This window comes from Dreissena polymorpha, chromosome 4, assembly GCF_020536995.1.
Source record: "Dreissena polymorpha isolate Duluth1 chromosome 4, UMN_Dpol_1.0, whole genome shotgun sequence".
Taxonomy (NCBI): domain Eukaryota; kingdom Metazoa; phylum Mollusca; class Bivalvia; order Myida; family Dreissenidae; genus Dreissena; species Dreissena polymorpha.
Genome location: NC_068358.1, coordinates 100,205,186 through 100,277,274, shown reverse-complemented (window position 1 = coordinate 100,277,274; position 72,089 = coordinate 100,205,186). Strand labels below are relative to the sequence as shown.

At 39.1% G+C, this 72,089-nt stretch overlaps 1 protein-coding gene and 1 long non-coding RNA gene across 3 annotated transcripts in view; both read left to right on the top strand.

Annotated features, from left to right (window-relative positions):
• LOC127878194 (uncharacterized) overlaps positions 1-7,617 on the top strand; it is a 9,291-nt gene extending 1,674 nt beyond the window's left edge. Inside the window, exon 2 of the long non-coding RNA XR_008048766.1 lies at positions 363-7,617. This is a non-coding gene — a long non-coding RNA (uncharacterized LOC127878194). The remainder of the gene's footprint in view (positions 1-362) is intronic.
• A 22,155-nt stretch (positions 7,618-29,772) lies between these two features.
• Positions 29,773-57,153, top strand: LOC127878069 (DNA-directed RNA polymerase I subunit RPA49-like). Of its 2 annotated transcripts, none has more exons than XM_052424483.1 (12): positions 29,773-29,935; positions 36,035-36,144; positions 37,716-37,795; positions 44,739-44,824; positions 46,273-46,328; positions 47,161-47,311; positions 47,901-47,999; positions 49,085-49,181; positions 50,412-50,551; positions 54,465-54,540; positions 55,945-56,067; positions 56,919-57,153. In XM_052424483.1, exons 1-12 carry the CDS (start codon positions 29,887-29,889, stop codon positions 57,064-57,066), a joined length of 1,215 nt encoding a protein of 404 aa, XP_052280443.1. In that variant the 5' UTR covers positions 29,773-29,886; the 3' UTR covers positions 57,067-57,153. The 2 variants fall into 2 exon arrangements, with proteins under 2 accessions (XP_052280443.1, XP_052280445.1); XM_052424485.1 differs by lacking the exon at positions 29,773-29,935 and adding an exon at positions 30,042-30,183.
• Positions 57,154-72,089: the final 14,936 nt, after the last annotated feature.

Genomic DNA, 72,089 nt, shown 5'->3' with positions numbered 1-72,089 from the left:
TTGTACATGTAGTATTAACTACTGTTGTAACATTTGCGCTGAGTTGTACATGTAGTTTTAACTACTGTTGTAACATTTGCGCTGAGTTGTTCATGTAGTATTAACTACTGTAGTAACATTTGCGCTGAGTTGTACATGTAGTATTAACTACTGTTGTAACATTTGCGCTAAGTTGTACATGTAGTATTAACTACTGTTGTAACATTTGCGCTGAGTTGTACATGTAGTATTAACTACTGTTGTAACATTTGCGCTGAGTTGTACATGTAGTATTAACTACTGTTGTAACATTTGCGCTGAGTTGTATGACATTGCTACATACATGTGGGGACATAGCTTAAGAAATGTGGTGATATCTATAGAAATGTGAGGACAACGTTTTAGAAATGTGACGACGTATCTATAAAAATGAGAGGATATAGCTTCAGAAATGCAGGACAAGCTTAAGAAATGTGAGGACATTGCTGTAGTAAGTTATGACTGACTATTTAAATGTAAGACTTAGCTATGGGAATGTATGACACAGCTATATAAATGTGAGGGCATAGCTATAGAAACGTGAGGGCATAGCTATAGAAATGTGAGGACAAAGCTATAGAAATATAAGGGCATAGCCATAGAAATGTGAGGGCATAGCTATAGAAATGTGAGGACAAAGCTATACAAATGTGAGGACATAACTATAGAAATGTGAGGGCATAGCAAATGAAATGTGAGGACATTTAAAACAATATAAAAATGGGAGAACATTGCTGTAGAAATGTCATGACAAAGCTATACGAATGCTTCGTGTTACAAAAACTTTCCATTATGTGTGCGATTAGGAGAATATAACAAGGAAGCAGTTGCAATAAATGTCAAGTTGTAGCCAGAAAAAGCTTGCACTATTCTTGGTTGTGAACTCTAACAGCGTATTTTACTGACACACGGAAGCTACTTCAACGGCTCTGTTGCGAAATGCACGGGTCCTTGAATGACAGGTCACACGTGCACTTGCATATATGCTATTTGAGTGTTAACTTTTGAAAAATGTCTGCGATACAATAGTGCGTGACCGATATTTTTCAATTTTATATTCTATATCGATATCGGACCAGGAAGCAATCCTGACTCTCACACGCTATGGTTGTTGCTTTTTGAAAATCAGCCATTGCATTCCTACTTCCTTATAAAAGTACGACATATACACAATGTACATGTACCCTAGTCTAGTGTACTTTGTCTCTAAGATAATCTTATAGGGAAGCTGCCAATATTGATCTCAGTATCTTCACACATTGAAATAACATACTTCGCAATTTTAGGGTTGTTTTTCGAGTATGTGTATTTACATAAGATTACAGAAATATTCAAAGGTTAACATGAAATTGTATATAATTTTTGTGCTTTTTCATGTTCTGTTGTATTTTATAATTATTAATACATTTATTAATGTCTATTTATATTGGGTAAACGCGACGGCAATGACACTTTTATCAGATATAGTTTATTCACTGTAATAATTAAAGCATATATTTCACTAGGACTTATAGATAAAGGCACGATTTAATGCGGCCTTAGACCAAACTGAGATCTGCATGTTTGTGGAAACAGCTACTCGTATGTAACATATATCAACAGCATAAATAAGCAGAAACCTGTACGACCATTATATATAATTGGACCGCGCTCTGTGAAAAGGGGGTTTAATGCATGTGCGTAAAGGGTCGTCCCAGATTAGCCTAATCAGGGACTACACTTTCCGCCTTTACTGGATTGTTTGCTAAGATTAGACTCTGTAAACGGAAAATATCATACAAGCGGAAAGTGTCGTCCCTGAATAGCCCGATCGGACTGCACAGGCTAATCTGGGACGACACTTTACACACATGCATTAAAACCCCTTTTCACAGAGCACGGCTCATATACTTTTTCGTCGTTGAATCACGCTGGAGATAAATTAACTGCCTAATTTAACACCAAGTTGCAGTTCTTGACCGGAGATGTACACACCACGCAATTAATATGCAACAGTTTTTATACATGACATTCCATGCCACTAATTTGTCACAAAACTGTTATTTAACATGGCCTTCTGCTCAAATGTCAGCTGCTGTGGTGGAACATGAGAAAACGTACACTTAACGCATCGCAGAGTTTACAATACACCCAACACTTTTTACTTGCTGATTTGCTCTCAGTATTGTGCTTAGAAAGATAGAACGCAGTGGAAAGTAGACACACATTATATTTCTCTAACATATTTATAGTTTCAATGAAACATTATAACAATCCTCGTTGTTTTACATAATCTGATAATTTACTTATGAAATAAATTTATTTATATACCACCATCTGCGAGACAGCCGCGTAACCATATTGTACCGTAATATTTGCATCTTTCGGTTTGCGAGAAAAATGCACGTTCGATCTGTTGAACTGCTCCGGAACAAAGACGTGCATTGTTTCAACTGGAGGCTAACGGTAGACACACGCGTCTTTTGTGTATCCTCCGCGACGAGGGTTCAATTTACACTTGACTTGTTTTCACGGTACATTACGAACTGGTGCATATCGTATTTTCTACAGCATTTCATTGTACTTCTTAAATAATAGTAACACTTTTTTGTATTTATACATATAAATGCACTGCGACCATTGTTAATACAGTACACTAATGATATGATTATGTTGCGTAATATATACAGCATCCAACGTATACAGATTTTCCTAGATATGGGGCACTTGTTATGTCGACTATACATTGCTAGTGGAAATTCGGATCCAACATCTAAGCCGTTGCTGCAGACATCGTCTGCACACAAATGTCTGTTTTTCTCATATATGACAAAGTTCTGTCATACGAAATTCCTATGAAATCGATTAGATTTAGAGATGTTGGGCTGCTGAATGGGATTTCACTTTATTGACGATTCGCGCTTTAAACAGGGTCAGTATTATAAAGGCTGGAGTTGGGGGCATACATGTTTTACAAACATTGCTTGTCTAAACACGGATGTATTACGATCAACAGAGCGATAGCTCGGAAACATTCCCGTATTTTACCGACTGACATTGCTTTTCCATTATCTGGAAGTGATCGATAATATTGTATGTGATGATTTATCTATGTTTTCTACGATTGCAGTCTGCAGACTTCGTGTATCATGTATAATGGTTTTCTTGCCAAAGAGATATTTTCTGGCAATGATAAAATCGTATGATTCTGAAATATAAAATATGTACGATACTATTGGAACTATTCACAATGATTTTTCGTTATGTAAAACTGGATTGTTATAAAAGCTAATATCACGAAGAACAATATTGAGCCTCGCTGCGGGAAAACGGGGCTTAATGCATGTGCGGGAAGTGTAATCCTAGATAAGCAGGTGCAGTCCGCACAGGCTAATCAGGGACGACACTTTCCACTTAAAAAATAATATGGATGACTGCGACCTCGTCACGGTGTAGTGAGGCTCAGTTCCCAGCCACCAGTGCATGCGTAATTTATTAGAAACTATGTGCGGAATTTAAGGCATTCAGACATAAATTCGTCAACGGAAAGCAACACTTGCGTGGCTACCGCATTGCTTCGTGCGCTAAAGACCTACTGCAGTATGTTTTGGCCTGACGCGAGAACGTGGCACGTTTGTAAATTCTTTAGTTCAAAAACGCAATAAAGTTTAAACTGTTTGCAGCGTGTTTTGTTTGCTGTCATTTTTTGTGTACTAGTGTCTCGCTGGGGGAAAACTGGGCTTAATGCATGTGAGTCAAGTGTCGTTCCAGATTAGCATGTGCTGTTCAATTAGGGATAACACTTTCCACGTGTATACTAGTAGTATGTTTCGTTTAAAGGAAGGCTCTTCTTAGCGAATATAGTTAATCCGGAAAGTAGTCCCTGATCAGCCTGGGCGGGTTACTCATACTAATGTGGGGCGACACTTAACGGACATAAATTAATCCACGTTTACAAGATAAAGGCTCATTATCATGTTGGTGGGTTGCTTCCTGTGTAAATGTTGATGAGTTGCTTGAAATATATTCAATAATTTTGAATCGGATTCCTTTCTCTGCTATCTTGATCATGCAGATATAAGGTCACAAAAACTAAAATCAGGAAAGTGAGACAATGCAACAATTAAAACTTATACAAACTATTTGCAAAAATGCGCTCATTGTAGGGAATTATTTCGACATAAACGGTCACCTGGTTGGCGCAGTGGTTTGTACACGCGTTTCTCATCAAGGTGACCCGGGTTCAATGCCCGTTCCTGGCAGCATGTTAAGCTGGTTGGTGATCACCATGCCGGACAGCTGGGTTTTCCTACTGGCACTCCGACTTCCCACCACAACCCAAGAACTCATCAAAATTGAACATATTTTAGTAACTACTTAAAAGCTGGAGTTTGAAGCTTTATTGCAAAGTTCGTCCCAAATTGCGTGCGCCTAGTAACTCAATTAGGTAGGCGTGCTGGGACTAACTCCGGGCCACATACTAGTATAATGCAGCCTCTGGTGAGGAAAGGCCTTCTAAACTTCAAGTTCACACACACTCGACATAAACATGCACATTCCGCCAAGATTGCATTTGATTAGTTTACTGCAGACGTGAATTGTTGTTGCGTTGATGCAAATCTGTCTGGAATAAGCGGTAAACCAGACGATTGGAGTACAATTTACACAGCAGACTCGATTCGTATTTCATTTGTACGTTTTGGGAGTATTCAAATGGTACACAAGCATTTTTCTGGAATACTGTGCATACGATACAGTTTTGACGTTTACTTAGTAATCATCGCACTCGCCTTTCAGTAATGTTGTGCTATAATACAACACCCAAAACACATAACTTGTATACATGTACTTTGATAAACGTTTATTAGACTCTTAGAAACCGTGAGTAAGTACAGTAATAAAGGCATTTTTACTTTGCGTCCGACTTGTTATTTACGGTTCAAACACTGACCAGTATATATTTATGGTAACTATTTATACAACTTTCATAATTCAAATACAGCGTTATCATAGGACAAACACTGTAAAACAATAAATATTTCACCAGCTTTTAAGTTACCACCGTAATTGTCGTTTTATTCGTTTAATTTCATACACGTTTCAACACCCTGCGATTAAACTGTTTCACTAAAGAATGTGAAGTAAAATGTTTGATGCAGTAAATACTGCCTGCGTGTAACTGTTATTTCAATAAAGATAGCTGCGTAAGTTACTGAGGGCTCGACCGGGACGACAAAAATCCTTTTCACAACAGCAGCACATAATATCGCGCTATTAGTGGCAATATGCGAATTGCAGCAAATAATAACGTGTTATTAGTGGCAATATGCACTGCAGCACATAATAACGCGATATTAGTGGCAATATGCGAATTGCAGCACATAATAACGTGCTATTAGTGGCAATATGCGAATTGCAGCACATTATAACGCGCTATTAGTGGCAATATGCGAATTGCAGCACATTATAACGCGCTATTAGTGGCAATATGCGAATTGCATTTAGCATCTTGGTATAAATTTTAATCCGAGCATTCCAGTAGAAGTAAACTGATAGACGTGTTGTTCTTCTGTTGATCTCCGCCGTAAGTGCAGCTGTCAGCAATATTTCAGTACTCTGGTCCACAAAAACAAAAGCACTTAAGAGTTTTTGTTACAGAAAAAATAATAAAAACGCAGCTTTACGATGTTATTTTGGGTTTATTTGATAACAGAAACTTAGCGAAAATAACTGGTTTAGCATACACATATAATAATATATATGAACCAGGCTCGGGGAAAACCGGACTAAAAGCATGTGCGCAAATTATCGTCCAAGATTAGCCTATGCACTCCGCAAAGGTTAATCGTTGACAACACTTCCCTCCTGAACTGAATTTTCCCAAAAAAGATATCCTAACAACGAAAAACTCCATTCAAGCGAAAAGTGTAGTTCTTGATTTGCTAATTAGAACAGATCAGCATGAGCGGACTGCACAGGCTAATCTGGGGTGATACTTTACGTACATGCATTAAGCCCTGTTTTCCTGGGTGCGGTTCATATTTGTCTCATCAAACAGCCGATTTTCGACACTGATTGTTTTCTTATTGATAAATTAGTGTCATAACTGCCAATACCGTTAATTGCGGAGTCCAAAATAGTAAGACACACTACACCATTAGATGGTGTCTGTCCAACCAGCACTAGACAGCTTAGTGTTCGATTGTTCGATCACTCATTATGATTCTAAACCAAAAAGGTGTCATGCAAAATAGTCATAACAGGGATTCAGACATGTTTTTCTTCTAATCTAGTGATTTAATCACGATTCTTATCGATTTCACGTGAAATATGTTTTGATGGGATTTTGAGTTCTGAGTAGTGCGCTCACAATAAAGAATGTATACATATATAAGCATTGCTCTTGACAAACGGGGCTTAAGCCTTAACGCATGTGAAAGAATTGTTGTCCCGTATTCGCCTGTGCAGTCCGCACATGCTTATCAAGACGAAACTTTCCACCTTGACTCGATTTTCGCTGTAAAGAAACTAATTTTATACGAAACATTCCAAAATAAGCGGAAAGAGTCGTGGTTTCATAAACCATATTTCTTGTTAGAGCTAGAATATCGAGTAGATAGCTGGCTCTGATACTGTCAAATATGATTGCTAATTATCGCCAGATGGTCAATGTCCCGAGGTGTTTTCCCTGAACTCTTGGTATCCGGCTTATCGGTCGCGTTTTGGTTCCCATATCTTGATCGGCCTTGTTTGTGTCTAGCCTGGCGCGGGTAGTTGAACGCGGGTTGTGTAAAAATGCCGGTCATTTTACTTTAGTTGAAATATAAGTTATTTTCATTCCGAAACACAAGTCTTAAAATAAATAAGACACACTCTGCTTTTTTATGGATGGAAATGAATATATTCTCAAGCTGTTGCTGCATTTGCCACGTCAAGATCACGGTATAAATGTTCCGTTACATGTGATACTTTGTCTGACAAGAGAGTTTGAGTCATAGAGCGACATATTCTTGACGTCACATTCCAAGGGTTTTGGGAAGTGCAATCAGTTCTTCTAGGGTCTTATCTTGATCCTCAACATTCTGTACACAGTGATATGCCGCAGGTTTTCATGCAGATAAGATGACTGAGTCATTCGCTTTCGATCTTAGGATGTTTCTTACAATGTTTCTTTGGGACCTAAGCTCTGCGTAATCTCTACGATGAATGGTTTGATAAACCTTAAGCTCATAATTACTTTTCTTGAAAAATCATGCGTCTATTTACGACAGCATGTAAAGATCAACTGATAAGCCCCACATATGTTAGAAATGAGCCGAGTTCTGGGAAAATGGGGCTTAATGAATGTGCATAAAGAGTCGTCCCAGATTGACCTGTGCAGGCCGTATTCTATTATACAAGAACACGTGATACATAGATAAATGCATATAACTATGGAAATCCTTTCCGCTTTGTTGTTCCGTCAAGTTTCAGGTTGTTCTGTCGTTATCACGCCGTACTTTGATTATCGTTTCAGAACAATGGCAGACAAGCCCGACGTTTCCGAAGTTGAATCATTCGACAAGAGCAAACTGAAGAGCGTGGCAACTGCTGAGAAAAATCCTCTACCAACTAAAGAGGGTATGCACTAGAGATGCCTCTGGGATCTTCTAGACTTGGTATCTGTGGTCATAATTCTCTATCCTTTATGGTCAGTTTGACATAGCCTATGTTGCCATTATGACGAATCCTATGTTGTCATTATGACATAGCCTATATTGTCATTATGACATAGCCTATGTTGTCATTATGGCATAGCCTTTGTTGTCATTGTGACATATCGTATGTGGTCGTTATGGCATAGCCTATGTTGTCATCATGCCGTATCGTATGTGGTCTATATCACCTAGCCTATGTTGTCATCATGGCATATCGCATGTGGTCTATATCACCTAGCCTATGTTGTCATCATGGCATACCGCATGTTGTCTATATCACCTAGCCTATGTTGTCATTATGGCAAAGACGCTGTGACATGTGGTAATAAATGCTCCTTAAAAGTCATATATTGTCAGCACGGCCTATCATCAATGGTCAATTAAATATACCCCTGTGATCATTATTATCTGGACGCTGTGGTCATCGATACATCAAAACAGCAAATGCTGCCATGCACACCTAGCCCCTGTAGTCATACATAGACATTGATTGTTAATGTGTGTGTTGTGTTATGTATTATACATTGATTTTTAGTACCTGCATATGCAAGTTTCTAAAAATGTATGCGATAATACGTACAACTTTATGATTATATAATTAAATCTTGTGATTTTATTTTTTAGGTTTGATATTTCGTTTATTCTTGATGCATTCACTGCCATTTGAAAATAAAAAGAACAGATGTTTGTAAATGTGCCTCGCTCTGGGAAAACTGCGTTACATTCATGTGCGGGAAGTATCGACTCAGATTAGCCAGTGCATTCTGCACAGGCTTATCAGGGACGACACTTTCCGCATAGACTGGATTCTCGTTTAGAAGAGACTTCCTTGAAACAAAAAATCCCATATAAGCGGAAAGTGTCATCCCTTATTAGCCTGTGTGGACGACACCGGCATATCTGAGATAACACTTAACGTACAAGCATTAGGGCCCGTTTTCCCAGAGCGCGGCTTAAATGTAATACAGTTGGTTATATTTTCAGATATTGAAAAGGAGAAGTCCTCCTCGTAGCGGCGCCGGGTCCTCCCAGCGTAGTCATGTACATAGTACGACAGCCTCTCTCCATCCGCCATCTTCATTTCTTCGACACTATTCCATCGGTAGCAGCACGTCGAATGGGGCGGCAAGAAACAGATGTGTCCACGCGAAAAAAAATATGTTGAATATTATGAAACAATTAAATGATTTTTCAGACAAATCACTTATTAATCAAAGAAAATAAGCATCAAGAGTTGCCCATCTTTAAGCTCCATTCGTACATTTTCTTCATTCAGCAATTGCAAAATGAGTCAGAAATTTAACAAAGAAGTATTAATAGCCTATGGATTGCTAATGTGTTGACACTTGATCATAATAGCTGGACAGGCGAGTGCTATATATGGATTATGATTTTGCTATTTAGCATTACAGGGCGATGCATTGTATTTGTGTACCTTTATTTTAATGTATTTTATCATGTCTCTGTGCCACTAATTTTACTTAACGATTGTTTAACATCAAGAAATCTAAAGTGTCTTCAATTAAGCAAGCTGCTGAAGTCCGAAACATTCCGCGTGTTCTACATCGGGATAGATCGAGTGCTCACGTGTTATTCTTTTGCTTTATTACGTATGCTATGTAATTCTTTAAAGAAAAAAAACTAATAAAGAACCATTTTGTATAAAATATGTCGTTTGAGTTGAAATTGACATTACACAAGACGCTCACGTAGACTTATGTTTAAACCGTTTGGTGAGATCTGTTGAATAAAAATGGTAACATGGACCATTTCAACTGATTACCCTACCTAATTGAAACTTGAGCAAATGTGCATATATGCGCGACAAAAGTTCTGAACCGTTCTAAGCGGGAAATGGTTATTCCAAGGATGATCACAGTTGATTCGAAACAAAATCGAACCATGGCATTTTTCATCATCGTACCTATATCGATTCGCAAACAATCATAAGTATTCTTAACATTTAGAGATGGCGAATTTTTCGTCTGATTCTAAATCTGTCAATTCCCAGTAATTGATTTTATCTTCCGTTCGCTCTCATCGATTTGGTGTATTCTAAACTGAAACGTACCTGAATAGGTTTAACGTCAAGCTATCTTCGACCAGCACACGTGCACAATTGCACAAATCCTCATAAACAAAAAAAACTAATAATTGTATGCGATAAGCGCGGTGTATGGAATAAAGGAAAACCGTGGGTTAGGGGATTAATTGTTGATTTATGTTTAAATATCCTTGCATTGTTACCGCTCTGGGTACACACCATCTTGCTATTGTGTTGAAGACCAGGCTCACTTAATTCAAAGCGTTTCAACAACAAACGGATATTCAAACATAATTGTTTGACTTATGTACCTATACAGTTTCCCTTCTGCGGTTCTGATCATTTTACTGGGACGTTGACTAGAGCTCCGACCAGCCATATTGCAACGAGTTTTTGCGTTTCATCAGCCTGGTCGAATATTATACTAAGAGGAACTCGGTATAATATTCGATCAGGCTGATGAAATTATTGTTCATTGTAAAAAAGATGTGAAACTATAAGTTCAGTGTTCTAATGAATAATACAACAGTTTTACCAGGAAGAGAAATGTGTAAAACTGCTTAATTTGACGAGAATGAAAAAGTATCGAGGACGGATTATAATCATTATAGTTATAATTTATCATTATTAAAATGAAAGAGGTATTTTTTTTTAAAGAACGACATGAACTATCTTCTATACAGTATACAACTGACAGATATAGAAGAATTCAGGTATTGGATATGTATAAAAAAAGTGGGAAATGACTCGTTTATCTGAAAAAAAGATTCTATGTAATTCTATGATAACAAAACGCTGAGCTGTTGTAAGCACTGAGTAACAAAACATACTACAGTTTACAACATGGAATAACCGAATGTATGCAAAATTACGTTGATGAACAAGTTTATGATGGAAATTTGATTCCAATAAACCCAATATGCAAACGTATCAAAATATTCAATTATATGACAACAGTTATCTAAAAATGCAATTAAAACATACTAAAATGAACGCTGCATAATACTACTCAATATCTTAAGTTATATGTAACGAAGTGTAAAGTTAAATTAATGCTCAATAGTTCCATTCGTTCTAAAAGATTACCAAGTACTGTGTGTGCATAAAAAATATCTGTTCAGGTGAGATGACTGAAATTTTAAAAGGCGAACATTTAAGAAAAAAACAAATCGAATTTACGATATACCTGATCGGGTCACATAGGCAGATGGTGACTAACAGATCGACCAAGTTCGGGAATTTACTGGTGTCTGGTGTCCTGGGTTGTCAACAGCCTTTGTATGCCGCGTGTGTCTGTAGCGTTGGTATGTCACGCGTGTCGTTAACAGCTTTGGTGCGTCACGTGTGTAGTCAATAGCCTTGGTGCGTCACGTGTGTATTAAACAGACTTGGTATCTCACGTGTGTCGTCAACAGCCTTAGTGTGGCACGTGTGTAGTCAACAGCCTTGGTGCGTCACATGTCTCGTCAACAGCCTTGGTGCGTCACGTGTGTAGTCAACAGCCGTGGTGCTTCGCGTGTGCAGCCAACAGCCTTGGTGCATCACGTGTGTCGTCAACAGCCGTTGTGCGTCAAGTGTTAATTCAACAGGCTCAGGACGTCAAGTGTGTAGTCAACAGCCTTGGTGCGTAACGTGTGTAGTAAACAGCTTGGGTGCGTAACGTGTGTAATCAATAGCCTTGGTGCGTCACGTGTGTAATCAATAGCCTTGGTGCATCAGGTGTGTATTAAACAGCATTGGTGCATCACGTGTGTCGTCAACAGCCGTTGTGCGTCAAGTGTTAATTCAACAGCCTGTGTGCGTCAAGTGTGTAGTCAACAGCCTTGGTGCATCACGTGTGTTTTCAACAGCATTGGTGCGTTACGTGTATATTCAACAACCTTTGCACGTCAAGTATGTATTCCACAGCCTTGGTAAGTCACGTGTCTCGTCAACAGCCTTGTTGCGTCACGTGTCTCTTCAACAGCCTTGGTGATTCACGTGTGTAGTCAACAGCCTTGGTGCGTCAAGTGTCTCGTTAACAGCATTGGTGCGTCAAGTACTAGTATGTTGTCAACAGCCTGGGTGCGTCACGTGTGTATTCAACAGCCTGGGTGTGTCATGTGTGTAGTCAACAGCCTGGGTCGTCACGTGTGTAGTCAACAGCATGTGTGCGTCAAGTGTGTAGTCAACAGCCTTGGTTAGTCCCGTGTATCGTCAACAGCCTTGGTGCGTCACGTGTGTAGTCAACAGCCTTGGAGAGTCACGTGTGAAGTCAACAGATTGGGTTCGTCACATGTGAAGTCAACATCCTTGGGGCGTCACGTGTTTAGGCAACATCATGGGTGCGTCAGGTGTGAAGTCAACAACCATGGTGTGTCACGTGTGAAGTCAACAGCCTGTGTATGTCAGGTGTGTAGTCAACAGCCTTGGTATGTCACGTGTTTCGTCAACAGCCTTGGTGCGTCACGTGTGAGTCAACAGCCTTGGTGCGTCACGTGTGTAGTCAACAGCCTTGGTACGTCACGTGTGTAGTCAACAGCATGGGTGGTCACTTATGTATTCAACAGCCTTGGTGCGTCAAGTTTCTAGTTAACAGCCGGTATGCGTCAAGTGTGTAGTCAACAGTTTTGGTAAGTCACGTGTCTCGTCAACAGCCTTGGTGCGTCACGTGTGTAGTCAACAACCTTGGTGAGACACGTGTGTAGTCAACAGCCTTGATGCGTCAAGTGTGTAGTCAACAGCCTTGGTAAATCACGTGTCTCGTCAACAGTCTTGGTGCATCACGTGTGTGGTCAACAACTTTGGTGGGCCACGAGTGTAGTCAACAGCCTGTGTGCGTCAAGTGTGTAGTCAACATCCTTAGTAAGTCACGTGTCTCGTCAACAGCCTTGGTGCGTCACGTGTGTAGTCATTAACCTTGGTGAGACACGTGTGTAGTCAACAGCCTTGATGCGTCAAGTGTGTTGTCAACAGCCATGGTAAGTCACGTGTCTCGTCAACAGCCTTGGTGCATCACGTGTGTGGTCAACAACTTTGGTGAGACACGTGTGTAGTCAACAGCCTGTGTGCGTCAAGTGTGTAGTCAACAGCCTTGGTAAGTCACGTGTCTCGTCAACAGCATTGGTGCGTCACGTGTGTAGTCAACAGCCTTGGAGAGTCACGTGTGTAGTCAACAGATTGGGTGCATCACGTGTGAAGTCAACAGCCTTGGTGCGTCACGTGTGTAGTCAACAGCCTTGGTGCATCACGTGTGTAATCAACAACCTTTGTGCGTCACGCGTGAAGTAAACAGCCTGGGTGTGTCACTTATGTATTCAACAGCCTTTGTGCGTAAAGTTTTTTTTAGTCAACAGCCGGTGTGCGTCAAGTGTGTAGTCAACAGCCTTGGTAAGTCACGTGTCTCGTCAACAGTCTTGGTGCGTCACGTGTGTAGTCAACAACCTTGGTGAGACACGTGTGTAGTCAACAGCGTCGATGCGTCAAGTGTGTAGTCAACAGCCTTGGAAGGTCACGTGTCTCGTCAACAGCCTTGGTGCGTCACGTGTGTGGTCAACAACTTTGGTGAGACACGTGTGTAGTCATCAGCCTGTGTGCGTCAAGCGTGTAGTCAACAGCCTTGGTGCGTCAAGTGTCTCGTCAACAGCCTTGGTGCGTCACGTATGTAGTCAAGACCTTGGAGAGTCACGTGTGTAGTCACGTGTGAAGTCAACAGCCTTGGTGCGTCACGTGTGTAGTCAACAACCTTGGTGCGTCACGTGTGTAATCAACAACCTTGGTGCGTCACGCGTGAAGTAAACTGCCTGGGTGCGTCTATTATGTATTCAACAGCCTTGGTGCGTCAAGTTTCTAGTCAACAGCCGTTGTGCGTCAAGTGTGTAGTCAAAAGCCTTGGTAAGTCACGTGTCTCGTCAACAGCCTTGGTGCGTCACGTGTGTAGTCAACAACCTTGTAGAGACACGTGTGTAGTCAACAGCCTCGATGCGTCAAGTGTGTAGTCAACAGCCTTGGAAGGTCACGTGTCTCGTCAACAGCCTTGGTGCGTCGCGTGTGTGGTCAACAACTTTGGTGAGACACGTGTGTAGTCAACAGCCTGTGTGCGTCAATTGTGTAGTCAACAGCCTTGGTTAGTCACGTGTCTCGTCAACAGCATTGAAGCGTCACGTGTGTAGTCAACAGCCTTGGAGAGTCACGTGTGTAGTCAATAGATTGGGTGCGTCACGTGTGAAGTCAACAGCCTTGGTGCGTCACGTGTTTAGGCAACAGCATGGGTGCGTCACGTGTGTATTCAACAACCATGGTGCGTAACGTGTGTAGTCTACAGCCTTGGTGCGTCAGGTGTGTCGCCAACAGCTTTGGTATGTCAAGTGTTCCGTCAACAGCCTAGGTACGGCACTTGTGTTGTCAATAGCTTTGGTGCGTCACGTGTGAAGTCAATAGCCTGGGTGCGTCACCTGTGTAGTCAACAGCCTTGGTGCGTCACGTGTGTAGTCAACAGACTTGGTATGTCACGTTTGTCGTTAACAGCCTTAGAGTGTCACGTGTGTAGTCAACAGTCACAGTGAGTCACGATTGAAGTCAACAGCATGGGTGCTTCAAGTATGAAGTCAACATCCTTGGTGCGTCACGTGTGTTATCAACAGCCATGGTGCGTCAGGTGTTTAGTCAGCAGCATTGGTGCGTCACGCGTGAAGTAAACAACCTGGATGAGTCACATATGTATTCAACAGCCTTGATGCGTCACGTGTCTAATCAACAGCCTATGTGTGTCAAGTGTGTAGTCATCAGCCTTGGTATGTCTCGTGTCTCGTCAACAGCCTTGGTGCGTCGCTTGTGTAATCAACAACCTTGGCGAGACACGTGTGTAGTCAACAGCCTTGGTGTGTCACGTGTTAAGTCAACAGCCATGGTGCGTCACGTGTGTAGTGAACAGCCTTGGTGCGTCACGTGTGTAGTTAACAGTCTTGGTTCGTCACGTGTGTCGTCAACAGATTGGGTGCGTAACGTGTGGAGTCAACATCCTTGGTGCGTCACGTTTGTAGTCAACAGACATTGTGCGTCACGTGTGTAGTCAACAGCCTTGGTGCATCACATGTGTAGTCAACAGCCTTGGTGCGTCACGTGTGCAGTCAACAGCCTTGGTGCATCACGTGTGTCGTCAACAGCCGTTGTGCGTCACGTGTTAATTCAACAGTCTGAGGACGTCGAGTGTGTAGTCAACAGCCTTGGAGCGTCACGTGTGTAGTAAACAGCCTGGGCGCCTCACGTGTGTTGTCAACATATTGATGCGTCACGTGTGTAGTCAACAGCCAGGGTGCGTCACGTGTGTAGTCAACAGCCTGGGTGCGCACGTGTGTAGTCAACAGCCTGGATGCGCCACGTGTGTAGTCAACAGCCTGGGTGCGTCACGTGTGTAGTCAACAGCCTGTGTGCTTCAAGTGTGTAGTCAACAGCCTTGGTAAGTCACGTGTCTCGTCAACAGCTTTGATGCGTCATGTGTGAAGTCAACAGCCTTGGAGAGTCACGTGTGTAGTCAACAGATTGGGTGCGTCACGTGTGAAATCAACAGCGTTGGTGCGTCACTTGTTTAGGCAACAGCATGTGTGCGTCACGTGTGTATTCAACAACCATGGTGCGTAACGTGTGTAGTCTACAGCCTTGGTGCGTCACGTGTGTCGCCAACAGCTTTGGTATGTCAAGTGTGTAGTCAACAGCCTAGGTACGGCACTTGTGTAGTAAATAGCTTAAGTGCGTCACTTGTGAAGTCAACAGCCTGGGTGCGTCACCTGTGTAGTCAACAGCCTTAGAGTGTCACGTTTGTAGTCAACAGTCACAGTGAGTCACGTGTGAAGTCAACAGCATGGGTGCTTCAAGTATGAAGTCAACATTCTTGGTGCGTCACGTGTGTTATCAACAGCCTGGGTGCGTCAGGTGTTTAGTCAGCAGCATTGGTGCGTCACGCGTGAAGTAAACAGCCTGGGTGCGTCACGTATCTATTCAACAGCCTTGGCGCGTCACGTGTCTAATCAACAGCCTATGCGCGTCAAGTGTGTAGTCAACAGCCTTGGTAAGTCTCGTGTCTCGTCAACAATCTTGGTGCGTCGCATGTGTTATCAACAACCTTGGTGAGACACGTGTGTAGTCAACAGCCTTGGTGTGTCACGTGTGTAGTCAACAGCCTTGGTGCGTCAAGTGTGTAGTCAACAGCCTTAGTAAGTCACATGTCTCGTCAACAGCCTTGGTGCGTCACGTGGGAAGTCAACATCCTTGGTGCGTCGCATGTGTAATCAACAACCTTGGTGAGACACGTGTGTATTCAACAACCATGGTGCGTCACGTGTGTAGTCAACAGCCATGGTGCGTCGCGTGTGTAGTCAACAGCCTTGGTGCATCACGTGTGTAGTCAACAGCCTTGGTGCGTCACGTGTGTTTTCAACAGCCTTGGTGCGTCACGTGTGTAGTCAACAGCCTTGGTTTGTCACGTTTGTCGTCAATAGCCTTGGTATGTCACGTGTGTTGCCAACAGCCTTGGTGCGTCAAGTGTCTCGTCAACGGCCTTGGTGCGTAAGGTGTGTAGTCAACAGCATGGGTGCGTCACGTGTGTAGTCAATAGCCTTGGTGCGTCAAGTGTGTATTGAACAGCATCTGTGCATCACGCGTGTAGTAAACAGCCTTGATGCGTCACGTGTGTAGTCAACAGCCTTTGTGCGTCAAGTATGTAGTCAACAGCCTTGGTAAGTCACATGTCTCGTCAACAGCCTTGGTGCGTCACGTGTGTAGTCAACAGCCGTGGTGCGTCGCGTGTGCAGTCAACAGCCTTGGTGCATCACGTGTGTCGTCAACAGCCGTTGTGCGTCAAGTGTTAATTCAACAGTCTGAGGACGTCAAGTGTGTAGTCAACAGCCTTGGTGCGTCACGTATGTAGTAAACAGCCTGGGTGCGTCACGTGTGTAGTCAACAGCCTGGGTGCGTCACGTGTGTAGTCAACAGCCCTGGTGCATCACGTGTGTAGTCAACAGCCTTGGTGCGTCACGTGTGTAGTTAACAGCCTGGGTGCGTCACGTGTGTAGTCAACAGCCATGGTGCATCACGTGTGTAGTCAACAGCCTTGGTGCATCACGTGTGTAGTCAACAGCCTTGGTGCTTCACGTGAGTAGTTGTCAACAGCCTTGGTGCGTCACGTGTGTAATCCACGGCCTTGGTGCGTCACGAGATGCGTCACATGTGTCTGTATAAGTTGAGGCTAACTAGTTGGGCATGAAACGATTATGTCCATTACATCTGAATCGACCTTCAGTCTTGACATTTGTGCATGGACTTAGATGTGCTTTGTGTATTGTTACGATAGGTTTCATGTCTGGAACCATCGATACTTAGTGACGCATTGGTCATATTGGCGCACTTCAATTACTAGTTTTACCCATTTTCGGTGGATTCCGTGACATTTCCAATCTGATTTTGAATTCGGACATAGTCACCGATTTCGCGTAGCCGTTGACGTTTTGTATGATCAGTTAAGTTTTTTGCACATTGCATGTGTCTGTTCCTATCCAGATCTTCTCTTAAGGTTGTTGCGGATTGCCTCGTTTAACTTGGTTTGAACTTGCCGGTTGGGTAGGTATATAATCCCTGATAGGTCTATCAAATATATACATAGCTGATGAGGGTTTTGTGGTTCGATCAGGTGTGTTGCTATTATGTAGCTTTGCGCCTTGGAGTTTAACGGTATTCTTATCTCCTGAGTCACTTACATTGTCCATAAGAATACGTTTTACAGTCGTCACAATAGTATCGGTTCGACAATTACTTTTTGGAAATGCCAAAGACGACAACCGATGATCATTCTCTAATCATTCAGGAACTTTCCCGACAGTGTGACGATATAAGTATATTGATGACCACCATCGAAGGCAATCTTATCGCGTATTCCGAGTGTAACAAAGATCCGTAATAGGCAGGAGATGATCCCAGTAGATGTGCTTGGTAACATCAAAGCATGACCTTTCAACTATAGAACAGTGTTATTCGTAAGGATAAACACATAAACACTGAAAGGGATCTCTTAGGGTTAATTGATGTGGTCGTTGGAGCACTTACTAGAACGGACATCAGTAATGGTAGGTGTGACGCCGGGTCGAAATGCTGATGATTCAGCTGTGACAATTATGGATGTTGCTGTTTGATTTCTCAGTGGGAAGCCCGTCGAGAACTTCTCTCAGTGACGGATGGATCACTAACCGGTCCTTAAGTAGGATAACCTCGTCGACAGCAGTTAAGTCATATCGAAACTGAAGAAATTCTTCAATGCTTATGGTATCTGAATGCGTGAACCAGACATGTCATTCTTTAAATATGTTAGCTTTCTTTTTCGGTCTTTGTAATATTACGGAAACGATCACAGGTAACTGACAGTACACTGAGTGCATCCAACGTAGGTACTGCTATCGACAAAACACGTTCTTAGTCACCATTATGAGTGTAGGTATCAGTGGGTCTTAGAACAGAAATAAGTGATGATCTAGATGACGTGGCTAGAATTCCGACCATTACCAGTGACTATGTCATCATGTAGTACCATTTCACAGGCTCGTTTCGTAGTAACCAAACGAAAATACTCGTCATGGAACATTATGTTGCCAAGCAGGTCGAATGTGTGGGTAAAAAAAATACCATCTATGTCAATATCGTTTGCAATCTCACGTTTGGAACGGATTTTGCCGCTTTTCATTCCACTCGATCGAAACGAACAGTTCAGCGAGTCTCTGGATGGTTGCATACGGGCATTCATGCGGAAAGCATACGGTGCCTGGTTCACTAACCAAACCATGATCTGACATCTGTTTATGTATAGGGGATCCTTGTGTATTGTGGACTTAAATTACACCGGGTTAAAAGATTTTAAAGTAAGCAAACTTTACTGCAGCAGCATCGACTACGAACTCGGATAATGCAATTTGTTGTTGAACACATCAAGCCAGTTGATCCAGCAGGGAATCTGCATACAACAGCACGTTATACAACGGATAAACGGATTCATCCTGAGTATGATATAAGAATATAATCTGACCCTCTAGATATTGAAGACATAATGCTTATTTACTTCTTTGAAAAGGAGAAATGTTAGGTTCTGAGTTGTTAAAGAGAAGCTATATGAGTGTTGTCGACTTAATCCGAATGAATATTAACTACTAATCGTTCTAGCAGAATATCTGCTTGCCGTGCTTGCCTTGAATTTCGTTGCTTGTCGTGTTAGCTCATTTAGCCATTCTGTTTGTGTAAATTGGAAATGTTATTGCATAGTGTTTTCTGATTTTTTGTGTGGACAAAACACATTTTATAAGGAATTATTCACGTCCAAATATCTTTGTGCATTGCAAAAGGAATATAAAATGGATATTTTCGAAGATTTAAAATGTGCTTGCCGTGCTTGAGTGAAACGTAAACACCAGGAATTTGCATCGAATGATAGACCTCACTACTTAATTATCTGGTGTCAAATATTTATATAGCCGGGCATAGTGCTCATCTTTACCCAAGGCGTGGGCTTTATTCGTAAAAATCAAGTTTCTCATAAGAAACTTACGTGAATTTGAATTTTCTTAGCGGAGGCAATATTTAGAATTTTCGTTTTTGCGTGCTCACCAAAATGACGCTTCGGACCACGTGGTATGGCAACACTTAACATTGTCGTTCAGCGTTTATAAGAATTTAATCATATGCGACTAAATATCAATAGGATGTCCAGTATTATGCAGTTATTCGATTTGGGGTTAGACGGAAGCATTGATGTCGGAACTCTGTCAATAGGAAAATATTTGGATAGATGAAAGCGACCTTTTCACAGATTTTGGCTTGTATTGAAGTTTGCAATTTAATAATGTACTTAAAATGTGATAATTCTAAGAAATGGAACTAAATAGCTCAAGTAAAAAAAACAAGAATGAAATCTAACCGGCGAAAAATCTCGCTGCCTGGTTTTGACTTTTTCAAGTGTTTCTATGTCTTCTGTAGGTTTAGGTTCCAGGTAATGGAGATGTATTCAAGCGTTGGGCACGAATATAGCTGTGTTACGGCGAGATTCGGGGCAGCGTTTTAGATTACTCCTAAAGATACGAATTTCGTGTTTTGCATGATCATACTCATGTGTGAGCTCCATTGAAGTCTTCATATATTCTTACGCCGAGATGTGGATTTTCTAGAACTTGCTGGAGGATTTGATTTCAAGCTGGTTGAATTCGGGTTTATGGTCAGGATGGAGCATTTTTGTTTTTGGCGATGAAGCTCTTTCTCGATCCATGTGTTGGCCCTGACTTCTAGTTAGTGTTGTAATTATGAGTTTATTTACAGGTCTTCCCTGCGTCTTTACGACTTCATTCAGTATCGACCTGCCCCTGTGACCTTTCACGGAAAATATATAATTTTGAGCCAAGTTAGGTTAAATTTATCCCGGCTGTTCGGGTATTCACCAAAAAAGATTTTTTATTAAAAAATGTCAGTGCACGATAGCCAATGAGATCTTGATGTTCCCTGGAACTTTTGATGGCGATCTGAGGTGGATTGTGTTGAGTATGTCGTACGTGGGTGATGTGTATATGCCTGGTCGGAAGTGGAAGGGTTGATCACGTTGTTCGCTTCCGTCATTCGTTAATATGAAGTTGCGTTTTGTCTCAGTTCACAGAGTGCCAAATGTGACATTAATGTGCCTTGGTACTTATGATGGTGATCTGTGGAGGATTATGTTGAGTATATTGTATGTGGTTGTTGTGTATTTGTCTGGAGCGGAAGTGGGAGGGGTAGTCAAGTTGCTCGCGTCCTTCAGTCGTAGAAGGCAGTTTTTTCTTGTCACAGTTCCAAGTGTGAAGAGTCCGCCATCCCCGCGCAAGCGCACCCACGCCGCGCTGGCCAGACCCCGCCCGCCCGCACACACGGCCTCGCCTCGAGCCTCATACCGCCGAAACCATCGAAACAAACGCTTCCTCATCCACCCTCTCGCTGCTCGCGACAACAGATCAGTCCATGGCCGACAAAGGAGTCTCACAGACCCCCATTCGGAGCCGCCATCGCACATATTACATATTAGTGGGAAGGACACTATTTGATTATATGTGTTTTGCCTTTTATTATTATTATTACTATTGTGCATCATTCCTATTATATCAAGGATTAAAAATATTGTTATTGGCATTATTATTGATTTCTTATACTTGCGTGTGTTTTTGTGCTCTCCGCCCCAAGAGAGTAGTTAGTGGGGGTTCGAGCGGGATACAGTAGACGTCCCATTTCTAAATAAGAATACATCTATTTGTTGGATGAACTTTAATGGTCTCTATGAACAATGATCAAGATCTGAAAAGATAAGAAATAGCAATAGTAGTATAAAACCCTCTTTCTCCCCAAGTCTTTGGGTAACTATGAGAATTAAAAAACAAAAGACTGATCTAATGAAACAAATGTCTTGTACTGTCTTAAGTATTAGATCAATTAAAGTGAATGAAAAAAAAACACAAGTCAAATAGTCCTTAAAGAATTTCTTCACACAAAAAGTAAAATTGTGGAAGAAACAGTCATGGTGCAGGATCAGATTCCATGTCATAGTCTTTTTGCCATGAAGGAACACGTCTCAATCTGGTTGAACGTCTAAGGGTAGGGAGTACTTCAGGGGCAGCAACATGCTTTTCGACAGCTGGTGGTGGTGTAGGATTCTCAATGGCAGTTGGTGACTGGTAGTTTGACTGATTTGGGGATCCATAAGCCAATTGACGTCTGGTGGCCGGGATTGTTGCAGATTTTGGTGTATCACGTGTAGCGACAGGTGTCTGTGCAAGTTCATCTAGATCTGATGTTATCGAAATAGCTGGTGTAATATTATCGGGTGGGTTATTAGGGCCCAAAGGTAGAGATGTGTCCTTTAGTTGGGTTGGTGGAGATCTGTTGAGTCCGATGTCCCAATCAACGGTCAGCCTGGACAGTGGGGCATGGACTGGGATGTATTGACGTAGAAATTTATGGTTACGCAGTGTGGCACGTCTGGAGCCGTCAACTCTAGCAACATATTGATCATATTGGCGTACCTCTATGACAACGCCGGTTTTATCCCATTTCCGGAGGTAGTTGCCAATTTGGTTTTGAAGCCGAACATGGTCGCCGACTGCAAGTGGTGGGAGACGTTTTGTGTGCTCCGTTAGCTTCTCTGCACTTTGCATGTGTCTATTCCGGAGAGCTTCCTCCCATTGCCGTGGAACGCCATGTCTCGTGCGGTTTGTACTTGCCAGGTGGGATAGGTATGAAGTCCCTTAAGGGTCTGCCGAATATACACATAGCTGGGGAGAGTTTTGTATCCCTATCAGGTGTGTTGCAATATTGCAGCATTGCACGTTGGAATTTGTCAGTGTCAATGTCCCCTGATGCACTGATATTGTCCATTAGAAGGCGTTTGTCTTCACACCAATCTCGGCCCGACACTTGCTATGGGGAAATGCGACAGATGACAAACGATGATGAACACCCCAATCTTTCAGGAATTTTCTCGTAATGGTAGCAATGAATTGGGAACCACCATCAGAAGCAAGCCCATCTGGAATCCCATATGTAACAAAGATCCGTCTGAGGCAAGTGATGAGCCCGGTAGCACCCTGATGTAATCTCTCGACAATGGGCCAGTTAGAGTACCGATCGACAACTACTAGATAATTTTGTCCCTGGTAGGTAAAGTAGTGAGCGCAAAGGCACTGAAATAGATATTCTAGGACAGTCGGTGGGATTGGCGGATTACTCGGGTTTGACGGGGCATTTCGATTGCAGTGATTGCAACCAGAGCGAAGAGCGGTAATGTCAGGTGTTGTGCCAGGCAAAAATACTGATGATTCTGCTCTAGCTATCATTGATGTTACTCCTTGGTGTGCTGCATGAAGTGCGTCAAGGACTTCTTTCTGAGTAATGGAGGGATCACAATACGGTCCTTGTACAGGATAACACCATCTGTAACGGAGAGGTCATCTCTAAACTGAAAGAAATCCGTCAGTGCATCAGGCATTTGTGTGCATGATTCAAACATACCGTTCTCTATCAGGTCAGCTAGAACAATCATATCGTCGTCGCTCGCTATCATGATACGAACCCTCTCCCAAGTAACTGACTGTATACTGAGTGCGCCCAAGGTAGAAATGGCTGTTGATACATTTTCCTCTTCACCAGTATATGCATGAGTGTCGTTCATTCTGAGGACAGACAAAAGAGATGGTCTAGATAATGTGCGCGACGAATCGGCATTGACAATGGCTACGTCATCAGGTAGGATCAGTTGTACAGGTTCTTTGACAGGATGGCGTGATAGACAATCCGTTGCACGATGCTTCACTCCTGGGACGTGAATAATACGGAATCTGTATCTCAGTGTCTTTTCCTTCAGATTTCGTAGGCGTGTATAAGAGATGTCCTCAAGGGCCCTGTCACTAAATATCTTAATAAGAGGTTTATGGTCCACTGCTATGATGAGGTCTGGACAACCAAGTACAAAATACATCGCTTTCTCTAGTGCATCTGCCATTGCTAGTGCCTCATCTTCTATGGGGGCATATCTTGACTCGGCCGTGTGGGTGAATCTGCTTCCCACAAGAGTGATCTTCCAGCCCATGGGACAGCAGAACGGCTTGATATCTGTGCATGAGCAGTGCTTCTGTAGTAGCCAAAAGCCAATACCCGTTTTGGACCAGTCTGTAGCTAAACCGGTAGTTTTTGCGGGGTCGAAGATCGTGACGCCTTTCTCTATCTGGTCCGCAATCAGCCGTTTGGATTCCTCAAAGAGCTCGTTTAACTCTTCAGTCCACTCAAAGTGGGTATCTGGTTTGAGTAAGTCTCTAAACGGTCGCATACGGTCAGCCATGCTAAAGGCATACGAAACTTGGTTCACTAGGCCGAACCATGACCGCACATCGGTTAAATTCTTTGGGCAAGGAATCTGAAGGATTGCCATCATGTACCATTGACAAGGGCGGACAACATTTGAAGAAATTTCAAAGCCGGCAAATTCCACTGTATCAGCACCAAAAAAAACTTCTCTGGATTAAGTATGATGCCGTTTCTTCCGCAAACACCAAGCCAATTGACTGTTTGGTGGAAACTCTGCTCTAAGGAATCTGCCCACAGCAATACGTCGTCTACACATTTGGTCTTATTGGGGATTTCCGCAATAATCTCATCATAACGCCTTGTGTAACCATCACCTGAGGCAATATAGCCTTGTGATGCAGTCTTGTAGCGGTATCTGCCCCAGGGAGAAATGAATGTGGTCAAACGACGGTCATCTTCACATATTGGTACTCTATGGTACCCATTCCATGCATCCAAAACGGTCTTCTTTTTGCCAGCTGGAACTGAGCGGGCCTGTTGGAATAGGGAAGGGGTATGGTGGGTCTCACGGGTTGCATGGATATTTAGCGCTTGAAGATCCACATTACGCATCGGTTCAGTCTTCATCGCACAGATGACCATCCTATGGCACCATGTAACAGGGTTTCCAATAGGAACTTTCTTAATAACACCTAATTGCACATCCTGGCCAAGTCCTTCCTTCACAGCATCCCTCCATGCAGTGGTACTGGCACTGGGGTGTGATGAGCAACAGGTTTAGCATCTGGATCGATCACTAATTTCATAGGCGGACAGTCCATAAGCGGTAGAATTTGGTGTTCACATGCATTAAATGTGCTTGATCGATAGTATTCGAGCAGATAGTCATGCAACATCTCACGAGATCCCTCGGATATTGGAAATGGTAATGTACGGGGCGGTGGAGGAGGAAGTTGTCGAGATGGACAACCACATGAAGCCGCACTTTTGTCATGAACATCGGCTGTGCAATGTTGGAATGCAGACTGTACCTGTGGAAAACTTATGGTATGATTCCAAGGTCAATTCACGCCTCCCTACTTAGGAATAACTTGTCCGACGAATCTGTTACATACGTCGTTTGCCGGGTTGTAACAGGAAGTCCAGTGGAATCGGTGCTGGAGATGCGAAGCAAGATTGCACCCAGGATCTTAATACCCTCATTATTGGCAGTTTGCATTCGATTAGTAACTGGTAGTAGATCTGATTCTCTTAAACCGAATAACTTTAAGGCCTGCTAAACAGCTCTGACGACCATTATCAACCATGGCAGGGACGTAGGCTGGGTTGGAGCGTACATACATGTCATCGAGATCAAGTTCAGTATAGTCTTCCAACACAGTGTGAACATTCACATTTATAAATGGCTGTGGCTTGGAACTTCGGCGGACCCAAGGGTCTGATAGAAAGTCATACACATGATGCTCGAGAGGTACACTATAATTACGCTTAATAACTGTGCACACTTCACTACCGAGGCTTGTGTCTTAACAGTATGGATTGTCAAATAATGTACACAAGGAGTCGAACAGTGCATTCTCATGATCTGTTCCCCTGGATTGACGGGCTCGTGGTGGGCGGTGGGACCTGTCATTTCTGCGACACATGGATTCGGTATGGTGATTACCCTTACAGTGTTCGCAATTGTGGCCAAATGCTGGGCATTGAGTACGACGAATATGTGCTTTACTTTGCTTCCCGTGTCCTCGTTTACCACAATATGAGCAAACCTCTAAGTCAGACTGTCCCGATACATTCTGTGTTTTCTTGTAGGTGCTGGCAACATTGACCGACTCACGATCTAACAGACGAGAGGCAGAGCGTTTGCCTGCTTCCTTAGCCTCCACAAACTGAAAAATGTCCTCAAGGCTCATGTCCTGGTTTTTATCACCGAGGAGATACATTTGGATTTCAGGGTCTCTGAGTCCTCTGCTTAACACATCGCACATAATGGCTTCTGTATAACTAATGTCAATATCACACCCAGGGCATTTGATTAAATACTTGCAAATGTTTGCCTGACCCTGCAACCTAGCGCCGAAACCTCGCACAGTCTCGTCCCGATCTTGACGCATATTATGTAGCGTGCCGCGTGACACCATCGTGTTTTCCTCGCGGACGGCCAGTTTACGAATTGCAGCAAGTACCTGAGCCTCTGTTTTATCGGTGATGCTTCCATTGGCTCTTGTGATGTCCTTGCGTAGAGCTTCGTCATAAAACTCAATGAGTTGTATTATCTTGTCTCTACCGGTAACCTTTGTAGCATCGACACAGTCTTTCCAACGGCTTTGAAAATAAGACCAATCCTCACATGTACCTGCGGCGGAGATGGTTGGTCGTCGTACGCGTTCAATTTTTGCAACAGCTACATGGACAGCTTGTGGTGCAGCAGGATGTGCTGCGTTGTGTGCTGTTATGAGTGCTACTACGATCAGTGGGTCGACACCCGGAGTCTTGTATTCACAACCTGGGAATGGACACTGTACCTCTGTCATGGTTTTAGTATCTTGATCATAAATAAGAATACATCTATTTGTTGGATGAACTTTAATGCTCTCTATCAACAATGATCAAGATCTGAAAAGATAAGAAAAAGCAAAAGTAGTATCAAACCCTCTAATTTCCAGAGGCGCCCCTGGTTCTTATGAGTGTCCGGTGTACAGCACCGATACACTGCATCCCCGTTTAACGTCCCTCGCGGAGGACAGGTTAGTACGTGATGTTAGTATGGGTACAAAATATGACTCTGCAGCCTTGTGTCTTATCATATATTCACATAGGCTGTCTCTATTGTGAATGTGTGTATAGACTGGCGTTGTTTGGTGTTGTTAGGGCCATACTAGTTTGAAAGATCATGTAATTGATGATAGCAGAAAACAGCTGAGTTAGTGTGATTGTTCTTCTAGTTGGTTCAGGTCATGCTGGATGATATCATGGTCCCGACCACTTCAGATAGTGTTGTATGGAAGGCAATCTCTGCAAATAGACTGGCGGAGGACTTTACTGAGTCGGGTAAATCATTGATGTGGCAGAGGAATAGCAGGGGGCCCAGGACTGTGCCCCATGGTACATCGGAGTCGACTATAGCCGGGTTGGATTCCTCTCCTTTCTTGTAAACGTGCGAGAAAAAATCTGGCTGACAGGGCAGGTGCTGATTGTGTTAAATCGGTTAAAGAATTATATTTATTTCTTTTTTTCGATTATGTGTTATTATTTAAAGCAATACAATGTTTTTGTACACAATAATAACCTGGCGACGTAAACGTTATCTACGTCTCTGTATATGTTGATTTATTATAATACATGGCTATCAAATTTACCCTAAAATTACATAGCAATACATTTACAAAGTAAACCCCAATGACCCCTCATGGCTGTGCCGGTTGAGGTTCAATCCTCTCCGCGGCCACCGTAGCCGAAGAGGCATGAGGGAGGGGGATGAAACGTAGCTGGGTACGCATCTGTACTGTCCTTCTGACTTTTAACTATCAAACTCTTCTCACTTTACTATTTTCTCATTCTAACCTTATCTTCTCACCACCCGTCGCATAATTGTCAAGTTTGACGGCAGCGACGTACGATGTAGATGTAGATGTAGAATATTTGTTATGCGTAACCTGTCAGGACAATCGGATTGGTTTTGTGGGGTTATGGAGGTTTCGGTAAATGACAAGTTCGGTAAATTGATTTATATAGTAAAAGCCGTGGAGGTTTCGGTAAATTGATTTTATAGAGGAGGTATACCTACAACGAGGTGTTAATGACACCTATTATCGGCTTACAATAACATTAGGGGCATTTATTTGCAAACTGTGGATTAATTTTGATGTACATTAATTGAGTTGTTTGGCACTAATTAATTTATCTGTTTAAATGTACGGACTTGATTTTATCAAATTAAAGATGTTTGCAAAGTGTTATTATTAATGATCCAGGCTTGCAACCTATTGATATTCTAACCGATGGAGGTAAATTATATATTAAAAGTTTATCTTTAGGTCATGATCGTTTTGTATTTTATATATGTTTTTTAAACAATTAGTTGATAAAAACCTTAATTAAAGCGTATCAGTTAAAAAAAAATATAATAATGTGGCTCTTACAAGAGGTGGCCTCCACGTGGCAAGAGCTGGGCAACATATTCATTATGTTAGCAAACTACCTCATGTTTATATAATGGTTAAGTTTCGGTGGTTTAAAATACTAAGATCAAATATGTTTGTTTCTTATATAAATAAATTTCTTGCTCCTTTTTCCTACAATCAGGTCAGCACATAAGGTATTATTCTTAAAATAATCTAGATATGTATGTTTAGATCGTGAACATGCTTTAAAGGGATCTTTTCACGCTTTGGTAAATTGACAAAATTGAAAAAAGTTGTTTCAGATTCGCAAATTTTCGTGTTAGTTATGATATTTGTGAGGAAACAGTAATACTGAACATTAACCATGCTCTAATATAGCCATTATATGCATCTTTTGACGATTATAAAACCTAAAAATTATAAAGCGTTGCAACGCGAAACGATTGAATAATTTGGAGAGTTCTGTTTTTGTCGTTAAATTTTGTATAACTACGAAGATTGCTTATATAAGGTATAAAATACGTGACGCATGTATACTCGGCGGAATAGCTCAGTAGGCTAAAGCGTTTTTACTTCAGGACTCTGGCAGGACTCCAGGGGTTACTGGTTCGAAACCTGCTCCGGGCAATGTTCTTTTCCTTTTTTTAATTTTATTCTTGATTTTTTACTGGAGCTTTTACGATCCAATGTTTACATTTATCAATATAAAGCATTTAATACATAAGTTAAAAAATGCCAAAATCTGTGGAAAGGCCCCTTTAACACTGGTGGCCGAGTTTTTACATACACGACCAGTAACTTTCAAACTGTGAAATAAACAAACGTTTTCCTTCTTTAATCATGTTTACAAAAAATACTGGTGGTGACATCAAAGGATGTTTATTTGTGGTAAAAATAACATTATTATGTAATTGGGTAATTATAAAATTATAATGGTCATTGTCAAATAAGAAATGATCATCAGCCACATCAATGCCCTGGGACCATCCACAGCGGTCCACCACATGCTCGACGACGACGAGTCTTGAACGATGAACGACTGATATGGTTGAAATGTAACATTAAATTGAATTGTGTCGTACATGTATCTCATTTGTATTAGAAATGTAATTAAATTAAATCAGCATGCGGAAAATCTGAATGATAATAATGTGTCGTATTAATATTGTAGTGTGTCAAAAATGTATCTTATGTGATTACTCCCTCATTATTGTTTTAAATGACATGAAATATTCAAATATATATATTGTATCCATGTTTTACTTGTTGCTAAATAAAACGGATTACAAAGTAAATCAGTTATTATTTTTTATTGAACCGATTTGTTAGGCAAAAAATGATATCAGTTATTTTGGCCGTAAAACCCATTGTTCCAGTACAGTAGCCAGGTGCCTGTGTATTAAGTTGAGAAGATAATGATCATCACAGCAGCTTGCTATTACACAGTGTATTCATTCTGCTGGCGTTGTGTGAGATGTCATTTTTTATCAGTTTTCAATTATGTGTATCTCTTCGCTTAACTCAACGTTCAATGGCACGCGCACTTAACATAATTATAAAACATAACGCGTATCATTATATTACTTTTTATTAATTACGTACACGTATTAAATTTTATATATTGTTTTTTTTCTTGTGTTTTTCTCAACCAGAAAGAAATAATAAAACATATAAATAAATATAAAATTCAACATGAAATCATTTTTATTAAATCATATTTTACAAGAAACTTTTTAAAATAGCATTAAACTTACATTGATTCCGCCATAAATCATTACTTCTTATTACTATTATGTTATTTAAATAAAAGCACTAATTAAAAAAACAACAGTATTGCGTTATTTAAATCGTAAAATTAACCAAAAATTTCCTAACAGAATTCGTTTTTCAGAGGTAGCTCATTCATTTCCCTTGATTCTTTACCTTAGGCATAGCATTAATTACTCAACTCAAAATTAATCCACAGTTTGCAAATAAATGCCTCTAATGTTATTGTAAGCCGATAATAGGTGTCATTAACACCTCGTTGTAGGTATACCTCCTCTATAAAATCAATTTACCGAAACCTCCACGGCTTTTACTATATAAATCAATTTACCGAACTTGTCATTTACCGAAACCTCCAGCACCCGTTTTGTGTATATCTATTTGTAAATAAAGAAAGCACGTGTTTAAAAAAACAATTATTTCCTCTATAATGTCAGTTAAAATAACTTTCACAGACGACCAACGGTCAGGTATTTTAGGTTGGTACATAAAACTGCAGTCATTATTTCGGAAAATGCATCAAATGTAACAAAAAAATGCGTTTCTTAACGAATATTTATATTTCGGACAAAAATTTCGGACACGAGCTGTGAAAAGCAGTGTCCATTCGTCTGACATCAGCCGCGTGAGTGTATTTCGAAGCTGAACGAGCCCGAGGCTACATTTTATGTGGACCCGAAGTTTGAATTATAGCTTAAATTTCCAGCCATTTCGCTGATACCAAAAGGTTATTAAAGTTTGGTGTGATCTAGCTAAAGAAACTTAAGCGTACAGTTTATATAGTATTGACATACCTGTACGCTGAAGCCAACCCCAGGGTTTTCCCTTCCTTTTATTTGAACAGGCCAAATAAAAATTTGAACAGGCCAAGCAAGGCACTCCTGCTAGGGGGGTCCGGGGGCCCCCCGAAAAATTTTGAAAATCTAGACGCAAAATGGTGCATTTTGGGGGGGTTTGGACAGAAATTTTAGAGATGAAAATTACTTGTTTTTTTGTGTATCACTTATGGAATTTTTGTGTATTTGGCTAACACAGCATTGCAAACTTTATTCAACTAAAAGTATTGTTTGAATAATTTCTTTCATGCATTTTCATCGAGATTTTCATCAATACAAACCTTTCTGACGTTTTGAAGGCGCTGTCACACTGAAAAAATCTCTCAGGGTTCGTTTCATTTTGAGAAAACCATGTGGTTACGATTTTTGTAGTTATTTGCGTACTCAAAATAATCAGCCAATGAGAAGCGCCGTTTTGTAGTTATTTGCGTACTCAAAATAATCAGCCAATGAGAAGCGCCGTTATAAATTATACTTGTTCGGTAAAACGTACACACGGAAGTATAAAGAACATAAACAAAACGATGTTAAATCGATGTTTTCGCTTGTTTAATTTCGTCTTTTCTTGACTTTAACAATTACATCGATCAAAGTTGCAAAACCTCTCATTATTTTTTTTTGTTACCAGCATTTGAACCGGCCAGAAAATCGATTGAACCGGTCAATTTGGCCGGCGGCCGGTTCTTAGGGAAAACTCTGCAACCCCGTATTGAAACTCAACCAGAATCGTAACATATTTATGTCACGCTAAAAATCAAAGAAAGCTCATTGTCTTGGATACATTTCTACATATATTGGTGAATGAATATAAATTACTGCATCGGGGAATATTTTAAGGTTCAAATGTGTCAAATGCATCTTACAATAGATGAAAATAACTCTCATCAGTCTGAAATTCACAATTTTGACGCCATTGTCGCTTCGTCACGTGACGAGTTGTCATTTGGATACTTTCGAATCAACCTTGACATTTTTTGCTGAAATTGTAAACATTACTTTCGTTTTCTGAGATCTATTATTTGTGATTAACAACTTACGTCTGGTGGGTCATAAGACTAATTTCAGTGTGAATCAGGTAGTTTTAAATATTATTTACTTCTAGTTTGTTTTTACACTACAATTTGTTTACAAAACAAGCAGAGCTACAGATAAGGTGCGTATTTGCGTAAATACCCAAAGTAAAATTGCCAGTTACGCATAGAAAAATAAAAACATGCGTACCGAAACCCAATTGAAATTGCCGATTACGCACATTGTATATTTCCTCTGCGTAACGAGTAAATCTGTCTCGGAAATACCCGGGTCCGAACTCCGAAATACCCGAATTCTTTCCGCTTTGCCCTTTCGTATAACCTTCAGCACAATAATATGTACGGAAGAAAGCCTCTATGTAACCACGTGTTATTGTTGTGAACAGGCCGTCAAAAGGGAAACATTGTATCCCAGGCACAAACAAACTCAATTTTAAGTTATTTTGCCACGAGCAACACAAAATCAGAAGCGGAAAATATAGTGAAACTAATTCTTGACGATATTGTGTTGGAGGCAAGCGCTGACAGTGCTTACTTTTAAAGAAAACTGGTGGAAAAAATCGTCTTACCTTTTTTTAATAATGACAGTACATTATGTACTGTATATTATGGATACATCTACATAATTACACAAGATCTCTGAAACTAATCAATTAAGAGTGTAACTCAACCAGCTCGTTCAGGTAAGCATTTGAGAATTTAAGACAATGAACATAACCAATTTTAATACAAAAATACCCAATTGTCATTTAAAGTAGTGGGTACTGAATTTTGTACCCAATTGAAAATGAAAATACCCAATTGAAGTCAAAAGTAGTGAGTATTTACCCAATTACTTAGAAAAGTTATCTAGAGCTCTGAACAAGCCAGAATAATCTAAAATTCCGGGAAATGTCATTCTGAATTTGAAAACACTTGAGCACATTGTATGTTACTAAAAATAGAAATAACGTCATATGACTGTGAAATCTTGGGAGATTCGCATTTCAAGATAGTCTGTCACATGGCTGTTTTTCTTGATATGTAAGAGCAGAATTGATACATTTTAAATGTTTAAGATGAATTTTGTGAAAGAATATATCAGTTAAATGTGAAAAATGTCAATCTTTCCGATCAAGTGGTTGATTTGGGCCAATAACTGCATTTAAAAGCTGTTTTGGACCGGTCATTGTTAACTGTCAACTTTTCAGGAATTTCTGGTTGACTTTCCTAATGGGATTGGTCCATAACTATAAAGTCGCGCCAGTAAAAAATCATAAAAAACGAAGTTTAAAGTTATGGTTGCCAGAACTAGGTGGGATCTTGTGTTGTGGAGAGGAAGCTGGAGTACCCAGAAGGAACTGCACCCCGTCCATGGAAACACCAAATTCCACTTTTCACCGAATTCCACTTTTCACCGAATTACAACTACACATTAAAATGATCGATGGAATCGATTAGATACGGGTTTTTCACATGATGCTGGGCTATTACTGAATTCCACTTTCACTAATCACAGGCAGAGTCTCTTTCAATTGTTTTCGATTTTAACAGTTTGCAGAATTTTCGATCCCCTTTATTAATTTCACGCGTCTTTAATTTGCTATTCACAAGTTTTTGACACTACTTCTGATTGAATAAAATAGATATTTGGCTATTAAAGAGTTCCGATTTGTTTGATGATTGTCCTTTTGAATAAATGAAAGTCGGATTGTTTTTAGTGTTTTTACTCATATGCTGATTTTCATTAATCAGAATAAATTGTAATTTTGAGTGTTTTTTTTAATAAAATATATATTTGGCCAATAAAGAATTTCGATTTGTTTGATGATTGTCCTTCTGATTTAATAAAAGTAGGTTTTTTTCAATTGCTTTTACTCATTTATTGCTCAATGATAACCCATATAAAATGTCCGATTCCCCAAAATATGATGGTACAGCATGGCGCAATACCCGTGTTCTGTTTGTGAGGATGTGTGCCAAAATGGTACTATTTTCTGTACGGGATGTAAAAAATGGGCTCATGCCGGTTGTACTTGTCTTACAGATAATGACCTAATATCATGGTCAAACAAAAGTTTACATTTCATTTGTGTCAAATGTGCATTTAAAAATGGATTGGATTATGATGCCAAATCAGCTCTGTTGCGGTAAGTCTATTTATTTTACACTTTTACAAAATGTTTGTAGACCCACTTTTTGCGTCTTCCAGCACAGAACGAGTAAGACTTGAGAAACGGGGTTAATTTTTTCTTTATAAGCAATTTATCATTTCATTAAAATTTAATAAAATATTGTCGTCAATTTGTTAAAGTAAAAAAAGTAATCCAATTATAGACAAAAAAGACTCGTGGTAAAAAACCTAATCAGCTCAAGCGAAAGGTCAATGCTAAGACTACGACCATCAAAAGAAAAAAGACGGACTGAGCTTTTTTTTGCTTGACAAGTACGCCGCGAATCTCTTGTTGAGTGCCGCGTGTTAATACGTGGTGGTAACCTTTCAAGTAAAAACTGTTTTTCAATATGTGGTGGTAAGTTTTCAAGTAAAAACTGTTATTCAATTCGTAATAAGTGGTTAAATAACATTGTACAATGTTTTCTTATTTCTTTTAAAATTTGCAATGTATAATTTCAGAAAATTAAATGTATAATTTCAGAAAATTATACAACGGATTCGCGCTTATACATATTTCATGCTATTTTAATCTTGAAGTAAATGTGCACTTGTTACATACATTGTCAAACTATTTAAACCTTTTACATCTTACATGTTATGTTAACCTTCGGAAGTGCTATACAATTTAACAGCTGTTTCCATAGTATTACATTTACCCGAAAAGTTAACGAATGTGTAATTCGGTAATCTATATTCATTTTTTTTAATTAATTTCGACATGTTTCAGGGGTTTTTATTTAATTTTTGGGAAAGGGCCTTGCCTTTTTTTAGGGGAAAAAAATCTCGCGAAATGCCGGAATTTGGGGGAAAAATTATACGCAATGCCGGATTTTGGGGAAATTAAGTATAGTCTTAAATAATCAATTTAACATATTATGCTGTTTTTAAAACAAATTCAAGGCAACAGATAGTTTAAATATGCAATATGTTATATTTTCTACACTGGATCAGGTTGACTTATGTATTTAAAGTTTAATTTTAGTTATTTTTTTTAAGGGAAAGAAATTGAAGTCTGGGGGAAAATTTACCTGCTGAGGGGAAAAAAAATCCGATGGGAAAGGGCCGTTTTTTGGCGGGTCCCAAAGAAGGAAAAAAGCCCTGTGTTAACAATTGAAAACATTGTGATAAAGGATAACTCTATTACATTAAAGTACATTAAATATTTGTGTGTACGTGTTCATTTACATTTCTCTCTTTTATTTCATATAATTTGAATGCTTTTGTTGATGATGATGCTTAATTCATTTATAATAAAATATAAAATATATAATATTAATATCCTTTTGATTTTTATTATTATTGCGTTTTCCGTTACTCCATTTATAACTTTCAACTTCCTGAATTACACCTTCAAATCGCACATCCAACTGAATGTGTAATTCGTTTCTCGGGTAAATATGGGAGTGGAGTGGAATTCGGTGAACTGTAATTCTTTAGGCTCTTATCAAATTTAAATCGACATGTTAAGCCTTTTTACTCATTGGGATAAAAGGATAAATTGAATATTTTAAGTGGAATCTGGTTTTAAGATATGCGACACATTTCACATTTTTCAACTGTCGTCTTAAAAGATGAAAAGCTGAAACATAACACAATTAACAATACTATGATGCAACCCTAAAAAAATGTAGTTTACTATATAGTTAAATAAAAAAACATGTCAGTTAATTTTGGTTGAAGATTAGTGTAATTTGATAAAGATATTCGGTACTCGGTTGTAATTCGGTGAAAACTGGAATTCGGTTGTTATTTGGTGAAAAGAGGAATTTGGTGTTTCCAGGCACCCAACTGCACCTGTTTGGTATGGTGACCACAAACCAAACTCACATGCTGCCAGGAACGGGAATTGAACCAGGGTCGCCTAGGTTGTATGGTTGATTCAATTATGCTTTGGATTGCTCATACGCCCATACAATTGATAAATATAATGATATAATTTATAACTATTATTGTATTTTAATTCATTGAAGTCCTTCAGCAAAAAATAATACAGCAGAGCTAATTCCAAACTTTGTTTTGTGATCTTATTGGTGGTAAGTCTTCAGACCACCTAACTTTGATGCTAATTTCTAACTGGTATGTTTATAAATATGCAATATGCAATTAAATGTATCAATATACAATATTTGTTGTCTAAAGTTTCCCCAATTATTTTTAAATAATTAAATAATTAGTTTACAATTCAAAATATAACATGTTTCAACACATTATTACTCATTTTTAAATAAAATATTGTCAGTTTTGGGTACTTTCAGTCAAGTGTTTTGTTTAGCAGATATATGTAACACAGAAAAGCACTATGAACAAATCAAGACACGGTTTGGTGATCTCCTTTAAATAGATGGCTGGACTACAAAGCATGTGGTTTAGAATCCTGAATCATTCATATCTTATCAGGGACTAAAATTTTATGGTTTATGGTAATTTTTGCTTAAAGAAGGACGCTTCTTTATAGCGAAAAACCTCTTTAGGCGGAAAATGTTGGCCCTGATAAGCCTGTGTAGACTTTGCCACACTAAACACTGTTTCCTCAGAGTGGGCCAATGTTCATTGCAGGTCGTTTTGCAGTTGGATGTGTGAATGAAGGACACCAGTCACAGCTAAAAGGCAGACTCCTGTCTCACAACAACAATACAGATGTAAAAACCAAGAACAACAGAATAATGGTAAATAATAACTGTCTATTTGGTAAGAAATAAAGCGCTTTATTTATTTTCAGAATCTGTGTTATCTAGTTTTAAATATTCCCAACCTCAAACCCAAGACCCCAAAGTTCCAAGATTATAAGACACTTTTCTGTGTCGCTATAAATTACAAAAAATGTGACTTTGCACTTAGTTATTATTAGCTCTACTGACCGAAGGTCGGAAGAGCTTACATGTATGTGATGGCGTGTTTTCCGTCGTCCGTGCGTTAGACTTTTTCTTGTTTGCACAATAAAGTCCACAGTTTTCATCCGATTCTTTTCAAACTTGTTCAGTGTCTTTATATTTATGAGGACTCGCACCCTATTGAAAATAGGTTACATCAGAGTAAAAAGTCCAGAATTATCTCCCCTTGAATTTGAGAAATTTGTGAAATAAGGCTTGTTTACGCAATAAAGTCCACAGTTTTCATCCAATTATTTCCCAACTTGCACAGTGTCTTTATCTGAATGATGAGTCAAGCCCTATTGAAAATGAGAAATATCGGAGTTATAAGTCCAGAATTATCTCCCCTTGAATTTGAGAAAAAAATGAAAATTCAGTTTTTTTATGTGATTAAGTCCATAATTTTCATCCAATTCTTGGCAAACTTGCACAGTGTCTTTGTATGAATGAGGACTCAAACCCTTTTTAGCGAGGCTGTTTTTCGGAGAAAACCCGAGATATTGTCATAGCCTGCTCTTCGTCCACCGTCTGGCATCTTGCTAAAACCTTTACATTGGCTCTAAAATCAAAGTGCTTCCACCTACAAATTTGAAACTTCATATGTAGATGCACCTTGATGAGTTTTACACACCACCTCATTTTGGGTCACTAGGTCAAAGGTCAAGGTCACTGTGACCTCTAAAATTTTTTATTAAATTCTGACAAGCTTTCGCAGCCGAGCGTGGCACCCGTTATGCGGTGCTCTTGTTTAAAAAGAGCAATATCGAAGCATTAAGTCCAGAATGACTTCCTCTTGAATATGAGAAAATTTTGAAATCCCGCTTGTTTACGCAATTAATTCCACAGTTTTCATCCAATTATTTCCAAATGTGCACAGTATTTTTATATCAATGAGGACTTGAACCCTATTGAATATGAACAGTATCGGAGAAATAAGTACACAATAATCTCCCCTTGAATTTGAGAAAATTCTCCTTGTTTGCGCGGTTAAGTACACAGTTTCCATCTTATTCTTTCCAAACTTGCACAGTGTTTATAGCAGTAGAGGGATTTAGGCCCTCATGGGCCTCTTGTTAAGTTTCTTTACATAAAAAAACTAACATCCAAGTATGAATATCAAATATTCTACAGATTTTTTAATATTTGAATATTGGTTCCCATCTCTAAAAAATACTCCTAAAAAAAGAACTATTTGTTCAAGTGCTTGAGCTTTACTTTATACATGATGTTTAGAATTAAGGTATTTTTATAGGATAATTTGTCCTATTTTACATGTATGTCTGCAATTTGACACCACCATGTTTGAAAAAGAATTGCCTGAATGGAAAACGCATGAAAATGATTAATCGTAATCATACTTTTTGTAGGTGGCAGATTCACCTCATATGACATATGTGGGTAAAAACTTTGGAGACAGAACTTTGCAGCGTAATAATGAGAATGTAAGGTAAGATAAACATTAACCTTTTTACTTTATAGTTGTATCTAATGGTACAATTCTCTGAAGTCTTACTGGTAGTGCTTGATCTTTTGAGATGCCATTTAAATTTTAAGAACATTACTTTGGATGTCAGTATAGCACATAGTATGAAGTGCTTTAAACTGTGATTTAATACATTCAGACTTCTGACTTCAAAACAAAAAACCCCATTTAAATCAGAATATGATGTCCCCATCAGTACAGACTAAAAGCCAGTGTCAACTGGAAGCCATCAGGCCGAAGACCATCATCTGCACCAGGATCACAACCACCATCGGTACATGGAATGTCCGAACCATTACGAGACCGGGAAGACAGCACAAGTGGCTGCAGATATGAAGTTGAACCTCAACATCCTGGGGATCAATGAGTCAAGATGGACTGACTCGGGGCATAAGCGACTGACTTCCAGTGAGTTGCTGTTGTTCTCAGGGCATGAGCTGGAGGATGCAGCACACACCCAGGGAGTAGCCCTGATGCTTTCCAAGTCCGCACAGATAGCGCTCATCGGATGAGAGGCACACAGACCACCGATTATGATGGCCTCTTTCCTTACAAAGAAGAGGAGGATCAATGTGGACATAAGCCTCGACAAACGACAGGTTGAGAAGGTCAACTTTTACAATAGACTTGTCAACCATCATACAAGACAGACCAAAGAGAAACATCATTATTCTAATGGGTGACTTCAACGCCAAGATTGGCTGTGACAACTGAGGATATGAGGAGATCATGGGGAAGCAAGGGTTAGGCGAGATGAATGACAACATGGAGAGATTCGCAGACAAGTAACCTGGTCATCAGAGGAAGTGTTTTCCATCACAGAAGGATAAACGAGGCAATCCTGTCAACGGAGCACCAGATTGATCACCTGTGCATCACAAGGTAGTTTAGTCGCTCTCTTCAGGATGTACGTGTCAAGCGTGGAACAGAAGTGGCTTTGGACCATCATCTCCTTGTCGCCTGATTGAAACTAAAGCTGAAGAAGAGTTGGACAGGGGGCCTAGCCAACGCCAACGTTACCACACTGCCACACTGAAATACACCTGTAAGCAAGAAGAGTTCAAGGTAACTCTCTCCAACAAGTTCCAGGTCCTAGAGAAGCTTCTTGAAGAAGAGATGATGGAGCAGACGTGGCAGAATGTGAGAGAAACAGTGACTTCAGAAGTACTGGGCTCCAAGTCTTACACCCACAAGGGAGTGGATATCAGCAGGGACGCTTTAGAAAGTTGCAGAAAGACGAGAAAAAGTGTCAACAGCAGAATAAGAGCCAAAAAAGTGGAAGCACAAGAAGAGAACACTGAAGCAAAAAAAGCATCAAGCGAAGTATAAGAGCAGACAAGCGGATCTACCTAGAGATGCTTCTTGCAACAGAGGCGGAAGAGGCAAATTATCAGAACAGAACTTAAGATCTATACTTCATCACCATGAGATTAGCACGAGAGTTTGCTAATCCAGAGAGGACAGTAAGGGACAAAAATGGAGGAGTAATAACAGATGAAAAAGGGCAGAAAAAGAGGTGGATTGAGCACTTCCAGGAGCTACTCAACAGGCCAGCTCCAGCAAAACCGCGGTGATTCCGCCAGCTACAATCCATCTGCCTTTCAAGTGCTGCTCTCCCACAAAGAAAGAGATCAGCAGCGCCATCAAGCAATTGAAGAACGGCAAATCTGCAAGACCTGACAGCATACCTTCAGAAGCGCTAAAGACTGACATGTAGACCAGTGTGGAGCTACTAGACTGCTCTTCAGCAAGATATGGGAAGAAGAAGAAATTCCATCAGAGTGGAAAGAGTTTAACGTCATCAAGCTTCCCAAGAAAGGCGACTTCAGTTCCTGCTCCAACTTTTGAAAAATCACGCTGTTGTCCATCCCAGGAAAGGTGTTAAATCGCATCCTGCTGTACCAAACCAAAGACGCAGTAGACCCGCATCTCAGTGACCAACAAGCAGGCTAGCGAAAGGAGAGATCGTGCAGGGATAAAATTGCAACTCTGCGCATCATTCTGGAACAATCCCTGGAGTGGAATTTGCCGGTTTATGTCAACTTCATTGACTATGAAAAGGCGTTCAACAACGTTGACTGGGAGTCCCTCTGGAGATTCTGAGACACAAGTGCCAGGAAAGATCACCAACATCATCAGGAAGTCTTATGAAGGAATGACCTGCAGAATAGTTCATGGCAGTCAGCTCATGATTGCCTTTTAAAGGGATCTTTTCACGCTTTGGTAAATTGACAAAATTGAAAAAAGTTGTTTCAGATTCGCAAATTTTCGTTTTAGTTATGATATTTGTGAGGAAACAGTAATAATGAACATTTACCATGGTCTAATATAGACATTATATGCATCTTTTGACGATTTTAAAACCTAAAAATTATAAAGCGTTGCAACGCGAAACGATTGAATAATTTGGAGAGTTCTGTTTTTGTCGTTAAATTTTGTGAAACTACGAAGATTGCTTATATAAGGTATAAAATACTTCACATGTATGTACTCGGCGGAATAGCTCAGTAGGCTAGAGCGTTTTTACTTCAGTACTCTGGCAGGACTCCAGGGGTCACTGGTTCGAAACCTGGTCCGGGCAATGTTCTTTTCCTTTTTTTAATTTTATTCTTGATTTTTTACTGGAGCTTTTACGATCCAATGTTTACATTTATCGATATAAAGCATTTAATGAATAAGTTAAAAAATGCCAAAATCTGTGAAAAGGCCCCTTTAAGTGAGAACCGGTATGAGGCAAGGCTGCTCACTCTCACCTTTCCTGTTTCTGCTGGCCATAGACTGGGTAATGAAGACATCGACGGAGCAGAAGCAGAATGGAATTCACGAGACACTCTGGAAACAGTTGGAAAACCTCGACTTTGCCAATGAACTGGCTCTTCTAGCCCACACCCAACAACAGATGCAGGAAAAAACAAACAAGGTACTGGAAAACTCAGCTAGACTGGGCCTCACCATCAACAAAGAGAAGAGCAAGGTGTTCAGGACCAACACATCCAACAACACACCCATCACCCATCAAAGTCCAAGGAGAGACGCTGAAGGAGGTTGACAGCTTCACCGATCTCAGCAGCATCCTGGACAACCAGGGAGGAACGGATGCTGATATCAGAACCCGCATTGGTAAAGCACCAGCAGCCTTTCATCAGCTGAAGAACATCTGGGGATCCAGCAAAATTGGCATCACCACAAGATTAGGCTCTTCAATACCATCGTGAAGCAACTACTCCTTTATGGAGCTGAGACCTGGAGAAGCACTGTCACCACCATAAAGAAAATACAGGTCTTCATGAACACCTGCCTCAAAATATGCTGGCCATACAAGATCTCACAAAAAGATTTATGGAGAAGAACAAAGCAGCAGCCGGTTGAAGAAGAAGTCCTTCAGAGATGTTGGTGGTGCATAGGCCACACCCTTAGCAATCCTGCATCCAATACGACAAGGCAATCTCTTGCATGGAGCCCCCAAGGGACAAGGAAGAGAGGGCGGCCTAGAAACACCTTGCAATGTGACCTGGATGTAGATGCTAAGCAGATGGGCCAAACATGAGGGCAGCTGGAGAGACTTGTCCAGAACCGAAACGCATGGAGGAAGCTGGGCCCGTATTCACCAACCCATTCTTAGACTTAATTATAAAGAATAGACTTGGAACCAAGAAAAATATGTCCAGGGTTTGAACATGTACAGGCCTCATGTCATTAACAGAATGTTGTACATGAAGAATGATAAAGATTGAGGTGTTTAATGCCAAGTTTGACTCAAAATTCAAGCAATATTTGAATATATCAATTTTAATAATATTCTTTATTCTTAGACTTAAGTCTAAGAATTTTTTGGTGAATACAGGCCCTGGTTGGCAGCCCCACATTGGACCACAGGCGAAGATGAGATGATCAGTACAGACAAATCTGAGGCAACACTTTATGCTCTACTTATAATTTCAACAGGTATTTGACAAGCCACCCCCTTATCTGCAGCTGGTGACTTATAAAATTACTATTAGTTATTATTATTTGTAAACCTATTTATTTTAGCTTCATTGCATTGAAAGCGTTAGGCTTATTAAAATGGTCTTGAGTGCATTTCCTAGTAAAATCCAGTACTTAATGTGTATGGGAGTAATGTATAGAACGCTGTTGTTGATGGAACTCATGACCTCCTGGTTGCTAGATAGACACCATATTTTATGTGCTGTGCCTTCTCTTGCTTACTGTTGCAGACACTGTCGACTTTTATCCACTTGTCCTTGCTCAGGAGACTTTTAACAACTCGGCTGAGCTCTGGAGACTTATATCCACTTGGCTGTGCTCTGGAGACTTTTATCCACCTGGCTGTGCTCTGGAGACTTATATCCACTTGGCTGAGCTCTGGAGACTTATATCCACTTGGCTGAGCTGTGGAGACTTACATCCACTTGGCTTTGCTCTGTAGACTTATCCACTAGGCCTAGCTCTGGAGACATATCCACTAGGCCTTGCTCTGGGGACTTTTACCACTTGTCCTAGCCCTGCGGACATATATCCACTTGGCCTAGCTCTGGGGACTTTTATCCACTTGGCCTAGCTCTGGGGACTTTAATCCACTTTGCCCTGCTTTGGGGACTTATAAACACTTGGCTTTGCTCTGGGGACTTTTATCCACTTGGCTGTGCTCTGGAGACTTATCCACTAGGCCTAGCTCTGGGGACTTTTTCCACTTGTCCTAGCTCTGGGGACGTATATCCACTTGGCCTAGCTCTGGGGACATATATCCACTTGGCCTAGCTCTGGGGACTTTTATCCACTTGTCCTAGCTCTGGGGACGTATATCCACTTGGCCTAGCTCTGGGGACATATATCCACTTGGCCTAGCTCTGGGGACTCTTATCCACTTGGCCTTTGCTCTGGGGACATATATCCACTTGGCCTAGCTCTGGGGACTTTTATCCACTTGGCCTAGCTCTGGGGACTTTAATCCACTTTGTCCTGCTTTGGGGACTTTTATCCACTTGGCCTATGCTCTGGGGACTTTTACCCACTTGGCCTATGCCCTGGGGACTTTTATCCTCTTGGCATAGACCTGGGGACTTTTATCCACTTGGATAGTTGGAGACTTTTATTATGCCCCCTTTCGAAGAAGAGGGTGTATATTGTTTTGCACATGTCGGTCGGTCAGTACACCAGATGGTTTCCGGATAACTCAAGAACGCTAAGGCCTAGGATCATGAAACTTCATAGGTACATTGATCATGATTGGCAGATGACCCCTATAGATTTTCAGGTCACTAGGTCAAAGTTCAAGGTCACAGTGACTCGAAATAGTAAAATGGTTTCCGGATGATAACTCAAGAATGCACCTAGGATCATAAAACTTCATAGGTACATTGATCATGACTGGCAGATGACTCCTATTGATTTTCAGGTCACTAGATCAAAGGTCAAGGTCACAGTGACTCGAAACAGTAAAATTGTTTCCAGATGATAACTCAAGAATGCTTACGCCTAGGATCATGAAACTTCATAGGTACATTGATCATGACTGGCAGATGACCCCTATTGATTTTCAGGTCACTAGGTCATAGGTTAAGGTCACAGTGACTCGAAACAGTAAAATGGTTTCCAGATGAAAACTCAAGAATGCTTACGCCTAGGATCATGAAACTTCATAGGTACATTGATCATGACTGGTAGATGACCCCTATCGATTTTCAGGTCACTTGGTCAAAGGTCAAGGTCACGGTGACTCAAAACAGTAAAATGCTTTCCTGATGATAACTCAAGATAATTAGGCCTAGGATCATGAAACTTCATAGGTACATTGATCATGACTGTAAGATGACCCATATTGATTTTCATGTCACTAGGGCAAAGGTCAAGGTCACAGTGACAAAAAACGTATTCACACAATGGCTGCCACTACAACTGACAGCCCATATTGGGGGCATGCATGTTTTACAAACAGCCCTTGTCCACTTGGCCTAGCTCTGGAGACTTTTATCCACTTGGCCTAGCTCTGGGGACTTTTATCCACATGGCTTATCTCTGGGGATTTTAACTTCTTTGCTGTGAAAGGAGACTTTGATCACCTTGGCTGTGCTCTGGAGACTTTTATCCGATTGGCCTAGCTCTAAGTATTCTAATCCACTTAGCCTAGCTCTGGGGACTTTTATCCACTTGGCCTATGCTCTGGAGACTTTTATCCACTTGGCCTAGCTCTAAGTACTCTAATCCACTTAGCCTAGCTCTGGAGACTTTTATCCACTTGGCTGTGCTCTGGGGACTTTCATCCACTAGGTTGTGCTCTGGGGACTTGTATCCACTTGGCTGTGCTTCGGGGACTTTTATCCACTTGGCTGTGCTTTGGGGACTTTTATCCACTTGGCCTATGCTCTGGGGACTTTAATCCACTTGGCCTAGCTCTGGGGACTTTTATCCACTTGGCCTAGCTCTGGGGACTTTTATCCAATAGGCTTAGCTCTGGAGACATTTATACACTCGGCTGTAATCTGGGGACTGTTATCCACTAGGCCTAGCTCTGGTGACTTATATCCACTTGGCCCAGCTGTGGGGAATTTATCCATTTGGCTGTGCTATGGGGACTTTTACCCTCTTGTCTTTGCTCTGGGGACTTTTTCCACTTTGTTCTGCACTGGGGACATTGATCCACTTGGTTGTGCGTGGGGACTTTTTTTCACTTGGCTGTGCTCTGGGGACTTTTATCCACCTAGCCATGCTCTGGGGACTTTAATCCACTAAGCCCAGCTTTGTGGACTTGTATTCACTTGGCCTTGCTCTGTGGACTTTTATCCACATGGCCGAGCTCTTTTGACTTTTATCCATTTTGCTGGTCTCTGTGGACTTAAATCCACTTGGCCTTGCTCTTTAGACTTTTATCCACATTTCCTGTTTCAGCACTGTCGCTCTGTTGCAGGTACTACCTTGGTATATTGGATGAGGGCTCAGGCAAGATGAGGGTGGTGGAGACCAGTTTGTTCAACATGCTGCCAAACATTACAGGTACATATTATACTGAATACACCCTTAAACTTGGCAAAGTTTAGCTATAAACATGGCCTTTGAAGTTTAAATGGCTCTCTTGCAGATGGGTTCAAATGCTCAGGTAAATTTGAGTTTTGCTGAAAAAGAATATTCCATAAAGTGGAAAGTTAGGTGTCTCATTGGCATGTGCAGACTGGCCATGCATTTAGTCCAGTTTTCCCTGATTGGGGCTAAATTAATCTTGAGTTTCTGTGTATATTGTTATTTTTGTTTTTGACATACAAAAACACATGCCCCTTTTTGAAAAAAACGTGACAATTTGGACAGGCTTCAAACATATCTCAACAAGTATATCTGCCATTGTGATTAAAATTTACTTTCATATTAATTGCATCATGCCTTTTTGCAGTTCGAATTTTGCAGTTCGAATTTTTGGTGATTTTTTTTCAAGGTAAATGGCGTAAAAAAGTAGAATTTGGGAGCATCTTTATCAGAATCGACAAAATCTGGGTTTGTGTGTCCCAAAACTAGGTAACTAAGTAAAGTTAGGAAAACATCTGATTTCTAGAAGCCACATTGATTACTAGATTTTGATTAAACTTGGTCTGAATATGCATCTTGTAGTGCAAGTTAAAATCTGAGTCACATGCCACAGAAATACAAGGTCACTAGTTCAAATGGTAGTGAAAACATTTATGACTAGATATTGATGAAACTGTGTAAAACTCTTTTATCTTGACAATATCAAGGACTAGTTCTTATTTGGTTCCCTTCATTAACTAGGTCACCAGGTCAAATCTAAAAAAAATGTCATTTTCAATCTGAAGACCACATTTATGGTTCAATCTTGATGAAACTTGTTCAGATTGTTAATCATGAAAATATCTAGGCTGATTTTAAATCTGATCATGTGCCTCAAAAACTAGGTCTACGGATAACATCTTAGTAAAGCCTTGTTATCACTCTGGAGGTTTTTCATTTGAATCTTATTTAACCTTGCAGCTTGTATACATCATATGTAAGGAGTTCTAATCTCTAATCTCTACATTTGATTATAAGTAATTCACCAGTGACCTATTTTACTCTGTTAAGACAGCCTCTTTTGCATAAGAAACAACTAGCAACTGGCTAAATAAGTAGTAAAGTTGTACCCCATTAATAATACATTCTGTTTTGAAAATATTTGAAATTATAAAAAGTTTGTCATAATATTTTTCTTAGAAATTTTATATTTATTTTATGAAGTACTTTATTTTTCTGAACTCCACCTTGTTAGAATAGTTTTATGTTTGGGTCTCAGTGAGGGCATTAGGGTCCATGGCCTTTTAGATGGGCCCTTAAGTTTTATTGATATACAACTTGAACATGAATAAATAGAGCAATTGAAATCATATACAATTTAACTTATTTAAACTAGCAAGTTTCTGTGTAATAAAGAGATCATATAAGTTTGTCTATCGATATAGATGAAGATGAAGATAAAGTGCCAGACGGTCCTAGTCAGTCAACATATGTAGAAAAGGTATGTTGTTCTAAAATATATGTAGAGAAGGTATGATGCTTAACAACATATGTAAAGAAGGTATGATGTTCTACAACATATGTAGAGAAGTAAACTTAACTTGAACTTAAGTAAATATAGTATAATAGTACTCAAAACATTTTTATACGCCCGTTTTAAAAAACCCGGACGTATTATAGTTTCACCTTGGCGGGGGGCGGGCGGGTGGGCGGACGGGCTGCGACCACAGCAGTTTCCGCTTCTAATTCAAATAATTTTTATCCGATCTTCACCAAACTCGTCTCAGAAAGGTTAACAAGGCTCGGCAAGCCTCGCCATGTAAACCTTTCTTCACTCGTGGGATAAATTTAAGTACATAATCACACTAACATAGTATTCTCTATATTCATCACTTTCTCCTTATTTGACTTTCAACAGTTAAAAAGCCTGAAAAATACAATATCTAATAGAGCAATGAAATTAATCACAATGAGGTCATTATACTGGGCATATAACAGTTTTTAACAGAATGGAAATGCAATTAAGTGTATACCACCTGGTAAGCCTCACTTTGGGAAGACAGGGCTTAATGCATGTGTGTAAAGGATCTTCTCAGAAAAGCCTTTGCAGAATGCATGTGTGTAAAGGATCTTCCCAGATTAGCCTTTGCAGAATGCATGTGTGTAAAGGATCTTCCCAGATTGGGGACTGCAAGGCTAATCTTGGACAATACCTTACACACATGCATTAAGCCCTGTTTTCCCAGAGTGAGGATCACCTGGTGTTATTCAGGTGTTCGTCAAATATCAATGTAAGTGTAGTGGTTTAATGAAACTGTAATTATGTTTTCCAGTTTGGCAACTTAGTTGAAGCATTTGGTAGTAAAAAAAAGAAGCAATCATTTGAAAAGAAGCACCGCAATAAGTTGGATGAAGTGGAGGTGAAGGGGTTCATGTCAGAGGATGTGCAGCATGGCACAGAGCAGAGAAGGTCACGAGAGGAAGGTAAGCAGCCATTATGGTGAGTGTAATTTCCACACTATGTTTGCATATAGCTTTAACCTTAGATTATTTAAGAGGTCATGTAAGCTAGTTAATCCTGAGGGAAATCAGTCGACTTCCGATGTTGAAATAAAGAAATCGAAAGCCGATGTAATAGAGGCTTGATGTATGACATCATCTCTTAACATATTGCACATATTGAGACCTGGCAGCAAGTCAGGGTCTGGCATGTTTTACGAACATCTCTTGTTTGTTATGAATGATGCATGTTTTAATTGAAAAATCCCTTTCATGTAATCAACTCTTGGTTTATTGCTGGATGGCTTTCACGTAAACTTTCACAGTTTTCCTTAATATGTACAAAACAATAGCTTAAATTGTTGAGATTGTAGCTTAAATTGTGGAGATTGAGATCGTAGCTTAAATTGTTAAGATTGAGATTGTTTAAATAAGCACATACATGTCTATGTTGAGGAGCATATGCAGAAAACAAGGCCTAATTATGTGCCTCATTTCAGCACAGTTTGTGAGTGATTTGTTTTGTTTAAGCTCATTTACTGCATGCTAAACCCCTCAGTTTCTGATCTTAAAGAGAAGGCTGCAATACAAGAACAGCTTCAGCAGCTGTCAGCTCTTCCCGTGTGTAACAAGGAGGCTTCAAGAGTGGAGTTAGTCTACCCAATTGAGGAAAGTAAGTCTACAATTATAACTAATGTATTTCTGTAGAAACCCTCGAAACCAGACGTCAAGCTAAAGCTTATTTGGACAGTAACTATGTCATTCATAATATTTTAACACTAATGCCAACCATTAGGGCATGGCATTTTGTGTGTAAAACCTCTACCTGAGAGGTCAAGGTCACATTTGTAGGTAAAAGGTCAAAGTCGGCTTTAAAAGAGCGTGTGCAGGTTTTAACCTTTACATTTATAATTTTATTTGTTACAACTTTCAACAAATGACTACCATGTAGAGACTGCGCCTTGTATCCACAGTCTCTTTAAAATAAAAGGTCGAGGTTACACTTAGAGGCCAGAAATCAAATTTGGTCATTGACAGGTCTCTATAGACACATTTCTTTTGAATTTAGGTCTATCCGATTGATTATCTGTTACTTTGTTTGTATCATTAATCAGATCAAGTATTCAACAATGAATGTCAATTAGCCATAAAGAGTGCTTAATGGCCATCATATCTCTTTTAATTTATAAATGTTTTTTAAAATATATCTATCGTGTTTTTTATGACATACAGTCTTGACCTTATGACAAAGATTAGAAAACACGAAACAATAACATTTTTAAAGGGGTTAATTTGTGTGTTTACAATCATTTAAGATATTAAACAATGCTGGTTTCCAGAATGGTGGGTATATTGTACATGTACATATAAATAAAAAGTGGAATAAAATGGAAGCATTTTCTTTTAATCCGGTTTGAAGAGAATTCAGTTAAGAGGGTTTCTCTGTATTATGATTTTAAGGCAATTTTTTCTTCTGCAATAAGAGATTGTGTCAAAATTTATCTGTACTAAAGTTGTTTGTAAGATTGAATAATCTTGGTTTTACCTGGATGACCGGTTTGACCTGGTTGACTGGACTAGCTCTGCATGTTATATGACTACTCATGAAATGATAAATTTGACCCAAACAAGAAAAAATCTCATTATCTTGAATCTAGGGCTGCTACAGTTTATGAGGAAATGAATTGTGTTAATGTATATTAATTGATAATAAGATCAATTCTTGTGTGTGTAATCCAGACATATTACACTTTTTAGTTGTCACCAGTTCAGAGTTGGACCTTCTTCAGTCATTTGCAGAGAACTTCTTCAACTCTGATGGATCCAAGATAAAGGAATGGAGAGAAAGTGACAGGTATGGTGGCTTCAGTATATTATGTGCACAATCATGATGCAGACTTTGATTTGGATTTTATTTGTTGTGCATGAAGTGCTCACGGTGAGTCATTGAGGTGGCTTGATTTCTGGCCTTGAGTTTGGCATCATCTATCCATTTTCAGTCATCAATAATTTACAAATGACAAATATGCTCAAGGTGAGCTTTTGTTACAACCCTAATTCCTGCAACCCTAATTTCTGCATTAGTCATCATTGGGTGTGTGGTCTCTGGTGTTTATAATCTATTTTAAACTCGTCTAGGCCAAGGTCGAATCTGAGTCAGGTGTGTCCAAAAACTAGGTCACTTGGTCAAATCCTTGACAAACCTTGTAATCAGTCCTTAGGCCCCAATTATGAATAAATTTTGATGAAACATGGTTAGAATGTTTTGTTGGATAATATTCAGGCAAAATCCAATTTTTTGTCATCTGTGTCAAAAAACTAGGTTATCAGGTCAAATATTAGGAAAACCTTGTTGCCACTCAAATGACCGAATTTATGACACAATCTTGATGAAACTTTATCAGAAGGTTTATCTTAATAATATCTAGCCAGAGTTTGAATCTGGATCATATGCATTCAAAAACTAGGTCAACAGGTTAAATCTAAGAAAAACCTTTGTACTCTAGAGGCCACTGTTATGACTAAATCTTGATGAAACATTGTCAATTCTTTTATTTTGACAATATCTGGGCCAAGTTTTAATCTGGGTCATTTGGGTTCAAGAACTAGGTCACTAGAACAATTCTTAGAAAAACTTTGTTGCCTCTTGAGAGGTAAAATTTCTGTCTCGCTCTTGATGAAACTCGGTCATAATGCTGATTTTGACAATATGAAGACCATGTGCTAATCTGGGTCAAGTGGGATAATTTACTAAATTACTAGATCACCAGGTCATGGCTTCCACAATTGGTGTTGGTGAACACAGATGAGTACTTGGTTTTGGTTTGCTGCAAAGGTAAGTCACAATTGCCAAAACAGATTTTACAATTTGAAACATTATAACAATTTCTCCAAAAGCTTAACAATAACAGTTTTGCAGACTTTTTCCTAAATGCTTGCAGATAATTACATTATTTTTGGCATGTGAGTATACCTGCATGAGTTTCAAATCAAGTTTGAGTTTTTTACACATGGAGTTTTGAGACAAAGGAGGGGAATGAGAGGACTTCTGTGCTGTATGGACACATATCTTGTTGTATTTCAGTTACAGCAGCTATGTGCTGAATCACTTGTCTGTGATGCCGATGGAGGAGACTTTGCGATGGAATCGTAGCAAACTTCTCACCTACCTTGACTGTATGATCAAGCTGCACAACTGCAACAACACAATTCTCAATAGCGCTAGTAAGTAACACTGCAACAACAGGGGCCACAATAGCACTAGTGTGTATCACTGCAACAACACGGGGCACAATAGCACTAGTGAGTAACACTGCATCAACATGGTGCTCAATAGCCCTAGTAAGTAAAACTGCAAAAACACGGTGCTCAATAATGCTAGTAAGTAACACCACAACAACAAGGTGGTCAATAGCCCTAGTAATTAACACTGCAATAACACAGTGCTCAATAGCCCTAGTAAGTAACACTGCAACAACACAGTGCTCAATAGCCCTAATAAGTAACACTGCAACAACACAGTGCTCAATAGCACTAGTAAGTAACACTGCAACAACACGTTGCTTAACAGCGCTTGTAAGTAACACTGCAACAACATGGTGCTCAATAGTGCTAGCAAGTAACACTGCACCAACATGGTGCTCAATAGCGCTAGTAAGTAACACTGCAAAAACAGGGTTCTAAATAGCCCTAGTAACACTGCAACAAAGCCATGCTCAATAGTGCAAGTTAGTAACACTGCTGAATAGCCCTAGGAAGTAACACTAAAACAAAACACTGCTAAAGAGCCCTAGTAAGTAACGCTGCAAAAACACGGTGCTTAAAAGCGCTAGTAAGTGACACTAAAAAATCACTGTGCTCAAAAGTAGTAAGTTACACTGGAACAACACAGTGCTCAATAGCCTTAGTAAGTAACACTGCAACAACTCAGTACTCAATAGTGCAAGTTAGTAACACTGCAACAACACCGGGCCCAATAGCCCTAGTAACTAGCACTGCAACAATGCCATGCTCAACATCGCAAGTAAGTAACAATGCAACAACATGGTGCTAAATAACGCTTTTAAGTAAGATTGCAATAACACGGTGCTTAATAGTGCTTGTAAGTTACACTGCAGCAACAGGGTGCTCAGTAGCCCTAGTAAGTAACACTGCAACAACATGGTGCTCAATAGTGCTAGTAAGTAACACTGCAATAACACGGGGCCAAATAGCCCTAGTAAGTCACACTGCAAAAACGCCATGCTCAATAGTGCAAGTAAGTAACACTGCAAAAACACGGTGCTCTAAAGCCCTAGTTAGTTACACTGGAACAACACGATGCTCAATAGCCCTAGTAAGTAACACTGAAACAACACGCGGCCCAATAGCCCTAGTAAGTGACTCTGCAACAATTCGTGCTCAATAGCACTAGTAAGAAACACTGCAACAACTCCGTGCTCGATAGCACTAGTAAGAAACACTGCAACAACACGTAGCTCAATAGCGCAAGAAAGTCACACTGCAACAACTCAGTGCTCAATGCCCCAAGTAAGTCACACTGCAAAAACACGGTGCTCAAAAGCCCTAGTTAGTCACACTGCAATAACACGGTGCTCAAAAACCCTAGTTGGTCACACTGCTACAACTCGGTGCTCAATGCCCCAAGTAAGTAACACTGCAAAAACATGGTGCTCAAAATCCCTAGTTAGTAACAAGGTTATGTTAAGCTAACTTAAGTGACTGTATCAACTATATTATATAACTCTTTCTCTTCACGATTTTAATTTAGTCCTATTGCTTAGGTTTCTCTGTTATAAGTACAAACATGCCAATACACTATTGTGTTTGTTTCTAAGTCAACAATTTTTATGCTCCCCCAATTTTTTTTTGGGGGGAGCATATAGTCGCCGCTTCGTCTGTCCGTCCGTGTGTCCGTCCATGCAAAATTTTTGTCCGGGCTATTTCTCAGCAACTAATGACCGGAATTCAATTAAACTTTATGCAAAGCTTCACTCCCAAGAGGAGATGTACATATTATCAGCCGGTTCTGGTCGGATGATTTTTCACAGAGTTATGGCCCTTTGAAATTTTCCATTTACTGTACATAAAGTGCAATTCTTGTCCGGGCTATTTCTCAGCAACTAATGACCGGAATTCAATGAAACTTTATGGGAAGCTTCACTACCAAGAGGACATGTGCATATTATCAGCCGGTTTTCGTCGGATGATTTTTCACAGACTTATGGCCCTTTGAAATTTTCCATTAACTGTACATATAGTGCAATTCTTGTCCAGGCAATTTCTCAGCAACTAATGACTGGAATTCAATGAAACTTTATGGGAAGCTTCACTACTAAGAGGAGATGTGCATATTATCAGCCAGTTCTCGTCGGACGATTTGTCACAGAGTTATGGCCCTTTAAAATTTTCCATTGTACATATAGTGCAATTCTTGTCCGAGCTATTTCTCAGCAAGTTATTACGGGAATTTAATGAAACTTTATGGGAAGCTTCACTACCAACAGGAGATGTGCATATTATCAGCCGGTTATGGTCGGATGATTTTTAACAGAGTTATGGCCCTTTGAAATTTTGTATAAACTGTACATTATAGTGCAATTCTTGTCAGGGCTATTTCTCCCAAACTACTGACTAGAATACAATGAAGCTTTATGGGAAGCTTAACTACCTTGAGGAGATGCGCATGTTATTAGTGGGTTTTGGTTTGATGATTTATTTAGAGTTATGGCCCTTTGAAATTTTTAAGTTGCTAAACCATCCATCGTATTATTTTGTCCGAAGTTATGCCCCTCAAGATGTTTCCTTTTATCTGAATATATAGTGCAATATTGTGACAAAAAAAAACTTTGGGGAGCATCACCCGTCTCCGACGGTTTCTTGTTTTAAAATTGCTTTTGTCATTGTCTTATTCCTAGAATTAATCCACGCCCTGAGAAAACTGTGTATGTGTGTCAGATGTGGTCCCAGATTAGCCTGTGCAGTGCCCACATGCTCAGTGCCGATACTTTGTATTTTTTATGTAAAGGCAGTCTTTCTTAAACAAAAATCTAGTTTATACGGAAACTGTCCTGCATTAGCCTGAGAGGACGGCCCTGACTTATCTGGGACGACATTTCCTACATGCATTGAGCCCATAAGCCTGAGAGGATGGCCCTGACCTATCTGGGACGACACTTCCTACATGCATTGAGCCCATTAGTCTGAGAGGACGGCCCTGACTTATCTGGGACGACACTTCCTACATGCATTGAGCCCATTTTTTTCCCAGAGCGCAGCTTATATTTGCTGGCTTATTTTTCTTCCTCACACATCAACAAAAGCCAATTATTGAGGAAGTGTGACAGATATTTTTCATACCCCCACAAACGAAGTTTAGGGGGGTATATAGGAGTGAACTTGTCTGTCAGTCGGTCTGTAGGTCTGTTGTATCTAGATGATGTCTAGGTCAAGTTCGAATATGGGTCATGCCGGGTCAAAAACTAGGTCACGGGGTCACTTAGTGCATTTTAAACCTTAAGCATGTTGTCCACTCTCTAATTCAAGTAGTTTTCATCCAATCTTCACCAAACTTGGTCCGCAATTGTATCTAGATGATGTCTAGGTCAAGTTTGAATATGGGTCATGCCGGGTCAAAAACTAGGTCACTGGGTCACTTAGTGCTTTTTAAACCTCACCATGTTGTTTGCTCTCTAATTTAAGTAGTTTTCATCCAATCTTCACCAAACTTGGTAACAAGTTTTATCTACATGATCTCTAGGCCATGTTTGAACATCGGCTGTCGGGCCAAAAACCAGGTCACGAGGTCACTTAGTGCGTTTTTTAACATTCAGCATGGTGTCCGCTCTCTAATTCAAGTAGTTTACATTCAATCTTCACAACGCTTGGTCAGAAGTTGTTTCTAGATGATGTGTAGGTCAAGTTTGAACATGGGCCATGCCGGGTCAAAAACTAGGTCACGGGGTCACTTACTGCGTTTTAAACATTGAGCATGGTCTCCGCTGTTTTTTGTGAAGACAACATGCAAAATATTCTGTGTCAATGTGGCATGTGGGGGTGTTCATCACGTCTGTGACAAAGCTCTTAATGTTTTAGTTAACTGTTCATGTAAACCATGTTTTTATATTCATTATTTTAGAATTGTTCCCAAATATACCATCGTCATTGAAGAACAAACTCTTTGACAACTTCACAGTTCGTGTGGGTAAATCAAGGTAAGCCTTGGAGAACATGTGTGTTGAAATCTGAATATACAACTGAATTATTGTTGAGTTTTTTTTATATATTTTTTTAGTTCAACTAAGCACATAGAACACAAATCTGAGAACTGAGAATATTTAGTATGAAACACAAGTAACAGGTCTTTACAATTAATGGTCAAATCATACCCCTGGGGTCAAACTGGCCACTTATATAATGTTACATGATTTATATAGAGAGCTATATAATAAATAGCTAAAAACACCTTGTTCACCCAAACCACAAGGAACAACAATTAACTATTTTGTGTGTAATATTGTATATGGGTCTGCCAGGGTTAAAAATTGGACATATCCCATGGGTAACCTGATTAATAAAATAGACTTAAATAGTAAATAACTTTCATCTCTGAAAGAACAAGTTCCAGAGCTTGGTTATTAGGTATGAAACATCAGATAGAGGTCCTATACGCTGTTTTTTCAAATCATACCCCTGGGGTTAAATCTGCCCACCTGCCCATGGTCTCATGATTATATAGTCCAATATAGTTAATAAATTTGTTAATTTTCTCTTAAATAAACCCCAAGGGCCAGGGGTTTAATATTTTGTGTAAAACATTGTCTTGTGGTACTTTACAATCTATTATATCCACTCATCGTATAATATAATGCATTGTGCTGTGTTATATATAAAATGTATAATTAACCAGGTTTTCCGAAGGAAAAAACTGGTTATTAGATTGGCGAATGCGGGCGGGCTGGCTGGCTGGCGGGGCGGGCGGGCGGAACAAGCTTGTCCGGGCCATAACTTTGTCGTTCATTGTGAGATTTTAAAATCATTTGGCACATTTGTTAACCATCATTAGACGGTGTGTCGCGCGAAAGAAATTACGTCAATATCTCCAAGGTCAAGGTCACACTTTGAGTTCAAAGGTAAAAAATAGCCATAAATGAGCTTGTCTGGGCTATAACTATGTCATTCAATTATGAGATTTTAAAATCATTTTGCACATTTGTTCACCATCATGGGACTGGTGTGTCGCACGAAAGAATCAAGTCAATATCTCCAATGTCCAGGTTGCCACGACTAAAAATATATTTATTTTAAAACAAACTTACAAATGGGGTTAATTTTGTTTGTTCATTTCAAAAGTTCAGTTTGAGTTGTCTCCCTTTATCAGATTTTTTTTCACAATGAAAACCTGGTTTTGTGACAATTTTGTCCCTTGTTATTAATTAATACAAAGAACACCAATGTTTCAAACTCTTTACTGCAAATTATTTTTTGACGGTCCTAACGACTTCAAAAGAGTGGTATTCATCTTATTTATTATCTGGCAATTAGGTCAAGTTCTGATTTGTTGTGCGAATAACACTTATATCAATTAAGTGTAACATGTGTATCTTTGTTTATGCCAGATGTAAGCCCTCAAGGTTAAAGGATCGACTAGCTGCATTTATTCTAGTACTATGTCTACATATCGACGAGTTCACATTTGATCTTGACAACATCGCCAAGGATCTTAGGATAGGCGTGCACAGGTGAGACACTGGAATTTCTTATGTATGACCCTTGCTCATATTGAGAAACGTTGCGGTCTGTTAAAGCTAATAATTAGCTTTGCAGTCTGCAAATGCTAATCATTGACCTTGCAATCTTCAGAGGCTAATAATTTACTTTGCAGTGTGCAAAGGCTCATCATTGACTTTGCAGTTAGAAAAGACTTATAATGGAGTTTGCAGTTGGCAAAAGCTATCATTCACTTTGCAGTTTGCAAAGGCTAATCATTGACTATGCAGGCTGCAAAGGCTAATAATTGACTTGGCAGTCTGTAAAGGCTAATAATTGACTTTGCAGTATGCAAAGGCTAATAATTGACTTTGCAGTTTGCAATCACTTATCATTGACTATGCAGTCTGCAAAGACTAATAATTGACTTGGCAGTCTGTAAAGGCTAATCATTGACTTTGCAGTATGTAAAGGCTAATAATTGACTTTGCAGTTTGCAATCACTTATCATTGACTATGCAGTCTGCAAAGACTAATAATTGACATGGCAGTCTGTAAAGGCTAATCATTGACTTTGCAGTATGTAAAGGCTAATAATTGACTTTGCAGTTGGCAATTGCTTATCAATGACTTTGCACTCTTCAAAGGCTAATCATTGACTTTGCAGTCTGCAAAGGCTAATCAGGAATTTCCACCTAGACTTGATTTATGTTTAGAAGTGACTTTCTTCAAACAAAACATTCCATAAAAGCGGAAAGTTTGGTCCCAGTTAAGCCTGTGTGGACTCCACAGGCTGAACTGGGACGACACTTTAATGCACATGCATTCAGCCCAGATTTCCAGAATGTGGCCCATGACATAAATACAACATTTTCTGTTTCAGGGTTCAGCAGATCTTGCGAGCCATGGGCTGCTCCGTTGTTCGGCGGCTGAAGGGGGGAGTGGAGTCTTATGATGTAAAGTTGGCTCTTCCGCTTGATTTTCCAAGAAAGCATTCTAAAAATGCTGGTTCGAAAGGCGCTCGCAAATAAAGACGATTCTTAATGGGCATTATTTTGTTGCATATAGTTAAATTGGTATGCATGAATATCATGAAAAAGATTATTTGCTTAACTGGTTGTGCCTTTTCGTCTTGCATTCATATTTATTCCATACTTATACAAATGTACCTCCTGAAGTTAAAACAAAAATTAGACTTTCTCTGGGAAAACTGATTAATGCATATGCATAAAGTGTCGTCCCAGATTAGCATGTGCAGTCCGCTTAGGCTAATTAGGGATGACACTTTACTTTTTTATTAGCTCACCTGAGCACAATATGCTCATGGTGAGCTTTTGTGATTGCCTTTTGTGAGTCGTCCGTCGTGCCCTGTGCGGCGTCCACATTTGCATATTTAACACTCTAGAGGCCACATATATTGTCCAATCTTCATGAAATTTGGTCAGAAGATTGGTCTCAATGATATCTTAGATGAGTTCGAAAATTGTTACGTTTGCTTGGAAAACATGGCTGCCACAGGGCAGGGCATTTTTTCTTATATGGCTATAGTAAAACCTTGTAAACACTCTAGAGGCCACAATTATTGTCTGATTTCAATGAAACTTGATAAGAAGATTCATCCCAATAATATGTTGGACGAGTTTGAAAATGATGCCAGTTGGTTGAAAAACATGGCTGCCAGGGGGTGGGGCATTTTTTCTAAAATGGCTATAGTAAAACCTTGTTAACACTCTAGAGGCCAGATTGGTCTCAATGATATCTTAGATAAGTTTGAAAATGATAACGTTTGCTTGAAAAACATGGCTGCCAAGGGCGGGGCATTTTTCCTTATATGGCTATATATGGCTATAGTAAAACCTTGTTTACACTCTAGAGGCCACATTTATTTTCCAATCTGAATGAAACTTGGTCAGAAGATCCATCCCAATAATATCTTGGACGAGTTAAAAAATAATGCCAGTTGGTTGAAAAACATTTCCGCCAGGGGCCTGGGTATTTTTCCTTATATGGCTTTAGTAAAACCTTGTTAACACTCTAGAGGCCACATTTATTTTCCAAGCATCATGAAACTTGGTCTGAAGATTTGTTCTAATGATATCTTGGACAAGCTTGAAAATGGTTCAGGTTGCTATAAAAATAAGGCCATCAGGGGGCGGGGCATTTTTTCTTATATGGCTATACATGGCTTTAGTAAAACCTTGTTAACACTCTAGAGGCCACATCTATCGTCTGATCTTCATGAAACTTGGTCAGAAGCTTTGTCCCAATGATATCTTGGATGAGTTTGAAAATGGTTCCGGTTTGTTGAAAAACATGGCCACCAATGGGGCAGGTAATTTACCTTATAAAGTTATAGTAAAACCTTGTTAACACTCTAGAGGCCACATTTATTGTCCGATCATTATGAAACTTGGTCTGAAGATATGTCCCAATAATATCTTGGACAAGTGTGAAAATGGTTCCGGTTGCTGGAAAAACATGGCCACCAGGGGGCGGGGCATTTTTCCTTATATGGCTATATATGGCTTTTGTAAAACCTTGTTAACACTCTAGAGGCCACATTTATTGTCTTCATGAAACTTTGTCAAAATATTCATCCTAATTTTATCATGGACAAGTTTGAAAATGGTTTGGGTTGATTGAAAAACATTCCCACCGGGGGGCGGGGCATTTTTCCTTATATGGCTATAGTAAAACCTTGTTTACACTCTAGTTAAATATTCTCGTATTTTAATGTAGTAATATTTATTTCGCAGAAAATTACTTACGGGAGAAAAACTGTTCATAGTTTGAATTGTTTAAATTACAATCATGAATGCACACCTAATTACTGCAACTGACCCTGATCAGCTGCCTGAGCACAAATCAATACACATCTCTGAGTGAACCTTGTTGTTCTATTTTTAGATCAGCAACTTTATACCTTGTTGTGCTATATCTTTGACGTGTGGCACCATAGATAAGAGAAGATATAATTTTTAAGGCACACAGTTAATTGACGAGGACTGATTTTTTTGGTGTGATTATCAAAGATTTGTGTTTTAAAACGGATTTATTGATTTTTTAATTTGAAATATAATTGCAAGGTGAGTCTGACAATAGTTCATGTTTATTTAAAAACTAGGCCCTAAAGGGGGTGGTAGTTTTTTTGTATGTCTACAGTTGTTTAAAGTGAAACATTGTGAATACTTTATGTCACATTTTAAGTTCAATCCGAATGACACTTGCGGAGTACAAATGTTGTTATCATATCTTGATTTAGTTTACTCAATTAGTTTTAATAATATCATCTTCAAACATGGTGACAATCTTTATGAGCATTATATATTTTTTGCTCATGGTGAACTTTTGTGATCACCGTTTGTCAATTGCCTGTCTTCCGTTGTGCATCATGAATATTTGCCTTGTTAACACTGTTGAGGCCACATTTATGCTCGGATCTTCATGAAACGTTGTCAGAAGATTTGTCCCAATGATATAATGTACAAGTTCAAAAATGATTCAGGTCTGTTGAAAACATGGCCACCAGAGGGCCATTTGTTGTTCATTCTTCATGAAACTTGGTTAGAACATCTGTTCTATTGATATATTTGGCTGCAAATAACAGGTCGTTTCATTTTATCTTAGGTGAGCAACTTTGGGACTTTCAGGCCCTCTTGTTTTATTTTTCTTTCAAAGGCAGTTTCTTCCTATGGAAAATCAATTTTAGATAGAATGTTTGAATATCTTATTTGTAATATTTAAGAATATCTGGGCTGTGTTCAAAATTGATTGTGGTCTGTTAACAAACATGGCTGTCAGGTGTATGCTTTCCTTATAAGTCTATTGTGAAACATTGTGAACACTACCAGCTCAAGACGGTGAAACCTTGTGAACACTACCAGCTCAAGACAGTTTACTTCCTTGAGGTCTGAACACTACCAGCTCAAGACAGTTTACTTCCTTGAGGTCTGAACACTACCAGCTCAAGACATTTTACTTTCTTGAGGTCTCAGGTGAGCGCCTAAGGGCCTTTGTCCCTCTTGTTATAATGTTTTTAGTAATTTTTTACTTTCAGAAATATTATACATTTTGCATAAATGATTCATTTAATTAGTTAACAGGAGCTGTCACCATAGGATGACATATGCCCCCAAACAACGGTTTTTCGAAACCTAAACGCAGATTTCAAAACCTAAACGCGGACCCTAAGTTCAAGGTCAAGGTCAAAGGGGTCAAAATTTGTTTGCGTATGAAAAGGCCTCGTCCATATACACATGCATACCAAATATAAAGGTTACATCTGAAGCGACATAGAAGTTATGAGCATTTATCGACACCTAAACGCAAAGTGTGACGGACAGACAGACAAACGGACAGGCGGACATGAGATCACTATATGCCGACCTTCGGGGGAATAAAACTTAAATTAAAAAAAAAATATAATATAAAAAAACAAAATAATTTTAGTTAGTATGTCCTCACTTTTGAAGGGGGTGGCATATAGATGCATGCTATTTCTTTACTTTGTCTTTTTATCAGTTCGTCTCTCATTTTTATGCCCCCGAAAGGTGGGCATATAGTGAATAAGGCATGTTTTATGTTATTGTCAACATCAATCTGCCTTATGTATTAAATAAGCTTGTGAACCCTGTAAAAGTAATATTTTTTCCTTCATGAAAATTGCCCAAAACACACATGTATTATACAAACAACAAAAGCTGCTTAGCGCAGTAACACTAGACGTAATATATTTTGTGTCCTATCTTCGTGAAACTTGCACAAACCATTTGAGGACACATGTAGAGTGCAAACATAACAAAAGCTGCTTAGCGCAGGTAATTCCTTGTGCTGTAAGGTGTTCCTTTTGCCCTCTTGTTTCCTATTGCTTTAATTTTATGATCTTAACCAATCATTGGTCCATTCTTTCCTTACAATTATGCTGTTTATTTTAGTATCAGTTTAAAAAGAAAAACTAAACTAAAAGTAAGACCACAACACAATATTCAAATGTTCATTTTCTAAAAGTACGGTGGCAGCTTTTCTGTGAACAATACTTCAATAAACGACTCGACAAATCCTATAGCCAGTCTAACCCAGAGTATCTTATCTTTCCTCCTTAGGGTCCGCAATTTCAAGTAAGGCGTAAGAATGTAGTTTTTTGTCAGGTGACAAGAGCAGGGCCTTCAATCTGTCATTCTTAAAGTGATGAACAGAGCGAAAACAGAAAAATATTGAGTAAACCTTTTTTTGAGTAAACCCAAAATGAAGTGTTAATGTCGATACTTTCACAACTATTGTAAAGGCATCAAATGTGTTGTGGCTGAATTAAGTTCTCGACAACTGCTTGCGAAAACCACTAAATATCAAATGTGTTGTGGCTGAATTAAGTTCTCGACAACTGCTTGCGAAAACCACTAAATATCAAATGTGTTGTGGCTGAATTAAGTTCTCAACAACTGCTTGCGAAAACCACTAAATATCAAATGTGTTGTGACTGAATTAAGTTCTCTACAACTGCTTTCGAAAACCACAAAATATCAAATGTGTTGTTGTTAACTTAAGTTCTCTACAACTGCTTTCGAAAACCACAAAATATCAAATGTGTTGTGGCTGAATTAAGTTCTCGACAACTGCTTGCGAAAACCACTTAATATCAAATGTGTTGTGGCTGAATTAAGTTCTCGACAACTGCTTGCGAAAACCACTAAATATCAAATGTGTTGTGGTTAACTTAAGTTCTCGACAACTGCTTGCGAAAACCCCAAAATATCAAATGTGTTGTGGTTAACTTAAGTTCTCGACAACTGCTTGCGAAAACCACTAAATATCAAATGTGTTGTGGCTGAATTAAGTTCTCGACAACTGCTTGCGAAAACCACTAAATAGCAAATGCGCTGTGGCTGAATTAAGTTCTCGACAACTGCTTGCGAAAACCACTAAATATCAAATGTGTTGTGGCTGAATTAAGTTTTCGACAACTGCTTGCGAAAACCACTAATTATCAAATGTGTTGTGGTTAACTTAAATTCTCGACAACTGCTTTCGAAAACCACAAAATATCGAATGTGTTGTGGCTGAATTAAGTTCTCGACAACTGCTTGCGAAAACCACTTAATATCAAATGTGTTGTGGCTGAATTAAGTTCTCGACAACTGCTTGCGAAAACCACTAAATAGCAAATGTGCTGTGGCTGAAGTAAGTTCTCGACAACTGCTTGCGAAAACCACTAAATATCAAATGTGTTGTGGCTGAATTAAGTTTTCAACAACTGCTTGCGAAAATCACTAATTATCAAATGTGTTGTGGTTAACTTAAGTTCTCGACAACTGCTTGCGAAAACCACTAAATATCAAATGTGTTGTGGTTAACTAAAGTTCTCGACAACTGCTTGCGAAAACCATTAAATATCAAATGTGTTGTGGCTGAATTAAGTTCTCGACAACTGCTTGCGAAAACCACTAAATATCAAATGTGTTGTGGCTAAATTAAGTTCTCGACAACTGCTTGCGAAAACCACTAAATATCAAATGTGTTGTGGTTAACTTAAATTCTCGACAACTGCTTGCGAAAACCACTTAATCAACTGGAACATATAAAGTGAAAACAGAAGAATAATGAGTAAAGCCTTTTTGAGGAAACCCAAAATAGGCGAAAGTTGGCGAGGTATAAAACCTCGGAAATATCCGGAAAACCCGGAAATCTTTTAGGTAAAACCCGGAACCGATATAAATGGTTATAAATGCATTATTATTCGTCCGATATTAATTTTAATGGTACCGTTGTAAAGAAGATCCTCTACAGTTTCTAACCATATCAAAATATTTCATAGCAGGGTCGTAGTCGGCTTGTAAATCGCGGACAAAGTCGGCCTGTTTTAACGTTTTTTTTACACACGCAAATGCCGTAAAGAAAACCCGGAACCGATATAAATGGTTATAAATACATTATTATCCGTCCGATATTAATTATAATGGTACCGTTGTAAAGAAGATCCTCTACAGTTTCTAACCATATCAAAATAGTTTATGGCAGGGTCCTTGTCGGCCTGTAAATCGCGGACAAAGTTGGCCTGTTTTAACGTTTTTTTTTACACACGCAAATGCCGTAAAGAAAACCCGGAACCGATATAAATGGTTATAAATGCATTATTATTCGTCCGATATTAATTATAATGGTAACGTTGTAAAGAAGATCCTCTACAAGTTCTAACCATATCAAAATAGTTTATGGCAGGGTCGTAGTCGGCCTGTAAATCGCGGACAAAGTCGGCCTGTTTTAACGTTTTTTTTTTACACACGCAAATGCCGTAAAGAAAACCCGGAACCGATATAAATGGTTATAAATGCATTATTATTCGTCCGATATTAATTATAATGGTACCGTTGTAAAGAAGATCCTCTACAGTTTCTAACCATATCAAAATAGTTTATGGCAGGGTCGTAGTCGGCCTGTAAATCGCGGACAAAGTTGGCCTGTTTTAACGTTTTTTTTTACACACGCAAATGCCGTAAAGAAAACCCGGAACCGATATAAATGGTTATAAATGCATTATATTCGTCCGATATTAATTATAATGGTACCGTTGTAAAGAAGATCCTCTACAGTTTCTAACCATATCACAATAGTTTATGGCAGGGTCGTAGTCGGCCTGTAAATCGCGGACAAAGTCGGCCTGTTTTAGCGTTTTTTTTACACACGCAAATGCCGTAAATAAAACCCGGAACCGATATAAATGGTTATAAATGCATTATTATTCGTCCGATATTAATTATAATGGTAACGTTGTAAAGAAGATCCTCTACAGTTTCTAACCATATCAAAATAGTTTATGGCAGGGTCGTAGTCGGCCTGTAAATCGCGGACAAAGTCGGCCTGTTTTAACGTTTTTTTTTTACACACGCAAATGCCGTAAAGAAAACCCGGAACCGATATAAATGGTTATAAATGCATTATTAATCGTCCGATATTAATTATAATGGCACCGTTGTAAAGAAGGACCTCCACAGTTTCTAATGATGTCAAAATATTTTATGGCAGGGACAGTGTAAACCTGTAAATCGCGGTAAAAGTTGACCGAAAAATACCGTGTTTTTTACACAGAACAATGTCTTGAGGAAAACACGGAAAAGCTAAAAGGGGTTATAAAAGCATCCCTTTTCCAACCGACCATACATTTTTGGTACCGTTGTTATGGTATTCTTCCACTGTTTCTAAATATGTAAAAAATATTGTGAGAAAGCATAATATGAAATAAGGCGAAGCATCAAAGCGAAAATGGTTATAAATGCATTATTATTCGTCCGATATTAATTATAATGGTACCGTTGTAAAGAAGATACTCCACAGTTATTAACCATGTCAAAATATTTTATGGCAGGGTCAGAGTCCGCCTGTAAATCGCGGTCAAAGTCAGCCTGTTTTAACGGGGTTTTTTACACACGGAAATGCCTTAAGGAAAACCCGGAAAAGGTAAATGGGGTTATAAAAACAGTATTATTGACTCGATATTAATTATAATGGTATTGTTGTACAGGAGAACCTCCACAGTTTCTAACCATGTAAAAATATTTTAAGGCAGGTTCAGATTCAGCCTGTAAATCGCGGTCAAAGTCGGCCTATTTTTTCGTTTTTTACACGCGCAAATGCCTTTAGGACTACCCGAAAAAGGTGATAAAATCATCACTTTCCCAACCGACCATATATTATTTGATACCATTGTAATGTAAACAATGGGCCTATTCCTACGGCCGTGTTTATACCAATATGAAAAGATGCAATATCAATCCACAAGCCCTGGGTAGGTAGATGGGCACCTTAGACCACTTAGTCACGGTAACTTCGTCTGTTACTGCTACTTTTGACATTGATATTACCAGTAAAATGTCAATTTGGTGACATGGTTCATGCAATACCCTGAAATTTTCCGGGGACACAGTAACAATAACTGCCAATTAAGGATACAATGGTCGCGATCACAGGTTAGTGCCACTTATGTATATCTGCTCTTGGCATGTTGTTCTTACTTACTGTCAATCGAAGATTTCTGTCTTGCCTAGATATACAGCTTGTTATCAAACCGTTCCGATCCGAATACTTAAATAAGAAGTTTTTTGTTAAGAAAAAATCATAACTGCAATACAAGTCTAGCTTTGATCACGATATAAATCATATAAACATTTGATGAATCGATGTTGATATGAATTGTGTTAATTGACCTTGTCCTCAGCAATAAATGAAATCAGTTATTTTGGCTGTAAATCCATTTTTTTCCGTACAGTAGCCATGTTCCTGTGTATTGAGCTGATAAGATCACCACAGCAAGTTGCTAATACACAGTGTAGACTTAAACGAAAGCGGTTATTTTGACTGTAAATCCAATTTTTCCAGTACAGTAGCCATCATGGCCATGTTTCTGTGTATTGAGCTGTTAAGATCACCACAGCAGGTTGCTAATACACAGTGTAGACTTCCACTGTTTTATTATAGTATTTGTTATTTACCTGCTTGGAATAAATGGCGTGTATTCATTCGGGTCTGATGGCGTTATGTTAAAGGTCATTTAATGCGAAAGGCTGGTTTTCTGACTTAATTTTTCAATCATTTAAATTTAATTTTTTTTTTTATGAAACAATGAACATATATGTGTAATTTAATTCGCAACTCTCGCTTAACTTAACGTTCAATGGGACGCGCATAGTTCTTTTTATAAATTATGTACAAATATAAAATGCTATACATTGTTGTTTATTTACTCAAGAAGTACCAGAAAGAAACATTGTTATGTATAAAGCGCTTTACTTTTTCAAAACTCTACATTTAATAAAGAAATATCGTATTTTTTGTTAAGTTTACGTGCTTAATATATATTCATAAAATAGCAGTTTTTTAAACAATCGGACTTTAACCTTTAATTTGATGCAAATGAAAAGAAGAACTGCCTTTTTTATGTATAAACTTAAATCAATATTTAACGAAGTCATTATTGACTTAATAAATATGTTCATTTTTTCACTCCATTAAAATCGGCCCTTATAGTTTACTTTTATGTATATATAGAATAACTGAGTGCTTTTCGGTGATTCTGTGCTGGCGCGATAGTGCTTTTCGGTTGCAAATAAAAATACTATTGTGCTTGCTCTGTAAACTTAAATCAATATTTAACGAAGTCATTAATGACTTAATTAATACGTACATGTTTTCAATCCATTATAAACGGCACTTATAGCTTACTTTCATGTAAATATGAAGAAATTGAGTGCTTTTCGGTGATTCTGTGCTGTCGCGGGAGTGCTTCTCGGTCTTCACATGAAGTGCTTTTCGGTCGGTATATTGCCGATATTTATCCAATTTTGGGCATTAATACATCATAATAAACACAAGGTAGTATAAATATGCATGAAATATAACCATTTTAACTAATTAAGTCCGTTTACACACAATAGAAACGCAAGTTTTCATATATATAGCGAGAAATTGAGTGCTTTTCGGTCGTCACATGAAGTGCTTTTCGGTCGGTATATTGCCGATATTTATCCAATTTTGGGCATTAATACATCATAATAAACAAAAGGTAGTATAAGTATGCATAAAATATAACCATTTATAACTAATTTAGTCCGTTTACACACAATAGAAACGCAAGTTTTCATATACTAGTATATAGCGAGAAATTGAGTGCTTTTCGGTCGTCACATGAAGTGCTTTTCGGTCGGTATATTGCCGATATTTATCCAATTTTGGGCATTAATACATCATAATAAACACAAGGTAGTATAAATATGCATGAAATATAACCATTTTAACTAATTTAGTCCGTTTACACACAATAGAAACGCAAGTTTTCATATATATATATAGCGAGAAATTGAGTGCTTTTCGGTCGTCACATGAAGTGCTTTTCGGTCGGTATATTGCCGATATTTATCCAATTTTGGGCATTAATACATCATAATAAACAAAAGGTAGTATAAGTATGCATAAAATATAACCATTTATAACTAATTTAGTCCGTTTACACACAATAGAAACGCAAGTTTTCATATATATAGCGAGAAATTGAGTGCTTTTCGGTCGTCACATGAAGTGCTTTTCGGTCGGTATATTGCCGATATTTATCCAATTTTGGGCATTAATACATCATAATAAACACAAGGTAGTATAAGTATGCATAAAATATAACCATTTATAACTAATTTAATCCTTTACACACAATAGAAACGCAATTTTTCATTTATATAGCGAGAAATTGAGTGCTTTTCGGTCTTCACATGAAGTGCTATTCGGTCGGTATATTGCCGATATTTATCCAATTTTGGGCAAAATGTAGTATAGACATACAATCATATAACCATTAATAACTAATTAAACCCGTTAACACACGCTAGAGACGATATATTGCATATATATAGAGAGAAATTGAGTGCTTTTCGGTGCTTTTCGGTGATTGTATGGACCGACTTAAATACCACCAATTAGAGCGTGACACAAACACAGCACAATTGTTTATTTCGGCAAACATTTTGATATTATTTGCTTTTAAACATAGCTTTTAATGACCATTGATAGATGAATAATGTTATACTATTATTTGTAATTTCAAAACATGTTACTTGGTGATGTTATTCACGTTCTATAAATACATCAGTTATTCTTATTAACCTGATGCCTGTTGTCTGCTACTGTTACAATACGACGCTTAAAAATGTGGATTGCATAAAGTTAAAGGTCAAATTCCGTTTGTACTATAATACTTGTAATAATGCATTATAAATATGTCAAGCATGTTCACTTTAACAAATACGATACTTCTTTATGTAATGTAGAATTTTGCAAAGGTAAAGCGCTATATATATGACAATGTTTTATTTTTTTCTTGTTGATTAAAAACAAACACAAAATATACCAATACATATAATATGTGTACATACTTTTTTTAAACAAATATAATGAATCACGTGATGTTTTTATAATATGTTAAGCGTGTGTGACATTGAACGTTGATTTAAGCGAGTTATGCGATTTAAAAACTGATACCACTCAGCTTGATTTAAAATTCATGTTCCAACGCGCCAATGTATTTAATCAAATGGTTTCATGAAATTGTGTTTAAAAGCATAACGATTGAAATTATGTAAGAAACACAGTTTTGCACATAAAATGATCGCCAACAGACCCGAATTAATACACTTCATAAATGCCAATCAGATAAAAAACAATTCAAACAAGCAAATTCGTTGAATTGATATCCCCGCCCATCCTCTTATGCGTATATATACTCATACTAAGTTTCAATGAAATCCGCCAAATTAATAAAACATTATCTTATGAAAAGGAATGAAGATGTTTCGATTAAAGATTTATAAATTTAAAGAAAAAGATTTTATGTTAGTCAATTGTGTTTTGCTATGAGCGGGGATGTCCGAATAACTGTAAACTTTTGCTGAGCAAGTCATTCATGCTATTATACAGAATTGCAGTTACCTACATATTTTTCAAAAGGTCAGATAGCTTAATTGGTAGAGCAACCCAGGCCGGTATCATTAGATGGCTCATGGGTGGGTTCGGGTTCGAATCTCGATCTGAAACTTCGTAGGTAAACTTGTGGTTGCAAGGCTGGAAACTGATAGTGTGACAATTTGTTTTTGGCGGGGTTTTGGGCTAACCGTTCAGTTCATCAGTTCGTCAGGTCACATGAAACCGTTTAATATGGCCTGTTTGTTGTTTAATTGCTGATTAACATATTTGACACAAATCGTGCAGTCCCGCTTTAACTCCTTATTTATGTTGGCTATATAACACTTTACGGGTACGCTGCCATCATGGATTCCGAAATTTGCGCAACTTAACACTAATTATAAGGGCTTGGGTTATAGTGCGTACCGGTAAAGTGCAATTGCCCCGGACTGTTAAGTTGCTCTTATACGCAGTTGGTGTTCGAACCATATATACTTCAGATGTGTGCCGACATAAGGTGATTTTATCTATTTTACAAACAGCAGCTTTTGTGGGATTAAAAAAAAGAACTTATTTAGTTACAAGGACTGTTCTGTTGCTCTTATCTGCAGTTGGTTTTCGATCCATATATGTTTCTTCCAGATTTGTGCAAAATAAGGGTTTATATAAACTACACAGTCGGAAAATTATCACCATTTTACAAATGGAAGCTTTTGTGGGCTTTTCAAACATTGCCTCGTGTGACCTTTTGAACTGACAATATACCGTTCTAAATCATAAAACAATTTCAATGAAATGTACATGTAATTCTTTGGAAAAGTTTTTCTAAGCAAGTTAATAATGCTATTCAACAGAATTGCAGTTTACCCATATATTTTTCAAAAGGTCAGAATAGCTTAATTGGTAGAGCAACCCAGGCCGGAATCATATTTTATTTAGATGGTTAATGGGTGGTTTCGGGTTCGAATCCCGATCTGACCTTCGTAGGTAAATGGTGGTTGCAAGGCTGGCAACGGATAGTATGACAATCTGTTTTGGGCGGGGTTTTGGGCTAACAGTTCAGTTCATTAGGTCACATGAAACCCTTTAATATGGCCCGTTTGTTGTTGAATTGCTGATTAAAGTAATAATTGAAAGTTCATTTCCTTATTTTTTATAACAGTCTTTACGAACTCCAGGTTCTTCTGCTAGGGAGTGTCTTTAATGATTTAATTCAAATATTATCTGTATATAAGTTGTGCGTTAGTTTCTTCACGGTGCGTATATTGTATATTGTCATCTAGAGTCCGTGGTTTCTTCTAAGTATTACATATTAATTGAGCTCGCTTTGATGCATCGCCTTATTTCATATTATGCTTTCTCACAATTTATTTACATATTTAGAAACAGTGGAAGACAACCATAACAACGGTACCAAAAATGTATGGTCGGTTAGAAAAAGGATGCTTTTATAGCCCCTTTTAGCTCTTACGTGTTTTCCTCAAGACATTGTTTTGTGTACAAAAACAAAACGGTATTTTTCTGTCAATTTTGACCGCGATTTACAGGTTGGCATTGACCCTGCCATAATATATTTTAACATGGTTAGAAACTGTGGAGGTTCTTCTTTGCAACGGTACCATTATAATTAATATCGAATTGATAATAATGTGTTTATAACCCCTTTTTCCTTTTCAGGGTTTTCTTTACGGCATTTGCATGTGTACAAAAAACCGTTAAAACAGGCCGACTTTGTCCGCGATTTACAGGCCGACTCTGACCCTGCCATACACTATTTTATATATTATTAGAAACTGTAGAGGATCTTCTTTACAACGGTACCATTATAATTAATATCGGACGAATAATAATGCATTTATAACCATTTATATCGGTTCCGGGTTTTCTTTACGGCATTTGCGTGTGTAAAAAAAACCGTTAAAACAGGCCGACTTTGTCCGCGATTTACAGGCCGACTACAACCCTGCCATAAACTATTTTGATATGGTTAGAAACTGCAGAGGATCTTCTTTACAACGGTACCATTATAATTAATATCGGACGAATAATAATGCATTTATAACCATTTATATCGGTTCCGGGTTTTCTTTACGGCATTACGTGTGTAAAAAAAACCGTTAAAACAGGTCGACTTTGTCCGCGATTTACAGGCCGACTACGACCCTGCCATAAACTATTGTGATATGGTTAGAAACTGTAGAGGATCTTCTTTACAACGGTACCATTATAATTAATATCGGACGAATAATAATGCATTTATAACCATTTATATCGGTTCCTGGTTTTCTTTACGGCATTTGCGTGTGTAAAAAAACCCGTTAAAACAGGCCGACTTTGTCCGCGATTTACAGGCCGACTACGACCCTGCCATAAACTATTTTGATATGGTTAGAAACTGTAGAGGATCTTCTTTACAACGATACCATTATAATTAATATCGGACGAATAATAATGCATTTATAACCATTTATATCGGTTCCGGGTTTTCTTTACGGCATTTGCGTGTGTAAAAAAACCGTTAAAACAGGCCGACTTTGTCCGCGATTTACAGGCCGACTACGACCCTGCCATAAAATATTTTGATATGGTTAGAAACTGTAGAGGATCTTCTTTACAACGGTACCATTATAATTAATATCGGACGAATAATAATGCATTTATAATCATTTATATCGGTTCCGGGTTTTACCTAAAAGATTTCCGGGTTTTCCGGATATTTCCGGGTTTTATACCTGCCCCCCAAAATAAAGTGTAAATGCCCAAACTTTCACAATGATTTGAACGGCATCAAACTTGTTTGTGTGTAACTTAATAGAAACTCCTCTGCTAACTCTATCTCGTCTGTCCCAGCGAACGGAATATTTAATTTTGGGATAAACAAATCGCAAAGGACACGGTTGCATTAAATCACGTTTCTGTGAAATCTAGAATATCATAACGTTGTGCCTCGTGTTCAAGAAATCAGCTTTTTGTCTCAGAATTTGAATATTTAGCTACATAATAGTTTGGTTATTAGCATAAAGTTTTGCCATCCAGTTAAAGACTCGTAACTGAGTATGTCGTCTTGAAAAATATATAATAAGAACATACATCAAATGAACAAGAAAATAAAGCATGCCATGAAAGAAAAACAATGCGAAGCTGAGTTTAGCCATGTTTCAAGTCTAAACGATCTAGAACAATATGGAAGAAGAAACAGCATCAGGATATCTGGCCTCCCAAATGATACGGACCAACAATCATCGATAGACGTGGCCGAACAATCGGTGAACATGCTCAATCAAAAGCTTGGCCTTAGACTTGGAATTACGGATGTCGACGTGGCCCATCGTCTTGGGAAATATATATCAAATAAAAGCCGGACAGTCATACTCAAATTCGTCAGGCGCCAAACAAAAGTCGATGTTATGAAACGTGCCAAGCTTTTAAAGGGAACTGGCATTTACTTAAATGAAGACCTTACAAAGACAAATGCAGAAGTCTTAGCATCACTGCGTCTGAAGGAACCTGATATAGTAGAGAAGGCCTGGTCCCGAGACGGAAAACTGTTCGTGCGCTACCGAGGACAGGAGCGCATCGAACTAGTGTCATCTGACAAATACAGGTTGTGGCTGGCTAA

What these genes read in the sequence shown, in the direction of transcription:
- LOC127878069 (XM_052424483.1), top strand. Translation starts at nt 29,887, where the DNA reads ATGTCAGTTAAAATAACTTTCACAGACGACCAACGGTCAGGTATTTTA. An exon ending in CCAAGAACAACAGAATAATG is followed by an intron (nt 36,145 to 37,715) that starts GTAAATAATAAC and finishes TACTTTTTGTAG; the next exon opens with GTGGCAGATTCACCTCATAT. An exon ending in GAATGGAGAGAAAGTGACAG is followed by an intron (nt 49,182 to 50,411) that starts GTATGGTGGCTT and finishes GTTGTATTTCAG; the next exon opens with TTACAGCAGCTATGTGCTGA.